Raw genomic sequence first — 72,089 nt, 5'->3', positions numbered from 1 at the left:
TTGATTTCTTCTCCCTGGCTATCTCTCCTGGCCACTCTATATCTGCCGCGCTCTGCCAGCAAGATTGACAGCCAGCTTCTTCTTCTCCAGTCACTTCTTGATGCAGCCGTACTGGTCCTGGTGGTGATCATCTACGGGGCTTGCACAAAACCGGCGTGCGCTGGACTTCTCCCTGCACACTCGGTGTGCTGCTGCTGCGGACTCTGAGCCCTGCTGCCCCTTTGTTTCCCGTGCACCCTGTGTAATGGAGGTCCCTGCTGACTGGGGGTCTGCGGCGGAGAGCGCTTGTTGTTGCTCCCACCGCCGGGCCTGTCACTCCTGATCGCTGCTCTCATGGATAGTAGCGCCATGGAGAGCCTGTCCCGCAGTGCTGCTGCTTTTGTGTGCTGTCCGTAGCGCTGTCCCAGGCGCTGCCGTCTGAACTGAAGCGCACGCACAGCCTCTTTGTCTGGGAGGCTTCCTACTCAGCTCTAGTTCTTTCTCCGCTGCTGTTACTCTCAATATTGTCCTTCTTCCTGTAACCTCAGTGCTGTCTCTGTTTCTCTCATAACTTTAGCACTGTCGATACTGAGCAGAGCGCACCTGAATAGCGCAGGAAACCCTTTCTTGCATTGGAACTGGGCGCAGCGCTACTTTCCATGAGAGCAGCGATCAGGAGTGACAGGCCCGGCGGTGGGAGCAACAACAAGCGCTCTCCGCCGCAGACCCCCAGTCAGCAGGGACCTCCATTACACAGGGTGCACGGGAAACAAAGGGGCAGCAGGGCTCAGAGTCCGCAGCAGCAGCACACCGAGTGTGCAGGGAGAAGTCCAGCGCACGCCGGTTTTGTGCAAGCCCCGTAGATGATCACCACCAGGACCAGTACGGCTGCATCAAGAAGTGACTGGAGAAGAAGAAGCTGGCTGTCAATCTTGCTGGCAGAGCGCGGCAGACATAGAGTGGCCAGGAGAGATAGCCAGGGAGAAGAAATCAACTGCTGCAGGAAGGATGGTCGCCGTATCGCCGTTTCTGAAGAGGACAGGAAGTGGAGTTTCAGTAAGTTATTTTTTAATAAAGGCTTTGCAATTTAAAATTTTAAAGTGTGTTGGTGTTTATATTTCGATGTATACTAACGAATTTTGTAAAAAAAAATTTTGACGTTACTGGTCCTTTAAGTGCTATAAATTAGGTGCTGTGACCTTCAACAAAATGTATCTACACACAATTGATGAATAATCTAAAAGTTCATGGCTCTTATAGGAATTAAATAAGGTGCTAGTGCTGTCGTTATAATTTTAAAGTGAGTTCATGGTATCAAACAATTAAAAATAAAGCGTCAGCAATTCATGAATAAAAGTTAGAAATTAGAAAATAGTATAGAGGTGGAGTTGTCCTGAAGAAACAAGCTGCGTTGTTCCAAGCCCTGGGACACCACACGTGGGAAGAAGGCAGAACACTGAGGACTGTGGCCTCGTTACTACGTTTAACTGTCTTGTAAGGAGAGCTAACTTTGCTATAAAACCAACAAATCCTCAGTGCCTTAGAGATAAAAGAGAATAAAAGGAATGAATGCTGCGCTAATAGCGCTACAATTCCATTACATTTCTCTGGATCCGAGATTCAATTAAAATTTTAAAAGGTAAAATTTCAATAATGAGCTTTTTTTTAAAAAAAAAAAAGGGTTTGAAGGCTTGCCGACGTACATTTCGCTTACGCTTTATCAAGGCAAAAAGCGTAAATTGATTGAGAACTAAGCATATGTTTATAATAGCACTTATATAATTAGATCTCAATTAATTTTAGTAAGGTAGTGTGGGGTTTTACTGCTTTCTCTTGTTTTTAGATATATTTCTCTGTGAAAGTGCTCCAACTTTGTGATAGTAGGCATTGTTTATTAAAAGTAGCGATGCATGGAATCCACAATTTTGGATTCGGCCAAACCCCTGAATCCTTCGCGAAAGATTCGGCCGAATACCTAACCGAATCCAAATCCTAATTTGTATATGCAAATTAGGGGTTGGAAGGGGAAAACATTTTTTACTTCCTTGTTTTGTGACAAAAAGTCACGCGATTTCCCTCCCTGCACCTAATTTGCATATGCAAATTCGAATTTGGATTCGGTTCGGCGGGGCAGAAGGATTCGGCCAAATCCGAATCCTGCTGAAAAATAACTATTCCTGGATTCGGTGCATCCCTAATTAAAAGCAGGAAAATTTTTCACAACCTGCCATGATTTCTCTCACAATGCCCCCCCCCCCCCAGAATTCCAGCATCTTACATCCATCACAATGAATAGGCATACAGTACTGATACTAGACACTAGAGCAGGGGTAGGCAACCTGCGGCTCCGGAACCTCATGCGGCTCTTCATCCTGCTTACTGCGGCTCGGTCTTGCGGCTTTGCCTGTCACTTCATTATGCCAGGCCTATGACTACACAAAACAGAATATTTCTATGCCACCCTGATCAATATCTGGCATAAGTGAATTTTCTTTCTCTTCTTGCCATTCACATCGCTGCATTGCTTATGCCCAAGAGGTTCTCATTCAGCGTAATTTATGTGGGTACTTAGGCATCTCAAGTCAACTTTGCTCCACTACAAACGTTCGCACAATTATTCCTGTATGTAAACATTGTAATGACATATTATGGCAGCACCACCAACAAAACAGACGGATAAATGAAACGATTCACATCCTGCACATTTCTCTCCTCCATAAGTCAATGATGTTGAAAGCTGGTTTCCCTGGAATCTATAGAGCTGAGTGCTGCTGTATGTATAAGTTGGCATATTGCAGAATACACATTGTGCAATATTGGTTTATGTTTTCACACTTAACTTGTAGCTTCTGAAAGGCTTTCAAAATGTACCAGTCAGGGCCGCCATCAGAAATCAAGGGGCCCCGTACAGTAACATTTTCTGGGTCTTCCGCAATTTGGGACTTCAGCCCTTCAGGACTTCGGCTTTCGGGACTTTGGCTTTCGGTGCATCACTTCCTTGCTGGTAAGGGGGGCATGGCTAATTCGAAAAATGCAGGACAGCCGGGCCCCCCTTGAGGCCCGTGCCCTGTACAGTTGTACCCCCTGCGCCCCCTTATAGTGGTCCTCATACCAGTATAAGGGGCAGATTTATCAAAGGTCGAGGTGAATTTTCGAATTCAAAAAATTCGAATTTCGAGCTATTTTTCGTGTACTTCAACTAGGAAATGTATTATTTATTTTTAAAAATTCAACTTTGACCATTCGCCATCTAAAACCTGTCAAATTAGGGGCATATTTATCAAGGGTCGAATTTCGAATTTGAAAAACTTCAAAATTCGAATTCAAAAAGACCAACTGAAATTCAATCAAAGTTTTTTTTTTGGTTGAATGAGTCAGTTTTCGATCTAATAGGTCCGTATTTGTACAATTCGAATTCGAATAGTACAAAAAGTAATAGCGAATTCGATCAAATTCTAATCAAAGTTTTTCCACAAAAAATACATATTTTTCATCGTCACCCAATTGACTCCAAATAGGTTTTAGGAGGTCCCCCGTAGGCTAAAACAGCAATTTAGATGGCGAATGATCAAAGTCGTATTTTTAAAGATACGGTTCATGATAAATTTCAATATTCAAATTTTTTTTAAATTCGAATCAAATTTGGACTATTCCCTTGTCGAAATACACAAAAAATAACTGAAATTCGAATTTTTTGAATTCTAAAATTTACCTCGACCCTTGATAAATCTGCCCCTAAGTGTTTATTTTGTGCATAAAAAGTCTATTTCTGTCTGCCTGTCTGTACATATATATATCCTATGAGACATGTTCATTTTGTACCTAAGGGCAAATATGGGCAAAAGAACCAGTTGTCTAGGGCCACCGAGACAGCGGGCAAACCATTTAATCTGCTCTAACTTGCTGGAGCATCTGGAAATCCTGGCGGTGTGTGAGGTCCTCATAAAGCAGTATCCCCAGCTGGCTGAAAATGTTTAATCTTGCACACATGCTTTTTTATGCATTGAACACACAGGTTTGAGCACACCTAAACACATAGGGGCAGATTTACAAAATTCGAGTGAAGAATTCGAATGTAAAAAACTTCGAATTTCGAAGTATTTTTTGGGTACTTCGACCATCGAATTGGTTAAATTCATTCGAATTCGAACGATTCGAAGTAAAAATCGTTCGACTATTCGACCATTCGATAATCGAAGTACTGTCTCTTTAAAAAATACTTCGATCACCTACTTCGGTAGATAAAACCTACCGAAGTCAATGTTAGCCTATGGGGAAGGTCCCCATAGGCTTGCCTGTGATTTTTTGATCGAAGGATTTTCCTTCGATCGTTGGATTAAAATCCTTCGAATCGTTCGATTCGAAGGATTTAATCGATCGATCGCAGGATTTGCGCAAAATTGTTCGACTTCGATATTCGAAGTCGAACGATTTTAGTTCCCAGTCGAATATCGAGGGTTAATTAACCCTCGATATTCGACTATTGATGAATCGGCCCCAAAATCTAATCAAATCCATAATATATTTCCTGGTTGCACCCATGAGGGATTCATTGCATTAGCGTTTTATGGTGGTTTTTCAGACGGCATTTTCTTGCACTTGACACAAAGTCAAAAAACAACAGAATAAATCACATCTTGCTGATCAATATTTTGTGGAGCCAGAAGGCTCATTTATATCCACAAGTGCAGTTGCAGTCCCAACAATTTCCCCACAGCAAGAAAAAACACTTTCTATAAAGGTAGGTGCTAAAATTAGCTCAATGACCCTGGAACGCTGGGAAAAACTGTATTGTGGAGAAAAACATAGTGATAGTGCCTGAAATAAAATTACCATAAAATAAAGGACCACTCAACTATGTCTCTATCATTAATCTCAGCATCAGCACCTCCTGTCTTAGTTTATTTTGTTGTATCCTTATTTGCAGTACTGCAGAATCCAATGGCACTCTCTTAATTAATCTAATAATACTACATTTTATGCAGTAAAAGAGTTTTGTTCAAACGATCTCCATCCGTATTGTTGCTCACTCTCCTATTAAGGCCACACCAGCCAGGCCAAACTTATACCCTGCAATAATGTAGGATAGGAAGGAGCTGACGATCCGCAGACTTTGCTGCAAAATTCCTTTATTACCACAACATGTTTCGGATCATCATGGATCCTTTTTCAAGTGAAAAATACCATGGCAAAAAGACCAACTTTTAACACTACACCCACATTGTTACTCCTCCCTCTGTGACATCACATATTATTCAATCAGTCCATAATCATTTCTGTTAATCCATGGTAAAAGTGCAGTTCCCATCCTCAACATTAAAATCGTGTTTGTCCACCAGAGGAAATGTGCACTTTGTAACACACTGCAACATAACAAATTACTTGAAAAATACTTGAAAAATAGGCACTACTCTTTTGTGAGTCTACCTACCATATGTATCCAAAAAATTTTCAAGTATTTTTCAAGTAATTTGTTATGAGTTAACAGGAAGTTGTATCAGTTTTACATATTGTAACAATTGTTCAGCTCCTTCCTATCCTACATTATTACATTTTATCCAGGTTTTCTTCTCCTTAGTTTGCAAATTATCAGATTTACAGCAGGCCCTATGACACTAAAAAAAGCACAGCAGCTGAATGTTACTAAATGTTTCCCCAAGCTACTCTTTGTTTTCACACCCCTTTAATCGCGTTACTTATTCACACATTCTAAAAGTGTCTTACTACCCTTAACACCTAGGTCCCAATGATCACCAGCTTCATGGGACATTGCGAAACTGTAGGGTTGATTTACAAAGTAAGGTGGCCATACACAGGCCGATAATAGCTGCCGACAGACCGAGTGTATGGGGCCCTCCGACGGCCTTCCCCGATCGATATCTGGCTGAAAGTCGGCCAAATGACGATCGAACGGGACTACAAATCCCGTCGGATCGCGGACGCATCTGTTCGTTGATGTGGTCCTGTAATCCGACAGCCCGTTACCCATCATTAGGATCCGATCATTGGGCCCTAGGGCCCACGATCGGATCAGCCCGATACTTCCCACTTCAAGGTGGGCACTAGGGTTGCCACCAGGCCGGTATTTTACCGGCCTAGCCGGTAAAATACCTGCAAAGGCCGGAGCCGGTATTACAAATTTACCGGCAATGTAACTGCCGGTAAATTTGTAATATGATCAAAAGGAGCCCTCGGCCTGCCCCCAATCCCCTGCAGCTTACCTTTTCTTTTGCCACTTGTAGCGTCCGTTGTGTCCCTTTTGACGTCACATCCCGCCCCTTTTGATGCCACGTCCTGCCCCTTTGAGGCCCCACCCCCCAGCAGCCGGTAATTTTTTTTATAAAAGGTGGCAACACTAGTGGGCACATCGGGGAGAGATACGCTCGTTTGTCGACGAGCGGATCTCTGCGTGTATGGCCACCTTTAGTGCAGAGTTCATGATGACACTTTTTGGATCCATATTGCAGAAAGCTAACAATGCTTTTATGGCTGTAGATCATAATAGGACAACATTAAATTAGATCTTGCATTAGTAAAGTATGGGCATTACTGCTCTAATTAATATCACACAAAAAAACCATCAGAACAGATATTTTTAAATCGGCAGCCCCCTTATAAGTAACCAACATTTATAAAAGTATATAGAAGTATACAGAAGCACCCAAAGGTTTCATAGTAGAGAAAGAGGGAAACAGTCTCAGAAAAACACTGAAGAATAAATGAATAACACAACCACATGACTATAATAGTGTCTCATTATAACTTGGAAGTCTTTTAAACCGCATAATCGGGAACATGTTACGCAACTTTTCTCCCTTGAATACTTAAGCAAGAGCAACAAGTGCAGATTTGTTCAGTAGATGATCGATGGTGACACAGTTATAGTTTCAGAGAAATGCTGCTGAATCTGATTTTACTTGTCATTACATAATGTTCCAGCGTAATGTTGTGTGCTATATAATGTGCTCAGCATGTGTTTGTGTTTCCAGATGGTGTGGACCAATGGAGATGCAGACAAACAGAGAAGAAAATGTATTAGGACATATTTGCTCCTTTGCTCTGACAAAGGGACAGATTCCAAAATATGCTACAAATACAATTTCTTGTTTTTAAATAATTATTTAAAAAGGTAAAAAAGGCCCCAAAGGGCATCAGCAGGAGTTGAATGTATTTATTTTATAACTTAATTGTAAATCTGGTAAGACATGCTCCACTTATCTAACAATTTAACCAGTCTCCAACTGAACTGTGTCTGTGTGTAGTCCCATACTAAAGTGCAAATTATACACCATGTTTTAAAAAAATTAAAGTATGGACTAATCACTGACCAAGTTCACTGCATGTATGAGACAATTGCATGGGCTTATCATTATACTTAAAACTGTAAACAAATACCCCTAAATGTAATTTGGTCACTCATAGGAATACCTAAATTGTACAAAGTCCACCTTCATGATTTAAATCCTTTGGGGCATCAGACATGTCAATTCCCCCGATTTCATCAAGAGTTACGTCCAATTTCTCCAGATAATTCAATGTGCACATGGACAGTTCCCATTCAGTGACATCAGTAGAAGTGCAGTGAGGTCACTTCTAGTGATGTCACAGTTGCAGCAAAACATTTTTGACATCTGCTGCATGTACCAGACTTCACCCTGGTTGCCATGTCTTGGGTATTGAAATCAGGACTGAATCCCACAGAAAAATGAAGATCTGGGAGGTTTACTCGTGGGATTCTGCAACCACATTATAACCACTGTTTATTTTAAATTCCATTTAATAATTTTACAAGTAGAATTTTGTTATTATCTTCACCAATTTAAAGATGCACAATTCATACATTTAGGGGGTTATTTACTAAGCTCCGAATACCCCAAAATCCGAAAAATTTGTGATTTTTTTTAATATAAAATCGAAAAAATCATGAATTTATGAAACCCCGAAAAGCCTGAATATAAAAACACGGCATCTCAAAGCTGTCAAACAGTCCCATTGATTTTTGGTTGTGTCGGGGGTTTCACAATGTTTTCAGAGCTTTCGGGGTGAAAACTCCGAAAAATTCTGAGATTTTTGGGAAAATTCAAAAAAAATCGTGAAAATCTGAGCTTTTCCCGCAAAGCAAATTTTTGGGAAAATGTAATAATAAATAAGCGTTAAAAACCAGAGCAGGTTAGATCAGGAGTTTGTAGCAGTTGATATTGAGATAAAGTCGGACCTTGATAAATAACCCCTTTACAGTATAAAGTCCTTATTTCTTTATCCTCATTGCTTAATAAGACACAGGTATTACAAGCAGTAGTTCTATATATGTTAATAAGTCATTCATATCAGGGAATGCTAGAATCCCTGTTATAAAGCAATAGGAACTGTTGTTGGCCAGAATGAAAACAAAAATGGGCCATGAGTACCTCTGTGCATTCATAGGGAGCCTTATTTATCAAAATACTAAAATTTCTGATAATTTTCGGTAAAATAGTCCGGCCAAATCTGCATGGATTCTCCCCCTTATTTATCAATACATTTTTCCGAAAATTTCATGTGCGGGAAAAAACTCGATAAAATCGTGAAAAAAATTAATTCGTACAAATTTTCGGGATTTAATGCCCGAAAACTCAGATGTTTGGATTTTTGCCCGAAAACCACAAACTCTTCAGATTATTGCACAATACCCAGTGCATATCAGGATATGTTCGGGAATTTTGACTTCTACGTGAACTGAGCAGGTCTGAGTTGGAGTACTTTTTTATTCAGACTTTTAACACCCTCAAGGTTTAATAAATTCCATAAAATGTGAGTTTTTTTCCAATTCGGACTTTGATAGATAACCCCCAAAAAGTGATAATAACTGCTAACGTAATAATGTAAAATCCTCCCCAAAAATTACAATACTGTATTTTGTTTAATACTAAAGAATGTACTTTTCATCCCAAAAACAGTATCCCATTAATAACATCCCATTCAGACTAGAAATATGGTATGGGTTGTTTACAATAACTCATATGAGTTTTAACATTTCTGCAGGAACCTGGTGTCTCAATACAAGAGTGGTTTCTGTATAACATATGACAAATTAGGGACACTCCTAGAAAATCCAGCTGGAAGGGCTGCACTGAATGTGTTTGATGCTGTCAGCATTTATTTTATCCCTAATTTTTTTAACAATCTGGCAACCGTACAGTATACAGTACTTAACTAGACAAGGCTAGATTCAGGGAATGGGACTGGAATCCCTCTTGAGAAAAGATGGAACTTCTTTTGAGAGCATCTGCTGAGCAAGGGTACACAGCATGTTCACTGGTCAGTTTGGGGGATATTTTCAAGAAGGAACAGTGCAATGTCAGACTGGGTCGACATCGAGGGGGGAGTAGTGTGGTCCCATTAAGTTCAAGATCTGCTGATATCTGATACTCTCATAGTAAAGAGACACGTGAAGATTAGATTATCTGGACAGACTGAGTGAGATCCAAAGAACATTATGACTAGTTCCATAAATAGGAAGTAAACCTGAAACTGGTCAAACTATATGAGAACTTATGACTATTTTAAGATGGGGTTTAAATGATGAAAGAGGGAAAGGGGTAATTAGGCCAGATACATTGGTGTGTCCCCTCTTTGTTTATACAAACGACTCCAAAACAAAGCTTCACGTAAAGCAAACTCGTAAAGGTAGGGATAGTGAAGACTATATTGATGATTTATAAACAGTACATAATATTTAAATTATCATCTTTAAAAAGATTTGTATTCCCAGTTAGATGAAGCTTTTATAAAATTTCAATTTTCCCTATAGTTTCCCTTACAAAAAAATATTACAATGGAGTAACATTTACATCTTTATTTATTTACTTTGTGTTTTCCTTTAAACTACTAAAAGTGGGTGATTTCAGTTTATGTAACGTAACCAACAAAGTCATAAATAAGTAAAACTGCACGGTGAGTTATTCCCTGTACAACATTTGTTTCATGCAGTGAGTGAGTATCAGGTAATGTTTTTTTTATAACTTTAAGATAAACAGGCGCTATAAATATGTAAACTAAGCGTGTATAATGGAAACACATGCCAGAATACTTATGCTATAGGGCAAGACAAGTCTCTATAAAGGTCCTGTCTTAACTTATTCTCTAAAATAAACCTATCAATTAAACATTTGTAATATGGTAATTTCCCTAATGTGTACCATTAATCACCACTTATTACATAGCCCTGATTGTGAAAGCACAAACCAAACTGCTTGATTTATTTTATTATGGGATCATCTAGGTACAAGTCTGGTCTCCTATCATAAACAGCTAATGATTGATGATGTAATAATGTCTAAGTCAGTTATTAGATTCCAGTCAATAGTAGAAATTAGATAGATTGGAAAACTCAATAGATGGAGTATCATTATGAAATGGCTTAAAGCGATACAGACACATTCCTATAAAAATCATAAGAACGTGTCCATATCAAGGAGGTGCTGGACGCCGAATATTTTTCTCTAAAAGCAAACCTTTGTTAAGCCGACCCTCCGACACTGCTTATGGATCTTCTGTGTTGTTTCAGTGACACTGGGCTAGAGGCACATGGAAAATGTAACATAATTCTGAGCTTTCTGGAAAATGGGTTTCCAGATAATTGATCCCATACCTGTACGTATGTTCCAAAAACAGAACGGCAGGACCAGATGAAGATTTACTTTTGTTGCATGGACGCTGCCACCAACACACTTGGCAGGGTCCTTCACGGTAGCAACCACTTTGTTAACTGAAAGCAAGGAAAAAAATCTGCAAGCAATTGCCAATCAGATAGAAAGAGTCAAATGAGTAGGACTATTGAGAACTTTATTGCGGGGAGGGGGGTTTTGAAAACAAGCCAGGATTTTTACATAGTTTCCTTCAAGCATGGTTCATCCTAAAGATGTGGTTTGATATGTTGATCTTTGACTGAAGGGAGGACATACATCTTGCCTAGATCTTGTGACGGTAAAGAAAGCTTTGAGGGGTGCAACTTTCCTGCTAGTGACTAGTGGTCTCTTGACATCATGGTTGAGCCACCCTTGGTACTTATCTCACAAAGGAACTAAGCGTTATTGGAGCATACATATTGGGCAGCAACTGGTAAAATAGTGTGATATTGGTTGGCAAATTAGATCTTGGTAGGATGTCCAGAAAATTAGCACCATAACTTAAGTGTAGTTTATGTGGACCTCCTCAAAGAGGATTTTTTATTATGGGCGGGCTGGTTTCTTCAGAGATGAAGTTAAGTTTGGCAAAAATGTTTAACTCTTATGTTAAATAAATGACTCTCAATACTTTCTGTTTGTATCTTTTTTATTTGCCATTGTTATTATATTGTTATCCTTCGTTAGACATTCTGATAACTGGGATCTTTACTTTCAGAAAAATATTTTGTGGGGTTCACATCATGTCATGAGAACATTTTACAGTGTTGTGTGGGGTTCTTGTGATTCTCAGTTCGAGGATATCAACAATGGAAAGCAGAAAGTGGACATTTAGATCTCCCAGTGTCTTGAGTTGGGAGGGGGCACTGTTTTAATGGAAGACAATGTTCTCATTATCCAAGTAGATATTAACAAAATGTTGAAATCCCACACCACAATAGATGTATCTGTATTTCTCTTATGTTTCAGAAAGAAAATCATTTCTAGTGCTGAAGTCAAAATAAGAAAATTATGTAACATCCACTTGAATCAATAAATGCAGCTAAAATGGGATATCTGCTATTAGCTTCATCATACAAAAAATGATATACAGGTATTGGACCTGATTGCTCGGGACCTGGGGCTTTCCAGATAACGGATCTATCCATAATATGGATCTTTAAACCTACTACTAGAAAATCATGTAAACATTAAATAAACCCAATGGGCTGGTTCTGTTCCCAATAAGGATTAATTACTACTGTTGTATTATTACAGAGGAAGAGGAAATAATTTTTAAAAATTTTGATTATTTGGATAAAATGGAGACGGAGTCTAGGCCTTTCCTTAATTTGGAACTTTCTGGATAACGGGTTTCCGGATCCCATATCTGTACTAGATATTATGAATGTCAAATTTATCTTGAAAATAAGATTTCAATAGATGTCAGACTGAACATAACTGCAAAAGGGGCAGGTTTTGGATGGATCGGGGGACATGTTTAGCAGTAATGGGGCATAGCCAGGTATGGATTATTTAGCTCAACGTTTTCCTAAATAACGCAACAACGAAGTATAGAAGAGCTCTCCGGAATATTAATATTGCTGCATGTTGAAGCTGAACAGATTTTTTAGAGAATTTCAGTTTTGTCTGCTGTATTAGACTAAAAGTGGCCAGATTAAAGATATCTGCCCGTGTATGGGGGTTTCCGACGGGTCTCCCCGATCAAACAATCAGCCAGTCATTAATCAAGGAGGCTTGATTATTTTATGTGATCGAGGACTGCATAGGCTAGTTGATGCGGTCCTTGTCCCGTCGGTGCCCATTTCTTTCGTTATAATCCGTTTGTTTGGCCCTTGGGCAGAATGAGCAGATTAATTCAATATTGCTCTCCCGTTAGTGGGCATATCGGGGAGAGATCCGCTCGTTTGGCAAGGATCTTATAATGTATGCCCAACTCTAATTGTCAGAGGCCACCAACCAGGGGCTGAAAATCTAGACCCCGTGGGGTACAGGAATAATCAGAGTCCCATGAATTTTGATGGTGGTCCTGGATGGCATTTACAGCTCAGAGATTTCATAGTGTCTTGAAAAAGCTACAAGCCATTCTGGTGATGGAAAAAGGAACTAAAGGAATAAGAAAATCTAATGCAACACGAATGGTCCTACTTAGTACCAAATATTCAGAGTACTCAACAAGCCAAAAAAAGCAACCCCTGCTATTTGTTTATTCTGTACTATACTGTTTAAACCTGGACATCTGATGCAGCACTAATACTGTCCATTATCATGGGTGACTAAAAGGGGGAAATTTACTGAAGGGTGTAGTGGCTAACGCTGGTGAAAATTTCGCCAGCATGACGTAATTTCGTCACTTCGCCTAATTTACTAACAGTAGCTGGCGTAATTTTGCTGGCATAATTTCGCCAAGGAGATAGACTCTGGCACAACTTCGCAATCTAAGGCCAGGTGAATTTTCGGTCTGGCGAAAGAGCGTTACTACTCAAATTCACTAAGTTTTTGATATTACTGACCATTACCTCTATCGCCAGACTTGTCTTCGCCACCTCAGACCAGGCGAAGTGCAATAGAGTAGATAGGAGTTCCTAAAAAAAAAGCTGAAAATGTTTCTAAGTCCCAAAAAACGCTGGCGTTTTTTCCTATTTAAAGAGTGATAGACTGAAAAAGATCGTAAATTTTTTTTGGGGTACCCTCCTTCCCCCCTACATTTGCTAACATATGGCACCTAAACTATACTGTGGGCACATGTGTAGGGCATTATAACAACTTTATATAATTTTATTAAGGTTCCCTGACCTTGTGTAGTGTAATGTATTTGCTGCAGTGTATACGTCCATTGTACTTTAACTGCACACCGTATGCTAATTAGCCAACATTAGCGCAACTTCGAGCTGTTGAGCATAATTTCCCTGGCGTAAATTTGCCAGCGTTCGGCACCCTGTGCGCAACTTCGGATTTTCGTAAATTAGCGTTGTTCAGGCGAATTTACGCCCAGCATAAATGTTGCGATGTGCGCGAAGCCAGCGCTGGTGAATTTTCACCAGTTAGTGAATTTGCCCCAAAGACTATACAGCTGCCAGAGTACAGTATGTTCTCCTATCTCATGGTGGATGATCTGAATCTGTCTGCAACACACCAAGTTTAACGGAACAGAAACACCAAAAATTAAAGTGTTTTAAAGGAAAGCCAATATAATATACTGGTGCCCTGCACTGGTAAAACTAGTGTGTTTACTTCAGAAAAAAATTACAGTTTATATAAACTAGCCGCTGTGTAGCCATGGGGGCAGCCATTCAAGCACAGGATACACAGTAGATAACCAATATGTTTTGAAAATAAATCTCATTGTATGCTACTGTGTATCCTGTGCCTTTTCTCCTGTCTCAGCTTTGAAAGGCTGCCCCCATGACTACACAGCAGCTTGTTTATATATACTATAGTTGACACACCAGTTTTGCCAGTGCAGGGCACGAGTACATTATATTGGTTTTCCTTTAAAAAACCTTACCTGAGACCTATATGGACGCTGTACAGTAGGGGACAATCAGTTGACTGTAGAAGATATACACATGAAAGGGAAGTGTTAAAAATCAACATGCTACCAGATGAGACACTTCCATGAATTTGGTGGGAGGGAAAGTAGGACCACAGGCACTACTTTATTGTTTATATTATTTATTGTATTATATTATATATATATATTTCTATTAATAAAATAAACATGTGCACACTTTTGTATTGTGTAATAAAAAAAACTAAATATTATGTCATGCCTTCATAATTCATGATAAAGTAGTCTGGAAATGAATTGCGCATAAATAAAAGTGAATATAAGGTCCCCTTCTAATTAAATCTGTGGGGTAAAAAACATTTCATTGTTGATTGCAAGTACTCTGTGTAATGTTACATGACATCTAACAATGGAGCTAATCTGAAACCTCTGTAGTTAATATGCAGTTAAGGTTAGGTGGCGCGCCTCTGCTTCTTTTATAGGCGTATGACATTAGCCCGCAATGGCGCGAAATTTAAAGGGGTATAAAAGGAGCATTCTGTCTGTAGATCCTTGCACGTTATAGGTTCGTTTTCTAGCGAGTTCCTGGTGCTTCTGCTTGTATCCGGTCTACTATTTGAATACCTGTTGTGACCCTTGCCTGTTTTTTGACGATCCTGACTTCTGTAATCCTGACCCTGCCTGGTAATCGACTCTTCTGTATCCACAACTCTGTCTGTCTGACTCCGCTTGCACTCTGCCTGCCCTGAACTGGCCTGATTTGACCACGCTTTCTGTCTACGCTTTGTACTGTGACCTTCTGTCCAAAAGACTTTGCTTTACCGTCGTGCCCCTTTGCTTGCCCAGAACCCTTCGCTTGGCACCTCTCTTAATAAGACCTGGCGGTATCCGATTAGCCGAAGGCTCCTCCCAAGGTGAAGGGGGGCTGTTAAAGGCAGAAGGAAGAGCAGAGAACAGGGTGCCTAGCATTGGTTCTGGATTTAGGGTGCCGACCGTGACACACCCTTTGATAAACATGCCTTTAAAAATCCCATAGAAATGAATGGAGAGAGGCTGTATTTCACTCTGCGGACTGTGGAGATCACTAACTTCACTCTTTGATAAATCTACCTCTTTGTATATTCTAAACTTTCTCCTGAAAGCGTGCTCTGTAGTTTAGTCTCTTTGAAGGAACATATAGCAATGAAAATTCAGCTCAGACATCAATTAGTTGAAGCATGTTTTTGCTAAAATTGAGTAGCAATCAGTTCCTGGTAGAGAATCCCTCAAGAGGACTTCAATTCTCCACCTAAATTAAGGTGAATTTACTATTCTGAGAGTTTGTACAGCCTGCTCTGATTTTTAAATTTCAGCCGTCCTTCTTTGATCGTGAAACCTGCTCTTTTCTGGAGTGCCGTCCTTCTTTGATCGTGGAAATTGTGTAGACAGTGGGGACGCGGTGGACAGAGCAACCTGACTTTTACAGGAGAGCAGCTATGGGATCTGAGCGGTGCCCTTGTTTTTTTTGTGTTTTCGGTATTGTAGGGTTAGTTCAGTATATAGGATTATTTCAGTATTTTATGGTTATTTTGCTATATCAGATATTAAGTTTTCTTAGTCCTTCTTTTAAACTTTCTTCATTAAATTGTTCCTTTTTTACGCCCCAAATAAACTCATTATAAAATCCTAAATAAAAACTCAGCTCCTTAAGTCCTCAACCTATTTTCTTTCTGATCTTTCCTCTTCACCTTGTATTTCCAATGTCACAACCAATTGCCCATTCTGATTATCTTAATGTTATCCTTTTGTCTCACCAATGCTTCAGACCCCTGTGAGCTGCCACTTTCTGCCACTCCCCTCCAGGCTCCCGCCTTATCTCCTGTTTCACAGTGAAACGCAAAGTACCTCACATGCTGTTACTGTAACTCCGCCCCTTCTCTGAGAGACCATTACCAGGGTTGCCAGGTTGGCGGGTTTGTAGCCAAATTGGGCTAGTTTTAAAAATTAGTGGCGAGTTTTAAAAGTCAAAACCCACCAATGTACAGACTTGGGCTCGTTTTTAAAGTTGCTGCGGGTTTGGACTTTCAAAACCCGCCCAATTTTTTTATGCAAATTAAGCGCGCAAGCCTGCTGCTGGGGAGCAGTGAGCAGATCAGCACCTGTGTGGATGTCTTCTACTGTGTTTGGTATGTAAAATATATGTAAATAAATATATAAATCTGTTCTAACTTACAGGAACATTGTAAAAATATGCTCTTTAATGTAGAAAAATGAATGGAAAATTCCAGACACTTTATTGATTTGATAACCTTATTGTTTTACTTTATACACTAATGCCCTTTCTTCAGTGTACAAATTGGGCTATTTTCGGGCTACTTTTAATGGTCAGGGCACACAGGCAGATTTAGGCAGATTAATCGCCTGGCGACAAATCTCCTCTTCTTCTGGGCGTCTAATCTCCCTGAACTGCCTCCCCGCTGGCTAAAATATAAATTGCCGGCAGGATGGCACTCGGCGCAATTCGTTTTCCGAAGTCGGCCAAAGTTTCCTTGTGAGGCAACTTCGGAAAATGAATCGTACCGAGTGCCATCCCTCCTGTGATTTACATTTACATTTTAACCGGCGGGAAGGCAGTTCAGGGAGATTAGTCGCACCGAAGAAGGCAAAGAAGGAGGCGAGTTGTTTGATAGCCTTTGGCTGGTTTTGAAATATAAACGTGGCAACCCTGACCATTACCATCTGCTGTGTCATCTAGCTTGGGCTGTCTCCTACCCCATCCCTCTATAATTTCCATGTTGCTTTTAATACAATGCTTACTGGCTGGTGGTGGGGGCGGGAGCAAATGGGTGGGCCATAACGTAAAAGGGGGTGGGTCGTGATGCAAAAAGGGCGTGTTGTGCCGTATAGGGGTGGGGGCTAAACGCGCGATTGGCCAGAAGACAGCAAAAATGTAAGTTTTTACCAGCGGGCAAGGGCTTTTGTAAATGGTATTACAAATTACTGGCAGCTACATTGCCGGTGAATTTTAATGCAGCTCTTTCCAGTTTATGTTTCCAATTTGTTTCAGAGCCCAAAGCTGGCCTTAAGGTGGCCATAGACGAACAGATCCGATCGTACGAATCGAGGATTTGTGCGATTTTTGGATAGTGTTTGGCGTGTGCCGACATCTTTCGCCCGGCGGAGATCGGTCAGGTTTGATTTTGACCCGACCGATCCCGCCGGAGCTCATGGCACATCGTGATCTGATCGTTCGGCCATACGGCCGAACAATCAGATTACCCCCGATATAGCCATGCCTGTTAATGGCATATCGGGGAAAGATCCGCTCGTTTGGCAACATCGCCAAACGAGCGGATCTTTGCATCTATGGCCACCTTTAGGCGAATTGGGCCAGTCCGGCCATAACGCAACTAGGGCTGCCACCCGCTCAACATTTACCTGTTTTCTTCGGCATCGGGCGATGTGGCCCTGCCCCGTTTTTGGCAATACCCAATGGATCCTCCCCTTTTGCGTCACGCTCCGCCCCTTTTGCGTCACGGTCCGCCCCTGAAATCCCGCCCCCACCACTGGCCGGCAATTTTTTTAAAAAAAAGTAACCCTAATTACCGCGCACTGTTCATAGGAATCACATAGCATTAGTCAGTTTGAACCAAGCGCTAAATGCCCTCAGCCAGACTTGTCTCCTCACTGTTACTTATTTGAAGCAGCACTGACAACCCGCCTCTGCTCCATATAAACCCAGCTCAACGCAGCCAATCAGCTGGAGACGCGGCTGCACAGCATGGTCGGATATTTTCGGACACGCCCCTCCCCTTTGCTGCAAACTAACTTGATCCTCCGGTTCTGGAATGCAAATGTGGACGTGCAGGTCGATTGACAGAGAGGGGGCGTGGTTTGCTGTGTTGCTGTTGCTGAAGGAGGAGGGCTCGGCCGAGCACTGGCTGTTTCCTTCCTATGTGTGCTGGACTTTTAATGATCGATCGCTGTTATCTGCATTGTTTATGCTTCTCTTTTGTATTACCCGACACCGGCCTCAGACTCTTTCATCATTGATGTTGTAATGGACTGATAGACATGTAAGTGCTGGTGGCGCTGCTCTTCTCCCATCACTGGATCATCAGAATCATGAGGCTGTGCAGGTTGCTGCTGAAACACTCCGTCCCCAGTCAGATCGAGTACTACTCCAAATTCTCCCCCTCCCCGCTCTCCATCAAACAGTTCCTGGATTTCGGTGAGTGACGACTGCGACATGATCTGACGTAATTTGACTTGTTTGTGACGTGGGAATGCCCCATAACAACCCACTGAGCTGTGTTTGGCAGTTTTGCCAGGGCCTGCTGGGAATAGTTCAGCAACTACAGATGATTGAGGGCTATCTGGTTTTGCAGGGACTTTTCCTTTTATTTACCCAATGGCAAATCTTCCCACATTTCCTTGTTTTCATTCTTCTCTATCTCTAATGTAACTATGGTTCTTTCTAAGTTCCTCCCCTATCTGTGAGATGCTGCTGCATGGTATGAGTAAGTGCCGCAAAAGGCACCAAACGCATTAGGCTTTCTTAGTCCATGTCCTAATTAGGGATGCACTGAATCCCCTAATCCTTCGCGAAAGGTTTGGAAAAATACCGAACTGAATCCAAATCCTAATTTGCATATGCAAAGGGTGGGAAGGGGAAAACGTTTTTTTACTAGGGATGCACCGAATCCAGGATTTGGTTCGAGATTCAGCCTTTTTCCTTCTGCTCGGCCTTAACCGAATCCTAATTTACATATGCAAATAAGGGGCGGGGAGGGAAATCACATGACTTTGTCAAAACAAGGAAGTAAAAAATGTTTTCCCCTTCGCACCCCTAATTTGCAAATGCAAATTAGGATTCAGTTCGGTATTCGGCCAAATCACTCGCAAAGGATTCGGGGGTTCGGCCGAATCCACAATAGTGGATCCCTATTTTTTACTGTTTTGTGACAAAAAGTCACACAATGTCCCTCCCTGCCCCTAATTTGCATATGCAAATTCGGATTCTGTTCGGCCGGGCAAAAGGATTCGGCCGAATCCAGCTAAAAAAGCTCCAATCCTGGATAGTCCTAATAAATAATTTTGTACGTTAATCAATTTTACTTTGATATTTGAGAATTTCACATCATTTTTCAAATACAGAAGTTTCCTGGCCAAGTGTTGTGCAATTGTGCATGGCAGTCTGGATAGCAGAGGTCTATGGATAACCCATGGCAGTGTGTCTCATTCATATTTATCTCATTCATATTTATATACAAAGAAAGTCAACATGAGCTCTGCTAATTAAAGGGGTTCTTCACCTTCCAAACACTTTTTTTCAGTTCAGTCGTTTTCAGATTGTTTCCCAGAAATAGACTTTTTTTTCAAATACTTTCCATTTTTTATTTTTTACTGTTTTCACAAAATCCAAGTTTATAGTTGAATGTTCGCGTCTCTGGTGTTGTGGCAGCTCAGTTATTCTAAACTGTTCCAATTCTGCAACATTTAGTTGATACATTTCTCAGCAGTATCTGAAGAATTTTAGCAATTATTGTATCAATTCTAACAGCTGCCTGTAATGAAACCCAGGGATTCTGCTCAGCAGGGACAAAGATAAGAAATGTATCAACTAAATGTATCAGGTTAGAACCGTTTACAGGGTCGGTGACCCTGTAAAAAAAAAATACACTTTACACTTCAATATTAGAAAAACAGTGACACCTAGAAAATTATTTTGAAAAGTCATTATTTCTGGTGATCTATCTGAAAACAACTAGGTGTTTGAAGGTGAACAACCCCTTTAAAGGAGTGGTTCACCTTCAAGGTAACTTTTATACAATGATCAATTCTGTGCAACTTTTCATTTGGTCTTTATTATTAAATTTTCATAGTTTTTAGAGCTTTCTTCTTCTTCTGATATTCCAGTCTCTTATTCAAATCAATGCAGATGGCTGAAGCTGCAAACTAGAAATCTGCTGAATAAAACACAAAAAAACTCAAAAACCACAAATAATAAAAAATGAAATCCAGTTGCAGATTATCACCCTCATGGGGAATAACCCCCTTGAAAATAATTTATTTTTCCCTGAAGCCTAGATGCTGACTGCTCAGCAGTCAGGTTTTTTTTTATTATTAGTATTTTTTTTTCTTTTTTCTTGAAAAATCTCTTTTATTTATTTTCAAGTCCACCACTTAAACCACTGTTACCAGAACCCTAGCAACCAGATAACAGTTTTAATTCCAAACTGGAAGACTGCAGAGCAAAACATCAATGTCAACAACGAAAAATATTATACCAATTACAGATTTGTGTCTGAATATCACTGTCTGACAAAGTGGAAGTTGTGTAATGCAAATACAGGTTTTGTAACCTATAGCAACCAAACTGCCCACAAACAGATACTTCTTGTATTGTTTGCTGTAAGCTAAAGGGATGGTTCATCTTTAAATTAACTTTTAGTTTGTTATAGAATGGCCAGTTCTAAGCAACTTTTCAATTTGTCTTTTTTTTTATAGTATTTGACTTATTTGCTTCTTAATTTAACTCTTTCCAGCTTTCAAACAAGGGTCACTGACCCCATCTAAAAAGAAACAAATGTTCTATACGGCTACACATGTTATTGTTACTTCGTATTAATTATCTGTCTATCCAGTCTCTCTCTCTCCTATTCAAATCCCAGTCTCTTATTCAAATTAATGCACGGTTGCTAGGGCAATTTCAAACCTAGCAACAAGAATGCTTAAATTGCAAACTGGAGAGCTGCAGAATAAAAAACTAATTAACAAAAAAAACCTCAAATAATAAAAATTGAAAACCAATTGCAAATGGTCTCAAAATTGCATTCTCTACATCATACGAAAAGTTAATATAAAGGTAAACAACCCCTTTAACTAGTGCAAACACTGCACATGTTTATTTATTGAAATTGTATATTTTACCTAAGCTGGGTAAGAAATGTATGCAGTCTCTCTAAGTCACCTGTTTGTTACAAGCGATGTACCCTGCGTCATGTAAATTGCAAGATGGATTCAAGGGGAAGCAAACCCCAAAGTAAAATGTTGCCCAAATATAATTCGAAGCACCTTTCCAGTACACATTGATTACTAATTTTCTGAGTTTTTAAAGTTATTTGTTTACGCCCCCTATTTAACAGAATAGACACAGTCCTTGGCAGTAATCCTTTGAGTGAGTGAGTTTACTAGTCCTAGACCAAACTGGACAGGTGACAAACAGTATTTCATGCCCCTCTCCGTCTGAGGGGTCATTAGACTTGAAAGGGCTCTTTGTTTTTCCATGTGATGTTTTTAAAGAACCAGAATAAAGGGTTTCATTTAAAAATAGGTTTGTTTGTTTGCTTGGTGTAGCTGCTTCAGCCTGTAGGGCTGTACAGGTGCACATTGAACAATCAATAACCATTTTGGAATACAGTAGTTTATAAGCAGGCTTCATGTGCATGTGTTAGAAATGTAAATGGAAGTGAATGCAGATCAATGTTGCAATGGATAGGGTTGCAACCTTTTTTTTTTTTAAAAATACCAGATTTTATAATATATATATATATATATATATATATATATATATATATATATATATATATATATATATATATATATATATATATATAGTCAAATACAGTGCAGTGCAGAGGACTCTTGTATTTGACTATATGTATTTTGTGGTCACATCCTCATTGCACCCCCGCCTAATGGTTTTAAAAAATAGTGGTGAGCACAACTTTCCCTTGTTTGTTATATATATATATCTGTGTGTGTGTATTAGGGACTATTAAACAAATACAGCCAAATATCCAGTAATGGTAATGGTGTGTATCAAGGTTGACTTTTCCAATAAAGATGGGGGTCCAGGTGCACAAGCCCCAGACCTTCAGCTTGTGGGAGGCGATCATATGCAATGTAATTCTCATAATAGGACTGACACAAACCGGACTTTACTCCAATGCTTAATGCAATTAAAAGTATATTTTATTGAGCAAAACACATCTCAAATTATGTAGCCTTACACGTTTCGTGCCTTATGGGCACTTAATCATAGTTCATGATTTAGTGCCTGTATATTAGTGATGCAACAAACCCTTTGATTCCCTGTCTTTCTAAAGGCTCTTACACGCGGCCGTTTTCCCCTGCGCTGCACTTTCTTCCGTTCAGCCGCAGGGGAGCGCAGGAGTAGATGCACTCAATTATTGTGAAGGGGGCTGTACTCACACAGACGCATGTAAGCGACAAACGCAGGTTGGGAAGCAGCATGATGCGTTTGTGCATTCATGTGTCTGAATGGAAGAAAGCACAACGCAGGGGAGAGCATGAGAAAACGGCCGTGTGTAAGAGTCTTTACTGTATCCAGCCAAATTCTGAACCGAATCCAAACCCTTGCAGCTGACAGAAATTGGCAAATTAAGACAGGCAGATTTTGTAGTGTTTAAATTTGTTTCATCTGAATCATGTTGAGACTCTGGATTAGGTGCATCCCTAAATATATATATTTATGTTTTTCCTTATAATTAACATTGGCAGAAGCCTAACTTTTATTGACCAGGCTGGTAAAATACTGCATGGGCCAGCCCAAAACCCAGGGGTAGGACAGGTTCAAGCTGGTAAAATACACAATTTACTCAACTGCATGATCCGGATATCACAGTTTCCATAGGAGGCCATGCAATTGGAGGGGCTGCCATCCTATTGGCCAATTTGAGTGTAAGGGGGTTATTTATCAACGGTCGAATTTCGAAATGAAGTTTTTTTTACTCTAAGAAATTCGAATGTACTCGCAACTCGAATGGGAGGTTATTTATGAAAAAATTTGAACATCTAAAATTCGATCGAATGGGAACGACCTGAAGATTTGTTACATATTCAAATCAAATACGAATGAAACTTGAATCAAGTTTTCCTCTGAAAAAAAAAACCTTGAATGTCAGGAAGGCTTGTAAATTAATTCAGCCGGTTTTAGGTTGCGAATATTCTAATTAGAACTGATTCCATGCTCGAGGTGTGATAAATCACACATTCAAATTTACATTCGAGTTGGTGCTTTTAAATTCGAATTTGAGTTTTGACACAAAAACATTTCGAAATTCGAATTTACCATTCGAACCTTAATAGATCTTAATAGAACCTTAATAGATCTGCCCTTAGTGCTTATATACTAGCTATGCAATCCTTCTAGAACTATATGTCATTCTCCATGTTCTGAGTTAACGATGGGGGGAAGAGGGAATTCTCCCTGCTCTTCACTCTTCATAATACTGAAGTTTTTACTGGCCAGGTCACTAAAATACTGGCCAGGTGTGCCGCTAAAGGGCACAAGCTTGAAATTCTTCTTAATGCAATAAACCAGTGCAAGGATCATTCCAGTCTGTGGCAAAAGGGCTGTGCACAACAAATTAATTAATTATGTGCATCCAGAAAGATATGCAGTGTGTTTGATTGCTAGTTGTACTAAGGATGTACTTTTTTTTCACCTGTTTGAAATGTGCTTAACAGCCTGGTTGCTAGGGCTTTATTTCCTTAGCAACCTGGCAATAAATTTGGTCGTGAGGGTCTGTGAAGCCAGCAACCAGATATCAGTTTGAACTTCATGATGAAGAGAGGCAAACAATTATACTCTTCAAAAGTGAAGAGCCACTAAAATGTTGTTAAAGGAAAAGCAAACCCAAAAGTTAAAAAAAACCCTACCCCCCTACCCTACATAGACTCCTCTCCCTCCTCCCCCAGCCTAAGTATTACCCTGGGCAAATGCCCCTAACTTTTTATTTCCCCCTCGGTGCAGGCTCAGGCATCGGCATTCACGGACTCCATCTTCAGCCGCTTCCGTAAACTTCGGAATGAGACCGGTGCTTTGTCAATTTTCGAGTTTTCGTGCATGCGCAGTTGTCGCGAAACAAAGAATTGCTCCAACTGCACATGCGCCGCTCCACCGGTTTCATTCCGAAGATTACCTAAGAGAAGAAGATAGCGCCCATGAACTCTGCTGGACAGAATCTGCACCAAAGGTTAAGTAAAGACTTAGGGACATTTGCCCAGGGTAACACTTAGGCTGGGGGGGGGTTGTCTATGTAGGGTAGGGGGGTAGGGTTTTTTAACTTTTGGGTTTGCTTTTCCTTCGAGGATAGATCAGGTTGTAGCAAACTAAGAGGTAATGTAAAGTACCCCAGAACCCTTTCAAGATAACTGAGTTTACAGAAGGGTTGCCATCTTTCCAAGAGTGGATTTCAAACTGTGTGCTCTGTCCCCATGAGGAGGAATGGAGCACTTGAAAGCCCAGCTGACTTATAGGCAAGTGTTTTTCTATATCGGTAGCCCTGTATTGCGTGAAGGACATGCCGGAGGTTGAGAGGCAAGGACAAGCTATGCTGTGCGGGCCCCCATATTACTGGAGGTGCAGGGTCGGACTGGGGGGCCCAGGGCCCACCGGGACTACTGTCCAGGGCCCCTTCCGACCCCCCTCCGCCCCCTACTGTGACGCGCCGAGTGAGCGCACACAAAGGCGCCGCTTGGCGCACCAGCGTGAAGGTGCCTGGCGCATGCGCAAAAGGCGCTGCGCTGATCGGCGCTGCGGGAGGAAAACTTTTAAAAAGATATCTGGGCCAGTCCGGCACTGTGGAGGTGTCAGTCAGTGCCGAGTCCCTTTTTTTTACTGGCCAGGCTGTTAAAAAAATAATACAGGTATGGTCACTGTTATTCAGAATGTTTGAGAACTGGGGTTTTCTGGATAGCAGATCTTTCCTTAATTTGTATCTTCATACATTAAGGGGCAGATTTATCGAGGGTAAAATTGAAAATTAGAATTTAAGAATTCAAATTTGTTTATTCGCCACCTAAAACCTGCCGAATTACTGTATAAGTCAATGGGAGAGGTCCAGTGACCAATTTGAAGATGTTTGTAGCCTTTCTGACACTCAAGTTTTTTTCAGGGTTTTAGATATTCGATTTTTTTATTAAATAACCCGCCAATCAAATTTCAAATATAGTTTTAAAAAACCCACATGAATTCGACATTCGACCCTTGATTAATGTGCCTCTAAGTCTGCTAGAAAATCATGTAAACATTAAATAAACCCAATGGGCTGGTTTTGCTTCCAGTAAAGATCCATTTTTATCTTAGTTTGGATCAAGTACAAGGTACTGTTTTATTATTACAGAGAAAAGGGAAATCATAAATCATAAACAATAATATTTAAAAATTTGGATTATTTGAATAAAATGGAGTCTGTGGAAAATGGCCTTCCCGTAATTTGGCAGTGGGTAACAGGTTTCCAGATAATGGATCCCATACTTATAGTTGATGGCAATGTTATAAATATGGAAAAAGATATCAGAGCCATTATGGTCTGATATATTTTTCCTGGAATGGTAGCAACTGACTTGTGAGGATTTTGTCATAATGGTGATTAACTACTGAGCCCTGCTTGTCTCCTGCTGGCTGAGAGCACATACTGTCCTTTACTGGGATGCCCTCTAACATTTCAGATGTTCCAGATTGGCTTCTAATCTCATATTTGAGTTTGGATATCACTCCTTCTACTGCTGATATATTCACAAGTGCTATGACAGTCTGTTGTTTTAAATCTTATGTAAGAGTATGACAGTCCTTACCAAACACACACACACATGAATATATATATATATATATATATATATATATATATATATATATATATATATATATATATATATATATATATATATATATATATATATATATATATATATATATATATATATATAGAGTAAGGAGGATCAGCACTCACTGTATTGAAGATGAAAAAATGCTTTTATTGTCAAGTGATATATATCTTAATCCGATGTTTCGGTCCCACCTGGGAACCTTTTTCAAGGATTATATTAATATTATATATATATATATATATATATAGAATATCCACACTCTGATGCAAAAAAAAATATATATAAAAAAACGTTTAAAAATCTCAATTTGAAGACGTGTATTATCATAAATTAAGTATTGAAAAATATGAGGTATTAGAAGTCACCACTGATTTCAATGATCTGCATAAAAGCACTCGGCCTTTGCTGAGTAATTGCCAGTTTTTTAAAGCATTCGTTAAAGGGGCAGAATCTTTTTTGTAGAAGCATTTTTTAAATCCTAGCTATCATTTTTCCCACAGCCTAGATGCAAAGCAATATCTTTTTTTTTTTTTCCATTTTCTTGTCAAAATCAGTAATTTTTTTTTTAAGCCCAGAAAGGTTAAAAAAACCTTTTTCAGTCTCAAAGCCTTTTTTTTAAACCCTTTTTGATTGATTGATTTGACTGGTTGCTATGAAATCTATGTTTTACTTACTTATGTTTTACATACTTTTGAATTAGTTGGAGAGTTTTCTTTAACTCTTTTAGATTTAATGAATTGACTTTATTTTGAATAATTGGATAATTCAATTTAATTTGTTTTATAGTTGCTCTTGATTCTTGGTGAATTTTAAGTTTTTTGTGCACTCCTCTATATTTATTCATTTCTTTTAGATCTGGTCGGCCAGTTTTTCATTAAAAGATTTTTTGTAATAAAATATTTTACTTTGGGATTATCGGGCTTCATTTAATGATTTTATTATTCTGAATGTTTATGTAGGCATCTTTCTCAGTACCAAGTGGTTCTGATAATGGATTTCCTCAGCTCCCTGGTATTTTGTACTGAGAGCTGGTCAGACACATCCCACTTGCACAGTAATCAGAGCACCCGGTGATGCTGGGTCATGTCCACATCTGACATTGACCTGATATTGGAAAGTCACCAGTAGAACCCGATACTAGGCGTCAGGAGCTACTTTGAGAGCTATGCTGGGCGGATGGTAGTTGGCTCAATACTTCCAACTCTCGGAGCTCCAAATAAAAAAAGCCAGGGAACACAGTGATGCCTATGCAGAGTATCTATCTATTGCAAAATACATAATAATACATAGCCCCTGGGCTGCCAGACTAGCCACGCTCAGGATATGCCACTGTGCAAAAATGGCAGGTAGCAAAAAAGAAATGAAATTATCAGATAATATTTTGCAGCAGCAATGGTACTGGGGAGATTATGAATTTGCACTGGATTTTAAAAACGACATTGATCTCTAATATTCTATAATGAATCATGTAGGTACGGTGGGTTAAAAAGTAAAGAATACAAGCATTGGGGGGAGTTTCCAGACTAGTGCTTTTGTGTTTTGTTTATGCTTAGGCCATGCCTCAACCATGCTGTTACACCAACCACCATCCCAGTTCTGTTCAAATGCTGCTGGTTTCTGAGGTGCATTTAGTCCTTTCCAGTGGCAGGGGGCAAATTACAGGGGCCATGTGACTGGGTGAGGGGCAAATCCAGTCAACTCCCCAAGCATCTGTGTGAGTGGACATGTTTTGCAAACATCCACTTAAACGGGGTTGTTCACCTTACAAGCACTTTTTTTTCAGTTCAGTTGTTTTCAGTTCCCCAGAAATAAAGACTTTTCTCAATTACTTTCCATTATTTATTTTTACAAAATCCAAGTTTAATGTTCCTGTCTCTGGTGTTTCAGTCTGGTATCTCAGTAATTGAGGCGCAGACTAGAGTCCTGCAGTGGGTCAGGTACCCGCGGGTTACCCGCAAAAACCTGCCGTACCTAGTGGGTTGAGGGGAGAAATTCTGGGTGCAGGTAAAGATGCGGGTCGGCGGTTCTGCTGGTTTGCGGGTCGATCCACAGGTCTTCTCAATAGCGATATTTACTCCTTTTTTCTTGTCACGGCTACTTCCAATGATGTCACTTCCGGTTTATAATGACAGCACTTCCTGATTCTTGATGGTCAGTGGGTCGCAGGTCCGGGTTGCGGATAAGGTACTTATCGGTTCCAAGTGGGTAAGAATGCGGGTCCGGGTTGCGGATTGCAGGTTGCGGGTACGGGTCGGGTACGGGTCCCTAAAAATGGACCCGCACAGGACTCTAGCGCAGACTCTAAACTGTTACAATTTTGCAACATTGAGTTGATCCATTTCTCAGCAGCATCTCTGGAGTATTACAGGGTCGGTGACCCCTCCATCCCAGAGCTGCTTTAGAAGGTGAAAAATCACACTTTACACTTCAATATTAGAAAAACAGTGACACATAGAAAATAGAAAGTAATTGGAAAAAGTCGTTATTTCTGGTGATCTATCTGAAAACAACTTTTTTGAAGGTGAACAACCCCTTTAAGAGAAGGAAAGTCATCTTGCACTTGGGGGTGCCAAATGTTAGGCACCCCGAAGTGATTTCTTTTTTGCTTTTTTTTGCAGACTGAGAGAAGCGGATCTGCTCCCTTCCCCAGCTCTGTTGGTCTTCACTGAAAAGTGCAGCTTCCTTTGGCATGTAGGTAAAGGGAGAGGAAGTCAGCCCAAAAATGCCTTATTTTGTGTTTTAGGGCTGACCTTCTTTTTTCTTTGTCTGCCGGCAATCAAGCAGAAGCTGCACATTTCAGTGGAGATCAACATAGATGGGGAAGGGAGCCGCTTCTCGCAGACTGCAAAAAAAAACAGGCTGAAAGCCGCGGCGCCAACGCTTCATGTGCCCTCAGCCTTAGGTAGAAAGGGAGATGGCTCTACTATTCCACCAGTAGATGTTGAAAGCTGCAGGGCACAATGTTTGGTGAATGCAGCCCCTGTGCTTTACTCTAAGGGTAATTGTCAATGAGCCACTTAAGCCAAAATGCAGTTTTAAAAGTGCCTAAAACTGCCCCCTAAAAGAGCGAAGTTAGAACTTGTCACAGTCCGTTAGAGGGAAATTCCCACAATCTCTATTAATTTCTGTGGTATTTTTAGTGGTGAAATAGCGTCTGGAGAGTGTTGACATTTTACTCTGGCAGACTGTGGCAAGCTATAGTTTCGCTATTTCTTATATATACCCCCATGGACTAGATTTGCATTGCAATTGCCTGAAAGCACTTTGTTTTTCCATTGCGTTAGAGGTGGGAGAAAGTTGGCTCTAACCTGGTGGGTTTGGGCCAAGGAACTACACCCTCAGTCGTGTATAAACCATGTCCACTAAAATATGTTCTTTTTAGTCTGCACAGTCTTTGTGTCTCCTCAGTGCTGTACCAGGCATTGTTTAGGGCAGGAGTGCCTATACTTTACTAATGCGAGGTCTACTTTTAGTGATGTTGTCCAATTATGATATACATCCATAAAAGCATAGTTCTGAGAATTCTGTTAAAATATTACTTAAATATTGATTTATGAGAAAATTTATATTGTTACAGTATATTTAAACATCTATTTCTTATGCAATCTTAACGTATAAATATCAATGAAAAGCATGAAACAGAAGGGTGGTTTAGACAAGCTGTTTGTTGACAGTGTCTTAAGATCTACTGATCACCAGCTAAAGGTCTACTGGTAGATCTCGATCTACCTTTTGGACACCCCTGGTTTAGGGAGTCTATACAATAGAACATCATAAATTGTGTTCTCAGCCAGTCCAGTGATTTGATTCCTTCTGCTTGAGTACTTCCAGCTCATTTCTTTCCATCCTTCCATAAACCAATTTACTTTTGTGAACAAATCGAAAATTCCACAGAAATGATCACAAAACCCTGGACAGTTTAGAAATGGTCGTGTTTTGTTAACACAAAAGTGAGTGATCCCATGGGGCGCACACAATGTTTGTACATTTTACAATGAGGTTGGTTACAAAAAAAAAAAAACTACTGGCCATTTAGACCCTTTTTAATATGTCTGTCACAGAGATACATTTATATACTTTGTCCTTTGTGGCTCTTTTGAGGGTTTTTTTAAGCACGTGTGACTTTAGCACTCAAACCGAAAGTTTGTATTACTTGGCAATTTGGGCATGCTTTTAAACACATATTCCCCAGTAACTCGGCAGGCCAATGTTATCATGTTAGTGCACATGATGGGAACCTTTTATACACACAATCTAATGAAGGTGGTTTCATTTGGTACTTGAAGGGCAAATGGCATGAGAATATTTAATTAACGCGGCACTATTATTCACAGTGGCTGATCAGCAGTTAATATCTTCTAGTGGAATTAGAATATTGTAAGCAAACATGTAATGATTTATTATGAACTTTCCGCTGTTTGTATTATATCTTATGATTACTTCTATGATGCGAAACTCAGATAAGGTTGAAAGCAATATTCAGCTAACTGCCTGTGCTGGAAAAGGGAACCAAGTGAATTTAGGGGCTTAACTAAAGGAGGTAAATCTGTCAGCGAGGTCTCTTTTTTTGGCACTCAAGCCTTTTTTTAATTAGACGGGTGGGTGGATGGATTTAGTAAGTCTGTGATGGTTGGTTCTTATTTAGTAACTTATTCTTTGGTGGGTGCCTGTTTAATAACGTAGTGTTTGATGGGTGCTTACTTAGTAATTCAGTGTCTGTTGGGTGCTTAAAGGAGAACTAAACCCTAAAGTTAAAAAATCCTTACTGTACATAGACCCTCCTCCCCCCCCCAGCCTAGCTGCTACCCCGGGCAAATGCCATCTTCAGCTGCTTCGGTAGTCGCAGTTGCTGCGATACAGAAAATTGCTCCAGCTGCGCATGCACCGATACACTGGTCTCGTCCCAAAGATTACCGAAGAGAAGAAGATGGCTGCCCTGAACTCCGCTGGACAGAATCTGCACTGAGAGGTAAGTAAAGAGTTAGGGGCATTTGCCCTGTGTAGCAGCTAGGCTGGGGGAGAGGAGGGAGGGGGGGGTCTATGTAGGGTAGGGGGTATGGGTTTTTTAACTTTAGGGTTGAATTCCCCTTTAAACTCCTTTAAACTCCAACTGAGAGCTTCACTATCCACTTATGTAGTCTGAACATCATTAGTGACTCCCCATTGCACCAGACCTCTACACTTTCTGGTGGGTGCCTCGTGTTGATGTTGTAACCTGCGGTGTTACCTAGCAAGCCATGGTGACCATCATGCATGGGAAGTAGGAGCCTTTCTTATGCATGATTTACCCTGGCTGGTCCATAATTGGGGAGGAGCAAAACTACACAATGGGATTGCTAGGGATCAGTTCACAATTTTAAGTTGCTGTACTGACTTTTTCTGAGAAAGCGGTGTATAATCAAAATGTTAATTTTATTTATATGGGGGGTCTTTTTGCCTTGTCTTTATCAGCTCTCTTTAATTATTACTGGGTATTATATTGTACCCAAATTGAATTTAGTATTTTCACTATTTGTAGGGACCATTTGCCATTGATTAATGTGATGCATCACCGTTACAACTAAACACATGACTAAACATTTCTAATCACAATTGATGACACAGACACACACTTAAATGCATTTTTCTTTACCATGCAAAGTTCAAAATCAAGCTTTCCCAGTCATGAAAGAAAGGCAAAGGTGCTTTGAGTTATATTTGTGCTTGTAGCCGCAGTTTCACATAAAACGTGGTTTCAGTTCTGTGTTGCTGTTCTTCACTCATTGACTTTTTTGCTGATGGTTAATGATGAGTAAAGCTCAGAAACAGCTCCTATTCATCTCTGTATTGTGAGATTATAAATATGTTAACCTTATCATTTTTGTCTGAATGGTAATGCTGAATTTTTGTCAGCACCTTTTCTTCATACCGTAGTTAATGGGTGCAAGTCACACCATGGCCACGTCCATCTGTATATTCCACAAGATAGTATTTATGCTATGCTCAGAACAAAAAAAGACCTGCTTCCATGAAGAACACTCTACTCCTACCTTTATAACTGCACATTACACAGCAAATAAGTTAAAAAGTATTAGACTGCACCATCAAAAAGTGATCTTTTTTAAAAGCCTTTATTAAGTTAAGGGTTCTGACCCAGGCACCTATCTTTTATCAAGCTTGTGTTGGGATGAAACATTGCTGGTGCCCAGGTCAGAACCCTTAACTTAAAGGGATACTGTCATGGGAAAAAAAATGTTTTTCAAAATGAATCAGTTGAATTCTGCACTGAAATCCATTTCTCAAAACAGATTTTTTTATATTCAATTTTGAAATCTGACATGGGGCTAGACAAATTGTCAATTTCCCAGCTGCCCCAAGTCATGTGACTTGTGCTCTGATAAACTTCAATCACTCTTTACTGCTGTACTGCAAGTTGGAGTGATATCACCCCCTCCCTCCCCCCCCCAGCAGCCAAACAAAAGAACAATGGGAAGATAACCAGATAGCAGCTCCCTAACACAAGATAACAGCTGCCTGGTAGATCTAAGAACAACACTCAATAGTAAAAACCCATGTCCCACTGAGACACATTCAGTTACATTGAGAAGGAAAAACAGCAGCCTGCCAGAAAGCATTTCTCTCCTAAAGTGCAGGCACAAGTAACATGACCAGGGGCAGCTGGGAAATTGACAAAATGTCTAGCCCCATGTCAGATTTCAAAATTGAATATAAAAAAATCTGTTTGCTCTTTTGAGAGATGGATTTCAGTGCAGAATTCTGCTGGAGCACCTCTATTAACTGATTCATTTTGAAAAAAAAAATTTTTTTCCATGATAAAAGCTTGTAAATAAGATCAATTTTTGATGGTGCGGTCTTATACTTTTTAATGTTATTTTGTACGTAATGTGCCATTATAAAGGTAGGGGTAAAGTGTTCTTCATGGAAGCAGGTCTTTTTTTGTTCTGAGCATAGCATAGCATAGCATGCATGAAATCATAAGGCCACTGCCAATTCCAGCATGAATGGTGTGTCAAAACATGGTCTCAGCTTCCATAACAAACTTTGGGAGCTATAGCTGTCATGACTTGGGGCAGATTTGCTTCAGGTTGTTCAGGTTAATGGAATAATACCTATGCTCCTCAATTTGTAAAAAGTACCACTAATTCTCTCTTGGATTGACATTTGGATTTGACTGAAACATTTTAGGCCTTTAGTGCTGCTTTCAGTGACTCGGTCATTGTAGCCCTAGTGCTGCACTGGACAACTGGCCTTGTGTTCCTTTGGACGACTGGACCATTGCAGGCCTAGAGCTCTCTGGGTCACATGGCCATTGTATGCATAGTGTTGCTTTGGGTGACTGGTCCAAAGCAATCGAGTGCTGCTTTCTGCGACTAGGCCACTGTAGTCCTAGTGTTGCTTTGGGCGTCTGGGCCATTAGAGACCTAGTTGCTGCCTACAATAATTAATTTTTAGCAGAACTATAAAACTGTATTTCCTTCTATGATGTACTGTCAAATGTGTCCATTGTTTCAAGATGCACAGTCTCTGATCATGAAAATCAACCCCAGTTGGTGTTGGGAATCCAACAGTTGATGCTATCACCACCATTCTTCACTGTAGGCTGAGTGTGAACCATGTTAAATTTGTGCCATATATATTGCATTGCATAATCTGGCTCTCCATCAAATATTTTCCCATAGCACAACTGGGTCTCTATCCCTGTTTTTTTGGCAAGCACCAGATGTTCTTTGACATGGTTCTTTTTGAAGGATTTTCTCTTCTAACACCACCATTATTAAGACTCTAAAAATGTTTCAATTGTTCACCTTTACTCCAGTCTCAATTACGGAATCTCCTGCAGTTTGCTGTTTCCCCAGTTATTGCTTGCACTGAGGCTTTTGAGGAGCAATATATTTTAGGCAACATCAGGGTGGTTTGATGTAGATTCCACTTCCTGATAACTCAACCAGCTGTGCCATTGAGACACCCACACACTTGAATATTGATGTGTACCCTTTGCCTTATTTATGCGTTTGACTATTATCAGTTTATCCATTTAACTTCTTTGGAATGCTTTTTAGTTTTTATTCACAGTCTATATAATTAAGTCTCATTGCTATGGCACCCAGGGAGATTACGAACATTTTGTTGCCCATAGAAATTAGCAGCGTATGAGGCCGGAACAAAACACTGAAAATTGAATTTTTCACCCTCAAAGTCTCTCAAAGTTGATTATCAGTGACCAAGTGTGGGCACATTTTACAGTTTCTTTAGTTTCAGTTGGTTGCTAAGTTACAAAATATTGTGAGTTAAATACTATTTCAGCAGCTTCCATTCTGTGTTGTATTTGAACTGTGAGCAATTACAGCCAAAGTGTTGCTTTAGTATTAATGATTGGCAGAAGGTCCTATCAGGTCATTAATTCTGGCAGAGATTTGGAGTCTGGGCCCTTATCATATATTCAGTAATAGCCGACTTAACCACTGCACATTAATATATATATACACTTCCAGCATGCAATTTATATATATACAGTGGGTAATAGTTTATGTGTGTCCTCAACATGAAATCAGTATCCGAAGCCTGACTGATGGGTGGGTTTTGGCTTCAGGAGTGGGTTTTGAATATAACAGATGTCTCGGTTTCAGGAGCTGGATTAGTTTCAGAAGTGGGTTTTTTAGTAGATTGGATTAATTGGGTTCAGCAGCAGGTTTTTGAGTAGAATAGATGTATCGGTTTCAGGAGTGGGTTTTTGAGTAGAATGGATGTCTTGGTTTCAGGAGTGAGTTTTGGAGAAGAATGGATGTCTTGCTTTCAGGAGTGGGTTTTGGAATAGATTGGATGTCTTGCTTTCAGGATTGGGTATTGGAGTAGAATGGATGTATCAGCTTCACCACTGGGCATTGGAGTAGAATGGATGTCTTGGTTTCAGGAGTGAGTTTTGGATTATGATGGATGTCATGGATTCAGCAATGGGTTTTGGAGTAGAATTAATGTCTCTGTTTCAGGAGTGGGTTTTGGAGTAGAATGCATATCTTGGTTTCAGGAGTGGGTTTTGGAGTAGAATTAATGTCTCTGGTTTCATGAGTGGGTTTTGGAGTAGAATGGATGTCTTGGTTTCAGGAGTAAGTTTTGGAGTACAATGGATGTTTTGTTTTCAGGAATGAGTTTTAAAATAGAATGAATGTCTCTGTTTCAGGAATGAATTTTGGAGTAAAATTAATGTCTCTGTTTCAGGAGTGAGTTTTGGAGAAGAATGGATGTCTTGCTTTCCAGAGTGCGTTTTGGAGTAGAATGCATGTCTCCGTTTCAGGAATGAGTTTTGGAGTAGAATAAATGTATCGGTTTCAGGAGTGGGTTTTGAAGTAGAATGGATGTTTCTGTTTCAGGGATGAGTTTTGGCTTAAAATTAATGTCTCAGTTTCAGGAGTGAGTTTTGGAGTGGAATTAATGTATCCGTTTCAGGAGTGAGTTTTGGAGTAGAATTAATGTCTCGGGTTTCAGGAGTGTGTTTTGAAATAGAATGCATATCTTGGTTTCAGGAGTGGATTTTGGAGTAGAATGGATGTCTTGGTTTCAGGAGTGAGTTTTGGAGTACAATGGATGTTTCGTTTTCAGGAATGAGTTTTAAAATAGAATGAATGTCTCTGTTTCAGGAATGAGTTTTGGAGTAAAATTAATGTCTCTGTTTCAGGAGTGAGTTTTGGAGAAGAATGGATGTCTTGCTTTCAGGAATGGGATTTGGAGTAGAATGGATGTCTCGGTTCTAAGTTTTGGTTCTTAAGGCCTTGATCAGAACCCTGTCGCTAACCCAAAAATGGTGGTCACCCATTTGTTCTTGACATTTTAGCCAGTAGAATAGTAGAGTACAGCAGCACAGAGCTAAACCTTGCCATTTTATCTTGGTTTAACCTACTGTATAATTTTTAGTTCTCTAGCCTAGTACTTGCGTGAATGGAAAATATATGTTTATGTAGCAAGACCTTTCAGTGTGAGTGCTATTCCTGGAGTTTATAATATTTGCCAGACTAGGAAAGGCTCCTGGCTGCAATCTGTGGAACTATATTTTATTTCAGAAATCCATTAGCTGTGGAAGCCATCACCTGTTTAACGTTAACGCTGTTCACAGTCACACATCGTCCAATGAAAACAGAGGTGTGAGCCAACGCCTTCCCAGTATAAAAGCTATGTGCTAAGTCATGTTTCAGCCAGGGGGGGGGGAGCAAACTGAACAGGGGATATGAAGCAGCCTGTATAATAGAAGGCATTCGCTTCTTGGAAATGTAAGCCGCAATTTGCTGTTACACGAGAGAATCATTTTAAATACAGTTTATGTGGATTTCGTACAAACATCCAAGAAGCCGTTGATTATCTTCTGGCATCTATGGAAAAAACAGTATTGGCCTTTTGTATAAATTTCTCAGGGTAATCTTTATATGTATTGAATGCTCATCCTCTTTATGACCGAGCTTTCTAAAGGTGTGGATGGGCCTGGAGTTGCTGGTCATATCAGTTAAGATCATGGTAAAATAAATATGTTATGTTCTTAACATGTTGCACTACATGTTTTGAGCTTATGTGCCAGCCCAATGCCACCACACATCTAGCAGTTAAGACATGTGTTCTCCAAAGATACCCTCATTAACACCCCATTTTGTTTTTTGTTCATAGCACATGCCCTGAGCTTGGGGATCAGCTCTAAATATATAGTACAGGCAGTCCCCAGGTTATGTACGAGATAGGGTCTGTAGGTTTGTTCTTAAGTTGAAATTGTATGTAAGTTGAAACATATACATTTACTTAAATGCAACAAGACAGATGTTTGTCTTAACATAGTATTTATTTTTACCTTTCTGTGCTCTGCAGTAGACAAAACACACCAGAGGGAATCGGGGCAGGTGGTTTATTAAAGCTAAATGCTAATAAAGGCCAAGCAAACTAAAATATGTTAATGTAATAGCCTCTGTTTGTAAGGATGAGTTGTATGTAAGTCGGTTGTATGTAACTGGAGGACTCCCTTTAGAAAGATATATATTAGGGATGCACTGAATCCAGGATTAGGTTTGGAATTCTGCAGAATCCAAGCCTTTTTCAGCAGGATTCAGATTCGCTCGAATAAAGATGCCTGGCCGAATCCTACAGAAATTCTTTGCCACAGATCACCCTTTTATGGCACCGGCCCCCTGGAAAAGTTCAAATTCAGTTCTGTATTCGGACTAATACTGCGCGAATGATTCGGTATATGGCCAAATCCTGGAAAAGATTGGGGAAAAGAGTATACTCTATACGTTTGTTGCCCATCAAAATGTTGACATCCAAAAAATATAAATGTTCCTTATGGATTTCAGTGGTAAATTTTACAGGATTGTCAAGGGAATTGAGGTCACAGGCTCCCTAAGTTTCGTTATGTTGCCATTGATCATGTCCCCCGACCTAGGAGAGGTGGAGACTGTTCAAAATTGTTGCTGCAGAGGGAGATGTTTTGGATCAAGAAGTTAAATACCATGGCACCCGCGGGGTTAAATGAACATTGCTCCCTCCTCTGCTTCCTGAATCAGCGTTAACAATCTATACACTATGTTGCTATTAAAGTATCCATTATTCAAGTTCTATTTTGAAACATGTTGGAGAAAGCATTAGATACATTGTTGCAGTGAGTTATAGTTCAGCTAAGGGCGATCAAGTTTTGAACCTAAAGGTTTTTATGATCAACCTGCTCCACCTTATGGGACTGGGTTTCCTGTCATGTGGTGTCCGGTTAGCCACAGTATTGGGTGAATGCTTGTGGTTTTATTTATTTATTCACAGGTGATTCTAATTGGGATTAGTGGTCTTGAAAAAGGTCTTAGGAACAGACCGAAACGTTGACCTCCTGTTTTTAATGTATTAAATAAAATTATGGATTTTTAATTACTTTTTAATATATATATATATTTTATATATATATATTTATATATATATATATATATATATATATATATATATATATATATATATATATATATATATATATATATATATATATATATATAAAGATAGAAGGACTCGCACACCATTTTCAGTGAATAAAACCGTGTTATTTTATTCTTTGATGCATTTCCTAACACTGTTTTATTCACTGAAAATGGTGAGCGAGTCCTTCTATCTTCTTGTATGAACAAAATTGACCAACGCACCCGAACTTACTACAAATCTGGTAAGAGTGCATACACACAAAGACTTTATATATATATATATATCTATATCTTCAGGGCGATAGATGTGATTCCTCCTCCGTTCCTCTCACTAGCGGCCCTGTGCAGCTGGTGATGTATGAAAGAATTTTTTAATAAAAACGCGAGACACTTATATTTTAAACACTAGGAGGTTTTAAGCAATTACAGTCAGACTAATGATATGAGCACTGTCACATTCACGGGTTAATATGTACAGTATATTATCACTACTTACCAACATTGATTGGGATATGTGTTGCGGCACTATAAGGGGAAGTGGCCCCGGTGGCGGATATACTTTATACACTCCTACTATGACTCACTAATGATTGAATGACGTCACTGACTGGGTGTTTGGCGCCATTTTTGTGTTTAAATTCAGTTTGTTTGTTGAGCACTGTGTACCCCACCTGAGGAAGGTAATTGTATTTGAACCGAAACGTCAAATACATTTTTTACCACTTTTTGCATCAATAAGTCCTGTGTTGTGCGGTTTATTGGGATTGGTTTGTATGCATGAAATTTAACCAGCACCCAGGCAGCTGCTCCATATGAATGGTGTGCTCCAGTCCAGGACTTATTATCTATATATCTATATACTGTATATAAGACAAAGGTCTTAGGTGGAGACCGAAACGTTGACCTATTTTAAAATGTTCTAATAAAAGTTTATATTTTTAATTTATCATTATTTTTTTGTCTAAAGGCTCCTGATGTGCACCCACGTATCCAAGCTTCGTATATATATATATATATATATATTTATATATATATATATATATATATATATATATATATATATATATATAACAAACAAGGGAAAGTTGTGCTCACCGCTAATTTTTAAAAATATATTATTATACAATATATTTAGGACAACGACATTTTGTGCATACTGCTACTGAAAAATGCCTTACCCTTTAAACAAAACAGGGATTGTTTGTCCATATATTGCAATATATTTAAGCTGGCCAACTACGTTTTGTTTAAAGGGTAAGGCATTTTTCAGTAGCATTATGCACAAAATGTCTCTGTCTTAAATATATTGATAATTGGTTGAGTGCAGAGGACTCTTGTATTTGTCTATATATATATATATATATATATATATATATATATATATATATATATATATATATATGGTAGCCAAGCAGCCGAACTCTAATCCAGATTTGAGATATAAGTGTGGGTGCAGGCTCAAAGTATATTTTTACTTAATCAGTTGCATAGAGCCACACTCCAAGTAGTTTGTAAATCAAATTGTTTTTATTAGCATATGTGTCCAACGTTTCGGCCCCTCTTGAAAAAGGCCCCAAGAGGGGCCGAAATGTTGGACACATATGCTAATAAAAACTATATATATATATTAGTCCAATTGGACTGTGCTATTTTTGGTGAGCCCCCGGACTGTGTTATCTTGATTGGTGAGTGCCAATTTTTGGCGAATATATATATTTACAGTATATAGATGCACACTGGGACTTTAAGATAAATCAAAAAAAAAACTAAATTTATTTGTCAACGTTTCAGGTCTCTTTGTGAGACCGTTTTCAAAACACACAAAGAAAGAGTCTGAAACATTGACAAGTAAATTTTGATTTTTTTTCTTCGTTTAATTGCAAAGTATGGATACGTCTGCATTTTTCTGATGAGTCCAGAAACAATGGCTTCCTTAGCCGTTCACAAACCTCATACATTTTCCATGTCTAGCGATATCTTTCAAAAAACAATATACCCATCAGTCCTGATGATTACAAAAAATATGTGCTATTAAATATAAACGTAATTATGACTGATATCCTAAAAAAATTCTTTGAGAACAGCAAGCCGAGGAACTGAATTGAAAGCTCAGGTATCAGCACTTTCCCAATAAAGGCATATACAGACCAGTTTTTTCAACTTGTTTTTTCGGAAATTATTATAGCCGTAATTTACACTTGCTGGAGCTAAGCTTTCCCTTGGCATATAAGCTTTTGTACTTTCTGGTCGCACATTAAATTTAGGGGTGACGTTTTGAAAGTTGAAATGTGCTGGAAATGGAATAGTCTGTGATTTGAGAGTTTTACAAAATATTACTGTAACCATACCCTATGGGCACCATGGTACTAATTAACCACATATTGCACATAGCAATTTTCGAAACACGTATGTCTCTTTGAATGCAATGAATAGAATTGTAAAAGCTTTTGAAAAATTACAGATCGTAAAGAAATTTACGCCTGCGGTATTTCATTCAGTGCTATGGGCTATATTTTGTCTGCAGAACGGGTCTACTGTAAGTGGCAGTGCAATATGCCTTTTGTTGGCCGGTGGTAATGTTACAATAATGATAAAAAAAGAAAAGAAAAAAACTGAAATTGCAGTGGTGGGCACAGAAAGGCGCTAGAACAGTTATCACAAAATTGCTTTTGTACTTAGGATTCCAGGTAAAGTTTCTGACATTAAGGAAATTATCAAGCATTCTTCTGTACAACACATAATGGGCAGCAGTGCTTAGCGGCAGTTGCTTCAGGCACAAACAGTAAATATTTACAGAATTACAGTTCCAAAGAATCCATTTTAATGAAATGATTAACATTTTTAAAAATGACTTCTTTTTTCCCTGTGATAATAAAACAGACTTGTACTTGATCCCAACTATGATATAATTAATCCTTATTGGAGCCAAAACAATCCTATTAGACTTATTTAATGTTAAAAAATGTTTTTTAGCAGATGTAAGGTTTGGAGTTCCAAATTACAAAAAAAGATTACTTATCTGGACATCCCCAGGTCGCAAGCATTCTGGATAACAAGTCCCATACCTGTATTTTAAGTGCAATAATATTTTGATACAACCAGAAAATGAGCATGCACGAATATACTTTACGTATATATATATATATATATATATATATATATATATATATATATATATATATATATATATATATATATATATATATATATATATATTGGGCAACTGATATTGGTCATATGCAGGTTATATTTATTATGCATCATTCCAAGGGGTGAATAGTCTTATAATGACCTGTCTGGCTATCCACATAGATTGATCGATATCATTTGCACAATTTTTCGGCCTTTCGTTTGGATCTAACAATAGTTTGTATGTGTTGTGAAAAGCATTGGCCGATCATATATCTGTCTGGCCATAGACGTGCAGATTTTACCCTTGTATCCGATGATTGATCGTGCGTCACAATCTTCCAACCTGCAAATAAACATTCAGATTAAATAAAGTAGTAAAAGAACAAATCAGACTACGTTCTGCCAATGACAGCAATTGTATGTCCGACAAATAGTAGTGACAATCACCCATTGATATCATCAGATAGGCAATACATGCAGAGAGATATTATCTTTAGCCGACAGAAATCTAACCTGTCAGATCGACAAAGCGACTGATCACCATGGTACAAAAAATGTTGGGACGAGCCACACACACGGTCCATAAATCGTATGAAACTTATTTTTGTGCGACTTTATCTTTACGTCTATGGCCATCTTAAAAACCAGTGTTCTGATGGGATTTTGTGATAGCGTTGTCTAAACTACCCGACCGTTACAGTGAGGGCTGTCTAATTTTCCCTAATCTGACCATGTGTCTTTGCCCTGAAGGTATATCTTTTTGACTATAGATTATTTCATGTCTAATCTCTAGCCTTGGCCTTGTATTTCCAGGGATAATTATGGGCCTTGTTTTGCAGGGCGTAATAATGCTTGTGAGAAGACCTCTTACCTGTTTCTGAGAAAGGAGCTGCCAGTGCGAATTGCAAATAGTCTCAGAGAGGTAAACCTACTGCCTGAGAGTTTGCTGCAGAGACCTTCTGTGAAACTAGTCCGATCCTGGTAAGTGTAAGCAAAGACTCTTCTGTGTCTTCAGCTGTTCTTAATGGAAGAATATTAAACAAAATACTATACAGTATATAATACTGTATAGTGATGTGTGGGCCAGCCCAGATGCCATGGGTTTACCTGTAGGTGGGACAGGCTAGCGGACCTTCAGTTGGCCAACTTACTGATAAAAGTGTATGAAACAAATTTTTGTATTGTTTCCATTATCTTTTCCATTCATCATTTAAGTCAAGAAAGAAATTATGGCAAAAAAACCTTTGAACCTTTCTATACTGCATTTTTTTCTCTTTACGCCAGACTTTTTTGTAGAAATCATTTTGCAGCTTTATAGCTATTTATGATTGTACCCATTGTACTATGGTGTTAGAGTTGTGGTGGACTCATTTATAAATATGCCCCAAAGCCTGGACAGCTGTCATTTCTGAAGCACCATACTGCTTTTGTGTTGTGTCTATTACTAATTTGCCGTGCATTTGTTTTTAGGTACTTGCAGAGTTTTCTCGAACTATTAGAATATGAAAATAAGAGCCCAGAAGATCCAGATGTCCTGTATGAGTAAGTGCTGCAGTTTTGCCTTCTCTTATAGCTTAGCAGAAGAACAGACATACAGGGTATTCAGGGAACTGGAGTTTTTGCTGGAGGGAAGATAGAGTTTTCTATCTTGTCTCGCCCGGCGACAAATCTCCTATTCTGCCTCCCCTGCCTTCTCGTCCGGCTAAAATGTAAATCACTGGCGGGATGGCACTCGGAGCGATTTGTTTTCCGAAGTCGCCGGAAATTGCCTCATGGGGAAACTTTGGGTGACTCCGGAAAATGAATTGCTCAAGAGTGCCATGCTGCCGGAGATTTACATTTTAGCCGGCGGGAGGGCAGGGGAGGCAGTTTGGGGAGATTAATCGCCCCGAAGAAGAGGAGATTTGTCACCGGGCGACTAATTTCCACGAATCTGCCTGTGTGCCCCGACCCTTAGGCTGATTCTCAGCCAGTAGATAAACACAGAAGGCAGTGGTGTAACTAGATATTACTGGGCCCCACAGCAAATTATTTTTCAGGCCCCCAAAATGTCTAGAGGTTGACTTGTTTTACCAATAATTATTGAAATTGTATATGAATTAGGACCTCATGGGGCACCTACAGTATACCTCCTGGGCCCCCCTGCAGCCGCAGGGTCTACTTCCTCTGTAGTTATGCCCCTGACAGTAGGATAATCAGCCACTTTGCTGGCATAGCCTTCTCTCGTGACTCCACCCAGAGCCACTGCATTAGTCCCTTTTCGGTGCCAAAAACAGGCTTTGTGTGCCTGCACTCGGCCGATGCAGTGGTGCAGTCACAGGTGAAAGCTGATGCTCCAAAATTCTGATTTTAAATGTAATTTCAATTGAATACAAAGTCAGTGTAGCTGTTTATAATCTCTGCACTGCTGGCCTGACTCCTGAAAATATGTAGCAGAAGCCAACTGACCCAGAGGAGACGCTGCTATATTATTTCAAAAAGGAGAACAGAAAAGGATAACCAAATACTGCTTTGCATTACAATTCCATAATAATTGTAACAATGCCAAATAACTTAAACTTAGTTTCAATTTCATATATATTGAAAAGCTTAGAATCCCATTTTCTTTTATTAGCTGTTTTTAAGTGGGTATCCCCTTTTTTAAATGAATTGATATTGGGAAGTTGCTTAGAATTTAATTTGATTATTCTGCAAAATGTCATTAGTTCTCATTATTGTGGCTGGTATTTTCTATTCACACTTTTCACAAACTATAAATAAAAAAATAAAGGCCATTTGTTACTGATCTAATACCAGTGTCTATAACATGCTAAAGGTTAATTTTAAGCCTGAGAGATTCTCTTTTACTTTCCTGACTTGGCAAAGCAACGTGGGATGTCTTGACTTTAAAAGACCTTCCAATCTTGGGTTTGCGTTTGGGTCTCCAAATAAGCAGTGCGGATAATCAAAATGGAATTTTTAGTTTGTTTAGATCTGACCTGTTCAAGCATATTTTTGGGGTTCTTAATTAATTTTATATTCATTGTTACCCCTGGTGCTGTGATCACATGGGTCAGAAGTTGATGACTGTACCTTTGCAAGTCCCAAATTCATCTCACATTTCCTAATGAGCTTGTGCTCTAATATATCCAAACCGCACACTGATTTTATGGCATTGTGACTGGTTACACACATTTCCATTCAGCTGGCATAGACGCTGCACAAACATGCAACTTGCTGAGCAGGATCTTAAAATAATAATTTTTCACAAGCCAGTCTGATTCAGTTACTGCCGCATTACCATTAATTACAGTTTATAGTTTTGAGGGAGCATGAGTTCCAGGTAAGAATACTAATTTGTCACTGACTAATCTAAATGCCTTACTAAAATAAAATAATCATCATTTTCACTTTTCAGCTTTTTAAACGTGCTCATCCAAGTGAGAAATAGGCACAATGATGTGGTTCCTACAATGGCCCAAGGTGTCATCGAATATAAGGAGAAATATGGATTTGACCCATTTGTCAGCAGCAACATTCAGTACTTTCTGGACCGATTCTACATGAACAGAATTTCCTTCCGAATGCTCATTAATCAGCACAGTGAGTCACTCAAGGATCCTTATAATGCTGCATAGCTAAGGCCTTTTCTTCTCAAAATTGCAGAAAAAAATAGCAAAATGACCACTTTCTGTTTATTACTACGGCTTTAGTGATTAACATAGTTGTGCTCAGAAATAAGCACGGGAAAGACTTGAAGTAGCAACTAATACTGCAAATGTATAAAGTTGGGAGCACCTTCCACCAATTGAGAAACAAACAAATGGTGTGCAGGGTCAAGTAGAATACGATATATGTTGCACCACCCCATTCGGTATTTAATGATTCCACATTTAATGGTACATTTAAAATAATCCATATTAATAGAGAAGGTTAAAATTACTATTAGGGAGGAGCACAGTGTGAGCTTAATCTTGCAGTATGACCCGGATGCTTATAGGTTAACCATTGTCAATATTGAGTTGATTATGTAAAAAGCATCCTCTCGGGGATTAACTGCAGTCCAATACACAGCAGTGCAGTCAGCACATACCCTCCACAATCACCCACCACCTCCCCAGGAGCTTGTTGTTCAGGTTGGTGAAATTGTGATGAATTCATTATGGGTGAGAGTTATGGCGCCCTGCCTGATTAAACTACGGCATTGTCGTCTCCTCATATAACCATAAGATACCCGATCAGCCCAAAACGACCTGCGAGTTCCTCCTCATATCTATGGCAACACCCGTTTTTGGCACAGAATTGCGTCTCCTTGCTTAATAGATCTAAAAGAGAGAACCAGCGCTTGACGCTCAGCAAGCTTTGTCAAAGGCATAATGCGACGCATGGAAGAGCACGTCTATAAATAGATGCGCATCGATTGTTACTTTTGAATCCACCAATGATCGAGAAGTAGCAAATGCCCTCTCTGCTGTACAGGATAATGATCTGTGTTTTACAGTAAGGCTGTGGCCATCAGCAATGCACACAAGACAGGAGAAATTGCAGCTCAATCCCACATATAAAAATATAGAATTTCAACGTGTAGCTCACCCAGTTCGAATTTAGACCTCAAACCCCAGGTCTATCATGTTCAGGTGGAGTCTTAACGCATCTAAAGTATGGAGTAAAATTAGACCGTTTGTTTTAGCTCTTTTGGAATAAAGTCTATTGGCACCGATTGGCTCTTGGAGTGTGTGTTCCTTTCTACACATTGTGGCCATCAGGGCCATAATACACAAAGGGGCAGATTTAATAAAGGGTGAAGTGTCCGTCGCTAGCGTCAATTCGTCAGAAATCTCTTCCGCAGGGACATTGGCAATTTACTAACGACAACAATTCGCTAGCGAAAGAGACATTCACTAACACAGTTTCAAGCCCTATCACCAGGATGTATTTTCGCTCAGGTGAACGGTCGTTACCACACCAATTCACTAAAGTGTGGATTTTACAGAACGTTACCTCTTTCACCAGCGTTTTCTTCGTCACTTTAGACCAGGCGAACTTACAACTAAGCTAGATCCTCCTCAATCTTATGTCAGTGACATCATATCCTGTATGCCGGAAAGTCATAAAAGTTGTAAAAAAAACACTGACGTCTTTTTCATTTTTTTAAAGTGGAATTACCCAACTATTTAAGATTTTTGTGTTAACTATTTTTTTAACCATTTGAGGGACATGCCACATTTGTTTTAGGGTGGGCTCATGTCTAGAGCATTAGAAGATCTCTTTATTCTTTATTTTGCTTCCTTGGACATTTGTAATAATAAGTGGCCACTTCAAGCATTTGCACCAACATCTCTAATAAAGATGTATATACGACCTATATGTACCCGCCCTATTCAAATTGACCTAAGTGCAAGAGTGCTAACGAAGTTTCGCTAGGCAGAATGGAACAATAGCGAAGGATCGCTAAGAAATGCTCGCGCTGACGAATTAACGTTAGCGAAACTTCAGCTGTGTTCGGCTGCTGAGACGCAACATCGCATTTTAGTTAATTAGTGTTGTGTTAACTAGTTTACGCCTGGCGATGCAGTCACTGGCAAAAATTCACCCTTTATTGAGTTTGCCCCAAATCATTTAAATTGACACTGTTTTTGATAACAATGAAAATGCCCTTCATGTCCCAGGGTTTAGTTGAGTGGGAAATAGTCTGCGGCACAGACACGGATCCGAGTGTCCACAGTGTCAAATTTAAATTTCTGTGTTCCAGCCATTCAAATGCACAACAAAGGGATCATTTATGGCAATGGGCAAATTGCAAAAAAAAGTCAGAATGCTCCCACTTGTGGCACTTTGTACACTGCCGTACTGCCTTTACCTGCTGCAGAAATGATCTGTGACTGCCCCAATGAATGCTGCACTGCCTGTGGTCATCAGCATTGTATTTGTGAGGCATATAGGTGTTCCAAAAACAGAAAAACAGGTGCCAAAAAAGCCAATGTGGGCACTACCCTAATAAATAGAATTGCAATAAAGCAAAAATTAGTAACAGAAGGAGGATATACTCACAGTTCACCCCAGTCCATAGGAGCATAGGGGGAAAAAAACATCAATTGTGAGTCCAAAAATCAGTCAAGGATAGTAAAAATTACAAAATGTTTATTAGGACATAGTAGACAGTGGCCTAACGAGTTTCGTGCCTGTTGGAGCACTTACTCATAGGCTGGTGGGCATACCCATGTACACCTCTTATATAGAGGTATGGCCAATCAACATAACATACATCACGGCCAATCACCAAGTGCAGAGCCAAATTACCAATTTACCTATTTACATACAGACTTCCCACATTGGGTTACCAAATGCCTACATAAAACAACCAGGAAAAATACAACAATATATCAAAACAAAATAAACACAAAGAGAAAATTACAAAGTAAATTTAATATATCCATAAAAATAAATTGGGACAAATGTTCCAGGGAAGTTTTTTTTAATTTTCTGGCATATTCCAGGTACTGATGGGACTTTAGTGTCAGCGCAGTTTTTCACAGAAGTGCAGATGTGTAAAAAGATAATATATTGTATAATAAATATGAAAAACTGTCCTGATGTAAAAGATCTGTGTAAGTTATACGCAATGAAATATTTAGGATTTTTATCGGAGAAAATTATTTTCTTTTCTGTTACCCCAGAATAAAAAGGCGGTGTTCCCTCCTGTCCCCTAACTTGAGCTTCATTTAGATGCATAAGTCAGGGCAGGTTTGGCTCCCCTTAGTATTCTAAACTTCTTTCCCTGGTCTGCTGAGAATGACCCCTTGTGTTTAGTTGGTTGGCATTTAACCTGAACAAAAAGGGTTACACGATTATTTCCTTGTTGTTCGGGAGTCCATCAGGTAAGTGGGTGCTTGGCAAAGCTTTGATGTGTTTTCAGCTGGTTTCCAGCAACGATTTATTCCTGAATTAGTTAAATCATTTACAAGTTGATTCACTTGTGTTTCCTGTTTCACCCATAATTTTATCTTCCCATGAAATAGAGCTTGTATGATTCAGAATGGGCCCTGGCGTTATTAATCAGTATTTATGGCTGACACCATGTCATTAATGTGCAAGATTAATATGGGTTACAGCATCATTTTAGATTCATCAGTGACAATGTCTCACACACAAATATCTGATGATAATGTCACTTTTTTGTGAATTCTCTGTAGCCTTTAAGTATTATCTCCTTGTTTCAACATAGATGAGGGCAAAATAGGACTTACCCGTCGCTGCACCTTGAATGTGTGTAAGTTTTACTGAGCCATCTGGGATTCCATAGACTGTTGCATGCTTTTTTATATTCCTTATATTGAACCACAAAAACAAGTGCATATAAATTACTTATCTCTGTGATTTATTCATAGACAACAAACATCATTTTGTCCTTTTTTATTAAACAGCTCTGCTCTTCGGAGGGGACAGAAATCCCGCTCATCCGAAACATATAGGCAGCATTGATCCCACCTGTAATGTGCCGGAAGTGGTTAAAGGTAAGAATTATTTAAATCTGCCCTTTTTCTCACAGGGGAAGACTCACAGATACTGAGCATTTAAAAAAACTGGGTTTATCATCTTAAAGGAGAAGGAAAGGCTTCATGCACTTTTGGTGCCAAATGTTAGGCACCCCCAAGTGATTGTATTGACTTACCTGAAACCCCCTGGCAGGTCCTCCTATCAGCAGAAAACCGCACCAGCCCGGGGTTATACCAGTGAGCACCACTGAGCGCTCCTCTTACGGCTTCTTCTTTCTTCAAATTTCCCGGGGCAAACGCATGCGCAGTTGAACGAAATAGCCGACTTTTTAGTTAAAGTTAGGATTTTCGTTCTACTGCACATGCGCAGCCGCACAAAGACAGAGGAATATGGAAGAAGAATGCTTCATGGTGCTGATAGGAACAGGGTTTCAGGTAAGTTAATACAATCACTTGGGGGTGCCTAACATTTACATAGTTACATAGTTAAATTGAGTTTAAAAAAGGCAAAGTCCATCAAGTTCAACCCCTCCAAATGAAAACCCAGCATCCATACACACACCCTTCCCTACTTTTAATTAAATTCTATATACCCATATCTATACTAACTATAGAGCTTAGTATCACATTTGGCACCCCCAAGTGCACCAAGCCTTTCCTTCTGCTTTAAAACGAAATACAATGTGGTTGTGTAATGTCTCATGGGATGGATTTTCTGCACTTGGAGGCTGCACTTTTTCTCAATACAAAATGCAACAACATTGCAAATGTCTTATTAAAACTAGGGTCCCATTCTGCAAGATGCTTTTATATAAAAGTTATTCCTTAAAGAAAAACTAAAACCTAACTAAAGAAGTAGTTAGAAATGCTGTACATTATGTTCTGTGCTTCTGTACCAGCCCAAGGCAACCACAGCCCTTTAGCAGTAAAGATATGCGTCTCCAAAGATGCCCCAGTAGCTCACCATCTTCTTTTCTGCTGATTCAATGCACATGCTCTGTGCTGCTGTCACTTACTGAGCTTAGGGACCCACTCACAATATACAGTACACATAGAATAGAAATGTCACAATATAAGGTTGATTAGTAATTAATACAGATAATTACTACATGGCAGCACAGAAACCAGTGCAACTAGCATCAGAATTTAATAATCAGCCCTGTAGCATCAGCTTATATTACAGGCCAACCTCATTTTCTGCTTGATAATTTGCTACAACCCCTAAGCTTAGCTTCTCAACAGCTGCTCAGAGCCCACTGAGCATGTGAGTGTCACAGACACTTTCCAAGATGGTGACCCCCTGTGACAAGTTTGAAGTCCTGGATCATTGCTGCTATTGACAAGCTGAAACTTTAGGCTGGTGCAATAAGTTAATATAAGTATATAAAATATGGCATTGTAAGCCATGTTCATTGTATGGTTTAGTTTTCCTTTAAAGGAAAACTAAAATACCAACAATCTTTTGCTTGTAAATTTCTAGGGCACCTGCACTGCACAGAGTTGCCATCTTTATCCATGTCGTATCGACTGTCTGCTTTTCTGGCAGAGATCAACAGGCACTTGAAGCCAGGACAAGCTCGGCTATCAGTGTGCATGCTCCTGCTCATCAATGGCTGCCCGAGAGTCAAAGCCTGAATGTGTTATGGCTGCCAACCCCTCTGTGCAGTTTGCAGTTAAAGGAGAAAGAAATTCCCTGGGTGCAAAAATCCTCCCCCTCCCCTGTGTTGACCCCCCTCCCTCCTACCCCCTGGCCTACCTGTCCTGCCGTGCAAATGTCCCTAACTTGTTACTCACCCCTCTGCGCAGGTCCTGTCCACGGAGCTCACAGGCGGCATCTTCTTCCTGCTTTGAACGGCGTTTTTGATGCATGCGCAGTAGAAGCATTTACCGGTACGGATCTACTGCGCATGCGCCAAAAGTCACGAAGTTTTCCGATTTCACTTTGTGACATTTGGCGCATGCACAGTAGATCCGTACCGGTAACTGCTCCTACTGCGCATGCGCCAGAAGATGCCGATTAATCCAGGAAGAAGACATCTTGGGAGAAGATGGCGCCTGTGAGCTCCGTCGACTGGACCTGCGCAGAGAGGTAAGTAAGTTAGGGGAATTTGCCTGGGGGGACAGGTTGGCCAGGGGGGAGGGGGGGCAACACAGGGGAGGGGGAAGGGATTTTTGCGCCCAGGAGGTTTCCTTCTCCTTTAAAGAGCCTTTACAGGGAGGAACAGGGCATTTTACATGTTCTCTAAGGCCCCCGCTTTATATACTAAATGTATTGCAGTCATTATGAGAATAGCGAGATGCCAATGCACATCACCCGTTTCCATGATTCTAATTAATACTATGTGCTTTGTTTAAACAGATGCCTATGAAACAGCAAAGATGCTGTGCGAGCAATTTTATATGGCAGCCCCTGAGCTGAAAGTGGAAGAGTTTAATGGTAACGTATCTTGTTACTACGATTACTATTTGATACGGTGCTTGAAATTTCTTAAATAATCATCCCAAGTACTACTTTCCGAAGTCAGTGTAAATGATGGCCTTTTATGTGCAGTCTGTGTATATTGACTGTGCAGCCGTTTGGGCAACTGATTGGGACAGATCAGAACAGTATTTGTTTGTCTTCCTGTGATTCATTTTTAGCCAGCAATAAATGCGGATGCACTCTATACTCCCACATGTTTTACCTTTCTTGGGCAGCCTTTTGTGGTTTTAGAATGTGACCTATGGAAAGACCAGGCCTCTCTGTAATTCTTTATGAATAATTAAAAGCTGGCTATAAACTATAAGTTATACTAGAAGATCTGCTCATTTGCCACCAAATGAGCACATCTTTCCCCCTGATATGTCCACCTTAGGGTGACGATATCAGACTTTAATCCAATCCTGGACTCTCGGGCCATCAGAGTGAAGACCACATCAACTAGCCGACGTGGTCCCCAATCCCAGATATAGATCTGGTGGACCCATCGGAAGTCCCTATACAGGGCGGTAGTAGATATCTAAGGGTGACATGTCCTCTTTAAAGGAACAGTAACAAGAAAAAATGAAAGTGTATCAAAGGAATGACAATATAATGTAGTATTGGCCTGCACTGGTAAAACTGTTGTGTTTACTTCAGAAACACAACTAGTTTATATAAACAAGCTGCTGTAGCTGTAAGGGCAGCCATTCAAGCAGAAAAAATAACAAAATGGCACAGGTTACATAGTAGATAACAGATAAAACACCATTGTAATGGACTGGGCTTATTTGTTAAGTGCTGCGTAACCTGAGTCTTTTCTCTTTTTTTCCAACTTGAATGGCTGCCCCCATGACTACACAGCAACTTATTTATATAAACTATAGTAGAGTTTTTACCTGTGCATGCTAACAGTATATTATATGTTAATTACTTTAAAACACTTAAATTCTTTGGTGTTACTGTTCCTTTAACTGATATTGGCTTGTGACTGCAGCAAAGTTCAAGACCCCCCCTTGTACAGGGAAAAGATATTTCCTGCCACTTTCTTCACTAGCGCCCAGCCCTTGTTGTTATATAAGATTACTTTATATTCCGTGAAACTGCCCAGCCAAATCTGTCCATAATCAACAGCCTTAACTTATTTGTTAGTTAAAATCAGATGCCTTTAAAGGGATACTGTAATGGGAAAAACATTTTTTTTTTCAAAACTCATCAGTTAATAGTGCTGCTCCAGCAGAATTCTAGACTGAAATTTGTTTTTCAAAAGAGCAAACAGATTTTTTTTATATTTAATTTTCTGACATGGGACCAATATTGTCAGTTTCCCAGGTGCTACAGTCATGTGACGTGTGCTCTGATAAACTTCTTTACTTTTTTACTGCTGTACTGCAAGTTGGAGTGATAGTACTCCCTCCCTCCCCCCCTGCCAGCAGCCCATCAGTAGAACAGTGGAAATGTAACTAGATAACAGCTGCCTGGTAGAACAGCGCTTAATAGTAAAATCCAGGTCCCACTGCGACACATTCAGTTACATTGAGTAGGAGAAACAACAGCTTGCCAGAAAGCAGTTCCATCCTAAAGTGCTGGCTCTTTCTGAAAGCACATGACCAGGCAAAATAACCTGAGATGGTGCCTACAAAACAATAAAATAACACTTGCTTGTTTCAGGAATGACATTTTATATTGTAGAGTGAAGTATTTGCAGTGTAAACAGTGTAATTTAGAAATAAAAACTATATTGTAAAAATGACAGAATCCCTTTAAAAATCAAGGATTTGGTTTGGGATCTGGCTTTTTTCAGCATGATTCGGATTCGACCGAATCCCTCTGCCCAGCTGAACCGAATCTGATTTTGCATATGCAAATTAGGGGTCGGATTCAGTTCGGCCAGGCAGAAGGATTCGGACTGAATCCGAATCCTGCTGAAAAAGTCCAAATCCCGAATCGAATCCTACTTTTGAATTCATTTTCTTTTTAGTTTAGTAGATATTGCCACTTTTTTATACTGCTAATATAATGAATTTGAAACAACAACGCCACCTGCTGTTCATTTCAATCAACTTACCACAGTAGAAAATTAAGTTAGTGAGAAAATGGAAGGTCTTACGGTTATGAACTGACCAAAAAAAGTCAGTTTTCTTGGATTTACATAAAAAACGTTTGGTGTACTTTTGGTTTGTTTGGACAGACCAATAATGATATTGTTTGTGGTATTAAATAAGCTTATCTTAACCCAGATTCTTTTTTTTCTTTAAGCCAAGGCCCCCGGCAGACCTCTCCATGTTGTTTATGTGCCCTCCCATCTGTTCCATATGCTGTTTGAGCTATTTAAGGTAGGTATTTCTCTGCATACAGAATCGACAGTGTGGAATACTTGTGAAAATACAAAACAGGGCTAATTTATGGCAGCAGTGAACCGTTAAACGGTTCAGAATGACACCATTTCAGTGGTATGGCCCACAAAGATTGAACTCCAGGAGAATTGCTCTGATTATGGTCTTTAGGATAGAAATCCCATCACTGGGGCAAACTGTGAGATTTCTCCATGGATGACCCCACGCTAAGGCAGAATCGTCTTCTATATTAAGGCAGGTGTAGTTCTAAAATTTCAATCTAAATTCAGATTAAGGATGACGGCTTTAAGAAAAGATATTTCACTAAGCTGAATGAAGTTTGGAATTGCTGGGCAGATGGATACAAGATTAATAAGTATAAAAAAGAAGTTCCACCTCTGTATTTGGATGCAGTAAAAGGTCAGGAAAGTAGCATGCACTGTGTTCCTATTAAATAAACAGGGAGAGGTTAAAGCTGCAATGTTTCTGGTTTATGAAGAAGCTTCTAGCTGATAGGAGGCAGTTTCAGGTGTTTTTTTCAGATTCCTTTCTAATTCCTTCCTGACTCTAAAGGGCAGTTAGACCTGTGCATACAACTGATTCCTGAAACTATCTGTAAGCTGAAAAAGAGAAAAGGAACAGATATGGTCTGTAGTATACAATAGGATTCCTCAGACTGTATCAGTTAACTACTGTGTATCCTGTGCTTGAATGGCTGCCCCCGTGGCTACACAGCAGCTTGTTTATATAAACTTTAATAGTATTTATCAGTTACCTACTGTGTATCCTGTGCTTGAAAGGATCGCCGCCATGGCTACACAGCAACTTGTTTATATAAACTATAGTAGTACTTATCTGTTATCTACTGTGTATCCTGTGCTTGAATGACTGCCCCCATGACTACACAGCAGCTTGTTTATATAAACTTTAATAGTATTTATCAGTTACCTACTGTGTATCCTGTGCTTGAAAGGATCGCCGCCATGGCTACACAGCAACTTGTTTATATAAACTATAGTAGTACTTATCTGTTATCTACTGTGTATCCTGTGCTTGAATGACTGTCCCCATGGCTACACAGCAGCTTGTTTATATAAACTATTGTAAAGTTTCTGAAGCAAACACACCCGTTTTACCAGTGCAAGGCAACAGTACATGATATTTTCATTACTTTAAAACACTTTTATTTTTTCTGGTGTCACAGTTCCTTTAAGATTAAATTTACCGTCTTCTCAATGCATGCCCGTGTGTCCTTGCATGCGGCCTGCGACCCCCCTTTATATGGCCCTCCACATCAAAGTCTGCCTGCTGTGTCTGTTTACCATATGTAAACATTAAAAGGTATCACTACAGACATTAACTGGCCCCTGCATTGTCTAAACCTCAAATTCAGACTAATCCCCTGTATTGTTCACACCTGTGATCCCCCTGTATTGTTCACACTTGTGACACCTCTATTGTTCACTCCCCTAAAGCCTGTACTGTTCTACCTGAGACCCAGTTTAAACTGCCCACATTGTTCACATGTTCACACTTTATTCAAAATGCTAATGGGGCACCAGCACTGTGTCACTGTATGTACACTCTGTATGTACACTCCTGCTCTGTTCTGCCTTCCATATGCTCCCTGTGTGTGTCATAATTTGGTATTTGTTCTGGGGGTTTGTTAGATTTGAAAATTATTGTTAGTGGCCCCTAAGGTGTTTAATCATATGCTGGGGTACTGTATTATACACAGGCGAGGAGGAGGCATATGGATTTATGGGTATATCTTAATATGACTTAGCTTTTTTCACATATGAGTGACATCCTTGCCAGGGCAGGCACAAGATAGTTTGGCTCCCTAGGCAAGAGCTTCAATCAGTGCCCCCTGTCCTGTATTACCATTTCCCTCCTTACCATGATGGTAAATATTTTAAATAAAGAGAGCAAGAAAGTGCACAACCCTTTTTCATTTATATTACTGCTCCCAGTACCTGTACCAGCAAGCTCAGCAGCCATCCATCATACAGCCCCCCTGCAGCCATCATATTGCCCCCAATCTTTAGCTGTGTCAGCAGCAGCCAAAAAGAAATCTGATCACCTCATATTGCCCCCAAGTATTTATGTACCTGTGCCAGCGCCCAGCCCAGCAGCAACAGCAAACATATGGGCCCCAAATCTGTACCTGGCTGTGCCAGCAGGAAGCTTCACACTTTACAGTAATAGAAAGAATGTCTTCAGTTCAGTGCAACTGTGCAAGGCTGAGAGCAGCAAGAGTCACACCAAGCAGCCCCCCAGCTCTCTGCCTCTCTCTGTCACCCAACACATCAGTGATGTCATTGACGCGTGTATGCACGTTGCGCTGCACCGTACAGAAGGAGCTATTACTTGCCGGTAAGAGGGAGAAGGGGAAGGAGATGGATTCCACCCAACTGGGTGACCGTGATTACTGAAACAAATTATTAAATAAACGCTTGAAAAAAGTGCGCCCCTCAATGATGGCGCCCTAGACAGCCGACTACTCTGCCTACCCCTAGTTCCGGCCCTGATCCCTGCAGTGAGCACCAACCATTTGGTTTTTTGGTGTGCTATTAATATGGACATGGTCTTGCGGTAACATGGGTGTGGTTTAAAGTGGGTGTGGTCTAGAAACAGGGAGTGGCTAACACTGGCTTCCGTTATCAGCCCTCCACCATGTAGATTGGAAAAATTCTGGCCCTCGGTACCATAGAAGTTGGACAGCACTGCCTTAGATAGTTAGAGAAAAGAAGCTAATTTGCTCCATGTGCTCCTAGTCTTAAAGGGCACCAGTCACCTATATATATTTTTCCCCATCAGGCTAATATAAAGTAGGGATGCACCGAATCCAGGATTCAGTTCGGGATTCAACCAGGATTCGTCCTTTTTCAGCAGGATTCGGCCGAATCCTTCTGCCCGGCCGAACTGAATCCCAATCCTAATTAGCATATGCAAATTAGGGGCAGGGAGGGAAATCACGTGACTTTTTGTCACAAAACAAGGAAGTAAAGAATGTTTTCCCCTTCCCACAACTAATTTGCATATGCAAATTAGAATTTGGTTCGGTATTCGGCCGAATCTTTTACAAAGGATTCGAATGTTTGGCCGAATCCAAAATAGTGGATTCGGTGCATCCCTAATATAAATAAATGTCCAATATTTAGGGCAATGACGTAAATAGGGAAGAAATATACTCACAGTTCACCCCAGTCCATGGGACCATAAACATATAACAAAAATCAAAAATTGTGAGTGATTCTTCAAAAGAAATAGGCAAAAAATTTAGTTAAAAGTTCAATCCATTAATAAGGATTGAACTTTTAACTACATTTTTTGCCTATTTCTTTTGAAATTTTTTCCTATACATTTAGCACCTCATCCACTAATAGGAAAAAGACTGCATGAACTGGTCAGTCTATTAAATACATAGAAGTTTCTGCAATGGGGCAGTTGTTAGTTTGATTCCCTAAAGGGGAGTCAACAGAGCAAAGTTTGTCACATTTTTAAAGGAACAGTAACACCAATATTAGTACTTAATACCCCCCAAACTAGTAGGAAAGGCTTACTCTCTCTTTGTTGTTTTTTTTTTAAATCTTGAGCTTGAATCTGACTTGTGTCCCATAGCCGAAAGGCAAAAAGGAGACGGCCGCTTGCATTCCTCCGTGTGGTGAACTGGCAGTCAGCTTCAGACAGCTTTGGGGGATAATGTTGTGAGCATATATTTAAACTGCAGATGCTGAAAAAAGCTTAGGTCATCAGTCCGAATCTGACTTCTGGTTAGGGTTGCCACCTGTCCGGTTTTGACCTGGAGAGCCCGGTTTTTTTGAAGGGCTGTCAGGATCAAAACTGTCTGCCTGGTTTTCTAAAATAACATACAGACAGTCACCCAGCACTTTGGTAATAGGAGCCTACTTTTCAGGGGGTGCACGCAAAGCAATGTGTTCACCTTCACATCTTTAAGACGAAATCCATAGTAAATTGCAGCTCTCCCAAGTAGTAATAAAACCGCCTTCATTGCAACTTTACATCTGGCACAGCAACGTTTCAGGCCTCCCGGTCCTTTTTCAAGCTGAAAACGGGGTTGAAAAACGTTTCGGACCTCCTGGTCCTTTTTCAAGCTGAAAGTCAGCTTGAAAAAGGACCAGGAGGCAGTAACGTAACTAGAAGGGGGCGGGCCCTGGTGCGTGACGTGCAGCCGGGCCCCGCCCCCCACCGTACGGCCCGCATTTCAGTGGCGCGCGGGTTGCCGGGGCTCGCACCCCCTGCTCCCCCGGTAGTTCCGCCTCTGCCAGGAGCAGGGGCGTTTCTGCCATGAGGCAAGGTGAGTACCTTGCCTCAGGCGGCAGCTCCCCAGAAGTTACCAGAGGCGGCAAAAAGCCGCTCCTGTAACTTTAAGAGCTGAATTTCCTGTTATTAACCCGGAAATTCGGCTTTTCTAGCGCAGAGAGCGATATTTGGCACTCTGCGCTAGCAATGCGCCCCCCCACCAGACCTCCCATCGGCAATCCAAGGTAAGCCTGGGGGCTGCATTGTGAATGCTTGATGCTTGAAGCGCGCCTGGCCAGGAGGTCCGAAACGATGCTGTGCCAGATGTTAAGTTGCAATAAAGGCGGTTTTATTACTACTTGGGAGTGCTGCAATTTACTACAGTTTTCCAAATTAGGAAAACCAGGCAGGATTTCCTATGATTGAACGCCGATTGGCCAGTCGCCATGTCACAGCCCCGCCCCGGACACCACAACCCCGCCCCTGTTGCATCACTGCCCCACCCCCATTACATCACAGCCCGTCCTCTACCCAGACGGGCCAAAAGGTGGCAACCCTACTTCTGGTTCAGAGTACAGAGGAATGCAACTGCCTTTGCCTTTTTGCCTTTCTTCTATGGGTAGTTTGCAAGTCAGATTCAAGCTCAAGATTTAAAAAAAAAACAAAAAAAAACAAAGGAATTAAGTATTAAAAAAAGTTTGGTGGTATTGGTCCTTTAATGAATAACTGATAAAAGGTAGGTGTATGATATACAAGGAGAATGGCTGCAGCTGCAAATGTGAAACCGATTTTCCAGTCCCCAAATCTCATCCTAGTTACGTTAAACACTGCAGTGTCAACAGGGAGTCTCTCTTAACTGCTTTCCCAGAGTATATACTTTCCGACAGCCAATTAATAGCAGTGTTTAGTGGGATCTGGTTTGGATAAAACACCCCACCATAATTATTCTGAATTATTGGTATCGTTATCCTAAACCTGGCTCTGGTTCAACACTGTTACAGAGTAATTTCCCGCTATAATAAGGGATAAGACTTCTTGGGTGGCGAATAGCAGCCAGCATTTCATTTCATAAGGAAAGATTGGCAGGTTCCACAAAGATATATTGTGGCGCTTTCTTACGTGAAGTCCTTAAGCATCAATTTTATTAATAATTGGGCATTTAAATAGCTACTTTATTCAGATGTTAAGCCTATTACCTTGTTATTTTACTTTTATAATTAGCAATCATAGGAGCGGAAAGTAGTAATTTGGACTCAGAGAAGACTTGACTTCAGTCTCCTTGTTGCACAGCGCTGTAATTATGTTGATTCTGGGAAAGGCACATTTATAAGAAATAATGTTTATGTATACTACATGAAATGGGACAACCACCAGATATATGTACAATATAAATATATGTAGGGAATAAAGGTGCTCAATCTAAAGGTCTCTGCACAAAGGGATCCGTTCCACCTCTGTACAACACAATAGCACACGCTTAACATGCAGGTTAATGTATTAGGCCACATATGTTGCATTGTTCCTATAATACAAGGGATGTTTAATAAAATCCTTTAAATAGAAAGCTAATGTTGTGAATTTTTTTGTGCATCATCAAAGATAAGCAAAATAAGTGCAAATCTACCGGCACACACTTCCTCCATTATTTGTATTTCCCAATAACGTTTTCTATTGCACATCCCCCAGGACTGACAACCATTACTGGATGGTCAGACTGCAACCCCTTAGTCTAAAGCAGTGATACCCAACCAGAGCCACAACATATTTCTCACCAACCCCTTGGATGTTGCTCCCAGTGGCCTCAAAGCAGGAGCTTATTTTTCAATTCCAGGCTTGAAGGCAAGTTTTAGTTGCATAAAAATCAAGTGTACTGACAAATAGAGCCTTCTGTATGCTGCCAGTCCACAAAGGGGCTACCAAATGGCCAACTCTTTTTATATTTCATCTCCAATACTTTTTATATTTGAATGTGGCTCACGGGTAAAAAAAAGGTTGGGAAGCACTGGTGGAGAGGGTGCCATAAACAATAAGATTGCTTACAGTATCTGATTGATCCATCCTCGGACTGAATAGATGGATGCTGTACAAAGAGCACCTTTCCTTGTATCTGTTCCCTATGGGCAACTGTCAGATAACAGATGGAAGATGGCACCTTTGAACTCTGCTGCACAACTTTTCAGATTTATAGCAGTTCTTGGTCAGGCTGGAAACCAAAAATGAAATGTATATGCAATACACTAAAACATAACTAAAGGTGACATTTCTCTATCAGTAAATCAACTTGCAATTGGACTTTGTGAGGTTACTTTGTTGTGCCATTTTTGTCAACTTACAATAACAATTTTTTGACCGTAGAACTCAATGAGAGCCACCGTCGAGCTCCACGAAGACAAAACCGATGCCTTGCCCCCAGTAACGGCCCTGGTCACACTGGGAAAAGAAGATCTGTCTATAAGGGTAAGAAAATACCACTGAGGACTCTCAATAATGGCAGGCAGGTACCTAGAGCATACAACTCAATAGTGAGAATGGTACAGGCAGGGTCCAGGCTGAATGTATGTTAACCAGATGGAATATGCACTTGGCTAAGAGGGGAACAATTGCAGATAGGATATTGCTCATATCTTACCTGTGGCTGGGGCTGCACTAGTTCTACACTAACATTTGCCTTTTATAAAATATTATTCATGCAGAAGTATGTGTTTCTATAGCCAAAGTGGTTGATATAAGAATCCTGTAATGGCAACACTAGACTTCCCTAGCCGTGCCCTTCATTGCACTTCTACTCCTACATCAGCTCAATGCTCCTACATTAGTTAGTTTACTACACAACATTATTTCATGTAATAATGCTTATTAACTTCATTCAAAAGGACACGCGCATAATTATACGTAGATATGTTGGATCATTTTATGAACTGAATTGGACTAATAAACTATACAATAACGATTGTGCTGGAGTCTTATAGTAAATGGCATGTGTGGGAATATAACAGGCTTTTGTGTATATATTCACTTCTTTTTCTCTTGTTTTTTTTTTTCCTCGTAGATAAGTGATAAAGGTGGCGGGGTGCCCTTGAGGAAAATTGATCGTCTCTTTAATTACATGTATTCAACAGCGCCAACACCGAGCCTGGAACCAAGCAGGGCAGTTCCATTGGTACGTGTCTTTTTTTATTGACTTTGAAGTTGTATTTCATACATAAAAATAGCAGAGGTTTCTGGATAATGTTTCAGCCCTTAAGGTGACAGAAAAGATATGTATAGAATTGCATAGTAGTGTTTTGGTCTGTGCAGTGACTGGGACCCTTTAGTAGACTGAATTATTTATATAACAAAATCTTTCTTTTCGTAGTTCATACTGTACTATTTCATACTGGGTACTCAAATATATACAGGTGATAAAATCACAGGTCCTATATTTTAAAGGGATACTGTCATGGAAAAAAATTTTTTTTTCAAAATGAATCAGTTAATAGTGCTGCTCCAGCAGAATTCTGCACTGAAATCCATTTCTCAAAAGAGCAAACAGATTTTTTTATATTCAATTTTGAAATCTGACATGGGGCTAGACATATTGTCAATTTCCCAGCTGCCCCAAGTCATGTGACTTGTGCTCTGATAAACTTCAATCACTCTTTACTGCTGTACTGCAAGTTAGAGTTATATCACCCCCCCCAGCAGCCAAACAAGAGAACAATGAGAAGGTAAACAGATAACAGCTCCCTAACTCAAGATTACAGCTGCCTTGTAGATCTAAGAACAGCACTCAATAGTAAAAACCCATGTCCCACTGAGACACATTCAGTTACATTGAGAAGGAAAAACAGCAGCCTGCCAGAAAGCATTTCTCTCCTAAAGTGCAGGCACAAGTCACATGACCAGGGGCAGCTGGGAAATTGACAAAATGTCTAGCCCCATCCAATTTCTATTTTTTATTAAAGCATTCATAGCTGCTGTAAGCTCATTTAAAAATCTCCGCTGTCAATCAAAAATTGTCTGCCCCTCCTCTATGCCAATGGCATAGAGGCGGGGCAGACAATTACTTTCACTTTCCATTCAGCACTTACTAGATGTCACAGCTCTCCCACATTCCCCCGTTCTCTTAACCATTTAGTTGTTTATCCAGGGAATGCAAATGGACATTGGGTCCCCCATTCTGGTGCACAAACAAGATTCTGAGATGACACAAGGCTTGTCTTAATAACAGTGTGCACAAAATGGCTGCTGCCTGCTTGCTATAATTTTGAAATCCCAGACTGAAGGAAACAAGATTCGTTTCGTGGACAAAGCCACTTTCTCAAAAAAAGAGAAAGTTGTTTTGTTCACGAAACGCGTTAAGCGTGCTTTGAGATGTATGTTCTGCTCAACTTTTTAATGAAGATTCAATAAAATGCTGATTTTAAGACTCCGTGTTCAATAATTCTAATTGGAGGCTGTACGCATCGGGAGCGTTTTTAACGTGGCAGCACAGCAGGAGGATAATCCAGAAGGTCTGTGAGTGCTCCCGTCTCTCTTTCTCTCACAATTCACAGCATCTCAGACACTTCTTTGGTCACTCCTGCTCTTGATAGATGGGCAGCATGGTCACAATATGGGCGAGTATAACTACAGAATGGAAAGTGGAAAAAATAGGGAGGGGGCAATACCACATGAGGAGTCTAAGCAGCAAAAAAAACCCTAAAGAATAGACATCGGGTTCAGAGCCGAAGTCAAAGCACTCATCTAATCATGCCGTGTAAATATAATTTATTAAGCCTGGTCTTTCCATAAAGACTTAAAAAGTCACAATTGCATTGCGCGAATAGATGACATCTTCTGTCTGGAACTGATGTCCATGTTGGTTTGATCGATGATTATTGTTTTAATTATTGACTTGCAGGCTGGATTTGGCTATGGCCTGCCCATCTCACGACTGTATGCCCGCTATTTCCAAGGAGACCTCAAACTGTATTCCATGGAAGGTGTTGGGACTGATGCTGTTATCTATCTTAAGGTATCTAAGAATGTAGGCTTACATCTTATAATGAGTTGGTTTAACATGTAAGTAAAGGTACAGAAACAAAACTTCCAGGCCCAACATACCCAGGGCGCTTGTACCAACAACACGTGAAGATGCTTAAGAATTCATGTTGCTGCTTGCATTCCTTTTTACAAACAGGCAGCAGTGTCATGTCATGAGCGAGTCTGGCCTGGAAGCTCAGCTAGCTGCACCACTGAAAATCAAGCATTTAGGCCAAAAGTGTTACTCTTAAAAGAGAAACAAACCCTTTATTAAAAAAAAACCCTACCCCATATAGACCCTCCTCCCCCCAGTCTAGCTGCTACCCTGGGCAAATGCCCCTAACTTTTTACTTACCCCTCTGTGCCAGGGGCGATCCGCACCCCTCCATCGCCTGAGGCAGCAGCAGCACTGCTGTCCCCCATCTCCACCGTGCGCTTACCTTTTTGCGCCTGAGGGGGTCCACAAGCAGAGAGGGCCAGTACGCTAGCGCAGAGAGCCTAACTGCTCTCTGCACTAGAAGAGCCGAATTTCTGGTTTGAAAACTGAAAATTTGGCTCTTAAGTACCAGGAGCAGCATTTTTGGTGCCCCTGGTACATAGTGGGGTGCTGCCACCTGAGGCGACAGCCTCAACTCGCTTCATTGGCGAAGCACCCCTGCTCGATGCAGATTCAGGTATTGGAGTTCACGGCAGCCATCTTCCAGGTCTTTGGTAATCTGAGAATGAGACCAGCGTAACGGCGCATGCGCAGTTGGAGCAATTTCCTGGTTTGTGACAACTGCGCATTTGCCGAAATGCTGGAAGAAGACACGAAGACCTGGAAGATGGCTGACGTGAACACCGATCCCTGAATCTGCATCGAGAAGTAAGTAAAGAATTAGGGGCATTTTCCCAGGGTAACAGCTAGGTTGGGGGGAGGAGAGAGGGGGGTCTGTGGAGTAGGGTGGTAGGGTTTTTTTTAATAAGGGGTTTGTTTCTCCTTTAAGGAAATGGGGTCCAAGGATTGATTTACTTTAATGATTTTTAATGGACACAACTTTGCCACCATCTATTCTCTGAATATGTACTGTACTGTATATACTTTAAAAATAAAAAATACTTTAAAAATATGTTCTGTGCTATTAGATAACTACCTAAGAAACCACCAAAACATTACATAAAGACCAATTCTAAATTTTGACTGCAGGGTGATCCTCCACTTTAAGTTGCTGCACTCAACAAATCCCGAGCTTTTGTCTTGCCCATTAATTCTGTTCGCTTAAAGGCTTTATCGTTTTTTTATTCAGGCCGTTTCCAGCGAATCATTTGAAAGGCTCCCCGTCTTTAACAAGTCGGCGTGGCGACACTACAAGAATGCTGCCGAAGCCGATGACTGGAGCAATCCAAGCAGGGATCCACGGGATACTTCCAAACACAAATCGAATTGACCTTGGCAAATCTGTTGGGCAGTGGCATAACACAGCATTATCTTTAATCAGATTTCCTTGCAGTACAAATAGGAGATTGTGAAGAATATGATAATAAGGGGTTATTAATTAATAATGCAACCCATTCATCTTGCGTGGCTCTCTGTTCACTTTGAAGCTTCAGTAGCTCCCTGGGTAAGCCGATGTGGGGGGCCGCCGGCCAGTTTAAATTGATCCTTTGTGGTGGACAAGGAAAGAAAATAGTTTGCACTAATGTGTGTGTATATAGAGAGGGAGTGAAAAGGGTTAATGCTATTTTTGTTAGACTTTTTCTAATGCACGTATAATCTATGGCAATAAGCGCTTGTGCATTTCAACGGTCACTCTGTGTTATTGCATTCGTTTGATAGGAATTAGTACCTGGCCAACCCCCAGCAACTTCTGCTCTACCGCTCGACCCGTATGGCAATGGTAGTTCTTTAAGATCTGCGAATCTCAGTCGGTCATAGCTTTTTAGGATGGTGGCACACGTGAATATTCGGGGGAGATTTGTTGCCCAGCGATTCATATTCTTGCTGGCAGGAGGGAATTTCGTGGAGATTAGTCGCCCGAAGAAAAAAAAAATTTTTTTTGCTGGGCGACTTATCTTCTCTGAATCTTAACGTGTGCCACCAGCCTTAGGGCTGGCCACATGGGCAGATTAGGTGAGGTTAGTCGCCAGGTGACAAATCTCTTCTTCGCAGCGACTAATCTCCCCAATCTGCCGTCCGCTGGCTAAAATGTAAATCGCAACACGGAATGCTTCATTTTCCGAAGTCGCCCGTAATTGTCTCATGAGGAAACTTCCGAAAAAGGAGCGATCCGTGTGCCTGCCCCCAGGCGATTTACATTTTAGCCGGCGGAAGGCAGATCGGGGAAATTAGTCGCCGCGAAGAAGAGAGATATGTCGCCTGGCGACTAATCTCCCCGAATCTGCCCATTTGGCCAGACCCTAAGGGGTAAATTTATCAAAGAGTGAAGTTCCGCCACTAGAGTGAAATTCCGCAGCTCACAATTCATTTCTATGGGATTTTGAAAGGCATATTTATCAATGGGTGAAAGTGAAGGTTGACCCTTTGATAAATACGCCTTTAAAAATCCCATAGAAATGAATGGAAAGTGGTGGAATTTCACTCTAGTGGCGGAACTTCACTATTAACTTCACTCTTTGATAAATATACCTCTATGAGTATTCATTTACTCTCTGATAATAGAGAATGACACTCCAGCTACACAGTGTCGTACAGAGATAATTTTTATCGCCTATATTTTTTATCTTACCTGCCGCGACTTTTGAGCTTTTTACGTTCGTCGAATGCATGCCATAATTTCATTTAAATATATTTTAGTTTTTTGTTTTTTAAATTCATTTGCAGGAATCGAGTAAAAGAAAAACACTCCAGTGTAGCAGCCTGTTTGTGTAGGCTGCAGTTTGGTTGAATGTGCCTGTATTTTATCACTCCACAACGACCATGCTTTCAGCATGGAATAATAGGGTAGTGGTGGCTTATAAAGAAGGGAAAGTAGGAGTGCATAGGATATTGGGCGCACCGTAGCATTCATATTAAGTCCTTATGACCACTAGAGGTGGAAGTTCATGCGAAAGAGTTCTGCCTAGAAAGACAATAAGGCAGATATATATATCTCTCCTAAATGAACAATGCAATTTGGCGTAAGAAAACAAAAGAGAGCAGGAAAAAGAATAAATAATTTTTATAGACTATTATATAATACCATGACCAATATATCTGGGTGCTTACATCTGTCTCCAGAATACCATGCAAACCCTAAAGCACCCTTAAGCCAATGCCACTATTTTCCTTTATATGCTTTTTCCAAAATGTCTGTTGCTATAAACCAAAATCTTACCCCTCAGTTTACTCAAATGTCTCCTCTGTAGCAGTAATGCTGACAGCTCACTGATTGGAGGACACTGGCGTCCAATCTGCATGTTGGTAGGAACATAGTGATGACACCTGGGCTTTATTCATTGAAAATGTTATTCATGATTTGGGAGAGGTGAATGCGGTACTTTTATTATTGCATTGAAGGCTGCCGAACTTTAAGCATGTATTGTATTTTATTTTATTTTGTGTACACCATTCCCTATCCACATCACAGAAAGCTCTGCTTGCACTATGTATGTAATGTGTGTGTTATTTAGTGCTGCTCAGTTCCAGTCCAATTGGACTAGGTTTTAAGTGTGTTCTCAGTTATAGGTGGGTCAGTGCAAGTGGCAGAAGGATATTGCCTCCCCTTTACTTATAGAGGCCCACGTTCCAATCCTGCCCTTGAGACCTGAAATTGGCTGCCCTGCCTTATGCCAAGATGGAAAATGAAATGTTAGTGAATCATTTGCTAAATATTGTTTTGCTCTTCTAGCAGAGCCTTTGGCTTGCATCAAGATATAGCGCCTCAGGGAGAAAAGGCAAATGAGAAGCTAACCCTTGGATAACAGAAATGTACGTACATCTGATCGCCTTAGAAATATTCTCTTTATTACAAATAGAAGCAACATGACCGTTCCACTGCCAAAGAAGCTTTTGTTTGTGTGCATAGACTAACCTGTGGGTCATTTCTTTAGACTATATAGCCAGTGTACAGGAGACTGTAATAAGCTGGAAGTTTGGGCTAGCATTGATTGAGGGCTTCTAGCTCATAAACCTATTCCAAACATTGTGACTGTTATTTTATTTGCCTGTAAGTGTTTTTCATGACCACTCGAACAGAGAATGAAGAAGCAGACCCGGCAGCTTCAGGGGGGCCCAGGAGATATAGGGGGGTCCCCATGAGAGACTAATTAAAGGGCATGTAAAGGCAAAAAAATAAAATCCCATTTTTGCTTTCTTTAATGAAAAAGAAACCTATCTCCAAAATACTTTAATTAAAAAATGTGTACCGTTTTTATAAGAAACCTGACTGTATGCAGGGAAATTCTCCCTTCATTTACTGCTGTGGATAGGAATTGTCAGACGGTCCCTAACGGCTGAGCAGGGAAACAATCATACTTATGAACAGCAGGGGGAGCCCCGCCTTACTTCCAGCCATGCAGAACTCAAGCAGCTTTGTTTATGATGATCCCTAAGCAGCCCAGACCACACTGAGCATGTGCACAGTCTTGGTCTTGCAAAGATGTTTAACAAAGTTACAAGATGGTGACCCCCCGTAGCCAACTTTGAAAGCATCAATTATTTGTTTGATTAGATGTGTGGTGCAGTAAGTTCATGTTTATATTTAGTATACAAAATACAGAATTTCTAGCCTTATTCTATTTTAGACTTTACATGCCCTTTAATGAGCAATTTCAACATAAAACAGGACAAACCTTGGATATGTTGGAGGCCCTACAATTAATTTGCTGTGGGGCCCAGTAACGTGGTTACACTGGCAATATATAGTCAAGGCAAGATCCTTCTATAGGAAGTAAAGAAGAGAAGGCCAAATGTGCTTATATTACTGTATAGTTTCTTCTGCCTTGTAGGCTTCACACACACACAGACCCCCCCCCCTTTTTCTATGGAAAAAATGTAATTTTAGTTAAGATTCTTGAATTTAAATTATTAGGTATACACGCACAGTGAAAGATTAACTGGTGCTTTCCAACTTCCAGCATTTTTTTACGTCAGCATACTGGAAATTGTAGTTTGTAATTGTAGAGGCCCCTTTATCAAAGTCCGAATTTATCTCATTATTTTCTGTAAAATATTCCGACCAAATCCGCACTGGTTTTTTCCCCCTTATTTATGTGTGGGTAAAAACCCTGAAAAAATCGTGAAAAAAAATAATCGTAGGAATTTTTCAGAATTTCCACCCAAAAACTCATATTTTAGGATTTTTGCCTGAAAACCATAAAATCTTCAGATTATTGCACGAAACCCAACAGCAGATCATGATATCTTAGGGACTTCTTCTATTGACGTATATGCAACCTCGGCAGGTCTGAGATGCCGGATTTTCAGATTCAGACTTTTTCCATCCTCAGGGTAGAATAAATGCTGAAAAATTTGTATTTTTTTCCCCACTAAAAATTCAGATTTTATAGTAAAAAAAAAATAATTTTTCAGGTTTTTGCCATTCAGAGTTTAATAAATAACCCCTGTAGAGTTGTAGTTTGCTATGACTTTAAGCCTTTAAAGGTGTCTCAAAGGGACACAAATATTTATGAATATCTTCCAGGGCAGGGTGCCCGAGTGACAAAAACATGGCGTTTGTGTGATTTTTGTTCTTTGCTTCTCTACCCCTGATAAAACCTTAGGTCTTCAGCCAAGGCCCATTTAATATCTGACTGAGCCCCAATCACATATTGAGCAGAGGGAGCATTGTCTTGCGCCAATAAACAGGCGAATAGTCTACCATCTTGTGACAAATTTCGAAATGCCCCCCCCCCAAAAAAAATTTGAAAGTAAAAATTGAGAAGTAAATGCAGCTCAGTAAATGCGAAGAATGTAATGTTGGACATAAAAAGCATCTTTTATTAACCCTTGCTCTCCTGGAAAATCGGTATTTATAGTTGAAGAAATCAGAAATGCTCCGTAAAAAAGCTGGAAAATGATTGGTACGTTTTTAAAAGAGGAGCGATCTGTGTTGCTGTTCTTTTAGAGTATGTTATTATGCGGTTAAAACTTTGTTTGGAGTGATCTAAATGTAAATAGTCGTGTCTTTTCTTGGTTCGTGTGTCGATGTTATTATTTATATGATCAAGTGTATGTATCAACTGGCTGCTCTTTCTTCCTTTCTGGTGGAAATTCTTTCTTCCTTTGTGATTTCATGTGTACGGAGTCACATTAAATGGAAACGGATAACAAAGCCTTTGTGTCTTCTTATAAAAGAACAGAAAAAGACCAATTCCATTCCATAACAATATGGGAAAAGCCAGCAGGGCTCATGTGTGACATAGAAGGCAGGGTGCAAATGTGCCATGTTTAAAAGCCTTCCATGCTTGATGAATTGCTGTACAGAGGCCCACAGCTGTCCCCATGAATACAGTATCACCTGCATAAGGTGTCCCTGCTCCCTGCACATCCCCTAATTCCAACCTCATTCAGAGACACAAGATAAGTGGACACACATTTTGAGGCCTTTTGAAATACCCATGTACATTTTTGTGACCCCAGGAGTTTTCTGTGGAGACCAGACTGATCTAGATGTGGGGGATCTACATCTACTTCTTTTGTAGCAGTAATAGTGTTTACACACATTGGATTTTAGTCAGGGGCGTAACTATAGAGGAAGCAGACCCTGCGGTTGCAGGGGGGCCCAGGAGTGTAGGGGGCCCAGTGAGATCCTAATTAATTAGCAATTTTAATATATCTTGGTAAAATAGGCCAACTTATAAATATTTTGGGGCCCTAAATTGAATTTGCTATGGGGCCCAGTAACAACTAGTTACGCCACTGATTTTAGTAACCCCTAGAAGCCTGGAAGAGAGAGAGGTGTAAGTACAATGATGCCAAACTTTGGAGGAGGGAACACAGTTCTAAATGCAGAAGCTGACTGGAACCAGGTGGCACAACATTTAGGGCAGAGACACACGCTTAGATTTGGGGAGATTAGTCGGCCAGCAACAAATCTCCTCTTCTTCGGGGCAACTAATCTCCCTGAACTGCCTCCCGCCAGCTAGAATGTAAATTGCCGGTGGGATGACACTTTGGATCGTTTTTGGAAAACGACCCATCCCGCCGGCAATTTAGATTCTAGCCGGCGGGAGGCAGTTCTGGGAGATTAGTTGCCCCGAAGAAGAGATTTGTCGCTGGGTGACTAATCTCCCAGAATCTGAGAGTGTGTCTTTGTCCTTATAGAAAGGGCAAGGAATATAACGAGGCCCCAATAAAATGGCAATTCAATTCCTGCATGGCTATAACCTCAATCTGCTCAGATAGCCGTGACACATCCATCACACTACCCTGCAAGCTTTGCTCCCTCTGTTATGGGAGCCCGTGTCCCACAGCTGATGGTAGCCCTGCGTCTGCTGAAATGAACACAGTTCCGCAAGATCTTTGTTTTTACCAGAATTAAAAATGGATTAGACCCACTGTAAGTCAAGGAAAATGTAGTGTTATCTGTGAGCCCAATGGAATCCATTGATTTGTCTGGTTTTTACTGAGTCCATGGGATTTGTGGAAAGTAAGAAAATTATCCAATACCGTTTTCTGCCACAATGAGAAACCCACAGGCTGGAATGAATGGAACATAAGCCATTCCATAGTGTCACCCAGAAAAACAGTGGTGACCTTAGGGAAATGGCATATGCATGCGATACATAAACCACTGGCAGCTATAACTGCAATCAAGTACCTTGTACCGAATTGCAACTAATGTACAATTAATCCTTTTAGGCAAAACAAGGGTTTATCTAATGTTTAAAGGGCACCTGTTGGGCAAAAATGTTATCCCCAACCAAAGGTGCAGGCTAATAGAGCCCACAGTCCGATTGGGGATAACAGTAGTTTTTTCTAATGCGTGAAGCGCATTCTCTTTGATTGACATGTCAGCTCTGGCGGGGGAAAATTTTTTGAAAAACAAAAACTACTTATAACCCCAACTGGAGTGCGGTCTCTATTAAGTCACACCTTTGGTTAGGGATAACATTTTAGCCCATACAGATGAACTATAAATTATTTTTAAGTAGACTTGAGGTATGGAGATCCACATTACGGGAAGACTCCTTATTCAGAAAAGTCCAGGTCCCAAGCATTCTGGATAGCAGGTCACATACCTGTATTTGTAATTAGAGGATACAACACAAAACTTCTGCCTACACAAAAAAAAATGTTTTGGAAGGGTAGTTAATGTCAACCTCTTGGTAGCCATATCGGGGAGATTTTTCCTCAGTCATATCCACGGCATATCCTGACCATGCCCCTTTCTTTTCCAAAAAATTCCCAAAAAAGGAGGCTTGAGAGGTCTGTGTGTTGGATATAAACTGCTGGAAAAAGTCTACTCATAGATATGGATATACTGTATTTTTAATATTACCCCCCCCCCCCAGAAAGAATTGCCGGTGTCAGGCAGAGATAAAAACATTTTGTTATTAAAACTGAATCTAGCACCAAAATGAAGGAATACAGTATCAGATCTAGTTATAGGACAAACACTGAAGGGCACCAGTCTGTCGGAGGCTTCATTATCATGGAGACTATTGTCTGTGTTGTATATTCACATGATACAGAACAGGTGGAGATGGTCAGGGGCGCTACACCAATGAGGCGAGTTGAGTGCCCCCCTGGGGGTGGCAAAAATGCTGCTCCTGGTAACTAACAGCTGGATTTCCAGTTTTCAACCCAGAAATTTGGCTCTTCTAGTGCAGAGAGCACAATTGCTAGTGATGGGTGAATTTTTTGGCAAAACGCCCCAAATTCGCCCATCACTACTCTCTGCACTAGCGATGTGGACCGACCCCCTCCGACGCTGAAAAAGTGAGTGCCATGGGGAGGGGTGGGTGCAGCAAAAGGAAGGCGGCCTCTGGTGCGGGACGTGCAGCAATGTAACTAGAGGGGGGAGGGCCCTGGTGCGGGACGTGCAGCCGGGCCCCCACCCCCCTCCGTACGTCCGGAATCCGCCCAGAATCAGCGACGTGCCCTGAGGAGGTGCGGCCCTGGCCCAATCGGAACCCCTGCTCCCCCGGTAGTTACGCCACTGGACAGGATCGCCCCTGGAGATGGTATAGTGAGTAACAGTGTGGGAGGAACATTTAGTGGCACTTCCTAATCCCACTTCCTTTTCCAGCAATACTGGCAAAAATATTGCAGCACTGAATTCATAACAAGGTTACCCATGTTATTGTTCAAAATGCGTCATCTAAGATTTTAACTAAAAGGGGTGGAAGTTTGGTTTTCAGGTTGGCCAAGAAAGAGCGGCTTTCCTATTTTACTCTAATCTATATTAACAGCACTTCATTCTTATTCTAAGGGGCACATTTACTAAGCTCGAGTGAAGGATTAGAATGAAAAATACTTTTTTTTTTGGCTACTTCGACCATCGAATTGGCTACTTCGACCTTCGACCAGAGCCGGGCCAACTCGGCCAGGCGCCCTAGGGCGTTTGACTGCACATGCGCGAAATTTCGTGCATGCGCGAAATATGTGCGCATGCGCAGAAGAGCATTTATGCGCAAGCCACCAGCAGCAGACGGGACCGGACACAGGGTAGGCGACAGAGCAGGTACGTGCCTGGCGCCCCCTCAGCTTTGTGCCCTAGGCACGTGCCTACTCTGCCGACCCCTAGTTCCGGCCCTGCCTTCGACCTCGACTAAGAACCGAACTAAAAAT

General features: G+C 40.4%; 1 protein-coding gene across 1 annotated transcript; it reads left to right on the top strand.

Moving 5' to 3' along the window:
* The first annotated feature begins 17,815 nt into the window (after nt 1–17,815).
* Nucleotides 17,816–63,937, top strand: pdk3.S (pyruvate dehydrogenase kinase 3 S homeolog). The gene is made up of 11 exons (XM_018249043.2): nt 17,816–18,364; nt 41,678–41,819; nt 42,309–42,380; nt 44,236–44,420; nt 48,242–48,331; nt 50,673–50,750; nt 53,031–53,107; nt 59,729–59,830; nt 60,423–60,533; nt 62,256–62,369; nt 63,664–63,937. The coding sequence occupies exons 1-11, from the start codon at nt 18,259–18,261 to the stop codon at nt 63,802–63,804; spliced, it is 1,218 nt and encodes a 405-aa protein (XP_018104532.1). The 5' UTR covers nt 17,816–18,258; the 3' UTR covers nt 63,805–63,937.
* The last annotated feature ends 8,152 nt before the right edge of the window (nt 63,938–72,089 follow it).

This window comes from Xenopus laevis, chromosome 2S (assembly GCF_017654675.1).
Source record: "Xenopus laevis strain J_2021 chromosome 2S, Xenopus_laevis_v10.1, whole genome shotgun sequence".
Classification (NCBI taxonomy): Eukaryota; Metazoa; Chordata; class Amphibia; order Anura; family Pipidae; genus Xenopus; species Xenopus laevis.
The sequence above is the reverse complement of the archived record's forward strand: the minus strand, read 5'-3'. Positions and strand labels throughout refer to the sequence as shown.

Excerpts from the sequence above, each read along its gene's own strand:
- pdk3.S (XM_018249043.2), top strand. The coding sequence starts at position 18,259 with ATGAGGCTGTGCAGGTTGCTGCTGAAACACTCCGTCCCCAGTCAGATC. Across the intron at positions 50,751-53,030 it reads GAAAGTGGAAGAGTTTAATG|CCAAGGCCCCCGGCAGACCT; the intron begins GTAACGTATCTT and ends TTTTTCTTTAAG. Across the intron at positions 59,831-60,422 it reads AAGAAGATCTGTCTATAAGG|ATAAGTGATAAAGGTGGCGG; the intron begins GTAAGAAAATAC and ends TTTTCCTCGTAG.